This window comes from Oxyura jamaicensis, chromosome 13 (genome assembly GCF_011077185.1).
Source record: "Oxyura jamaicensis isolate SHBP4307 breed ruddy duck chromosome 13, BPBGC_Ojam_1.0, whole genome shotgun sequence".
Classification (NCBI taxonomy): domain Eukaryota; kingdom Metazoa; phylum Chordata; class Aves; order Anseriformes; family Anatidae; genus Oxyura; species Oxyura jamaicensis.
This window is the reverse complement of record NC_048905.1, coordinates 1,596,762-1,668,850: the sequence shown is the minus strand read 5'-3', so window position 1 is coordinate 1,668,850 and position 72,089 is coordinate 1,596,762. Positions and strand designations below refer to the sequence as shown.

At 35.7% G+C, this 72,089-nt stretch overlaps 1 long non-coding RNA gene across 1 annotated transcript; it reads left to right on the top strand.

The window, feature by feature from the left end:
* The first annotated feature begins 23,353 nt into the window (after positions 1 to 23,353).
* On the top strand, positions 23,354 to 35,944 carry LOC118174027. The gene is made up of 2 exons (XR_004754507.1): positions 23,354 to 23,403; positions 35,255 to 35,944. It is a non-coding gene; the product is annotated as an uncharacterized LOC118174027 (long non-coding RNA).
* Positions 35,945 to 72,089: the final 36,145 nt, after the last annotated feature.

Sequence of the window (72,089 nt, the reverse complement as noted above, 5' to 3'; positions counted from 1 at the left end):
ATTTAGCATTTTCAATCAATAGAATTGTCAAAATCTGGCCGATGATCCCTTTAAGTACAGTTAGTTCAAACTATATGTTTCTTGGTTTGGGATCCTTCATCTTTCTATTTCATGTCATGTACTTTTCAGTGATCTCAGTGCTCTCCTATTTTTTCATCTTATTAATGCATATTAACATGTCATGAAGGTATGAAGGTATTGTTTCCTCCTTACTTCAACCAAAATCAAATATGGTTTATGTGAAAGAATAAATCCTCTAATCCTTTTTTTTTCCTTTTTTTTTTTTTTTTTTTTTTTTTTGAGAAATAAAATCTTTTGAAAGTCTTGTAAAGACCCTAAAGTTAAACCATGTTATGTTTCATAGTTTATTCATGTCTAAGACTTACTGTATCAGTGTCTGTCAGTCTGAAAAAGAAATTGGTATTTACCAATAGAAAAAGCAAAAAGGCAAAAAAGGCATTAGGTTATTCTATAGTCCCAGGAAAGGCTGATCTTTTGTTGTTGTTGTTGTTTGTTTGTTTTTGTTTTGTTTTGTTTTTGTATAGTAACAAAACTGTCTGGTTTCCTATGGACTGAGCAAATCCAGAGAACCGACCAAAGGGAGAAAAACATGTAGGAATTACAGGCCACGACTCAACATTTTCAGCCTGGTTGGAAGATTCAGTATTTCCTGAGATAATAGAGATATCTCTAGGAATCAATAAAGGCTAACAAAAATAATGAAGCTGAGAAAAATATAATATTAAGTTCTGTAATCGTATGCGTTTTTAATGTGCCTGTTACTTAAAATAACTGTTTTTACTTGCATCACACTTGAAAGAAATATGCCTTCCGTACTGATAAATAAAAGGGAGGAAATCAATCACGAACTGCTCAGTACTGTAGTGGGTACTGAGCGGCTGTCTTGCAGCCTCAGCCCAATATGGTGTTTTCAGATTCCACTTGAAGGAACTACTTAGAATGAAATGTATCTTTTCTGGTGAATTATATTTCAGTACCACTGCTGCAGTGTGAACATACTTTCCCACCCTCAGCAGAGAAAGATCTCTGAGGCTGTGTTATACCAGCTGGTGTGCTCAGTGCCCACTGACACGACGGAGAGAACTGCTGGTGGAAACAGCTTGACTGTATATGCAGAAAAGAGAAAGGAAAGTGGTTTTTGTTTTCTCTCTTTGCTCTGTCACTGTTTTAAGATTAATTTCAGGTCTGACCTTCAAAAGCTTAGATACCAAAAGCACATGTATTTTAGATGTTTTTGGGCAGAGTAAGATATATTTCCTCTTAGTACATTTCCACCGGGGAAAGCAATTTCCCCAAAATAAAACTTGTGAATGTACTGATTACCATTGAATCTGGTCCTTCCCCTCTTCTGCATAAAAAGCCAACCTTACTTTTCCTGTGGCAATTTCACCTATTGTATGTATATGTGCCCGTAACAGCAGCAGCCTGTGAACTTGCTAGAGAGTATTCTCATGCAATTGCACCATTGACTAATATGTAAAGATAAAGACTGACCAGCCAATATTTGTTCTTTAATGAGTTTTCTTCTAAACTGTCAGGTAGAAATTATAAAAGTTAGAAATTGTGTAGCAGGAGTTAAGCTATCAATTTAACCCACATTAATGCAAATACTGTACAAGAATTCATATACCTAAATCGTATTTGCATATCTGATAAACACTAGAGACACCTTCTCAGGAAGACAATTCTGCAACTGAACTCTTTATGCATTTTATTTCTGTCTTCATTTCATGAAAACCATGAAATATGCACTGCTACCATAGCCACCCACCACAACACTGATTCTGAAAGGTCCTGGAATACTGTTTGTTTTCACTGAAATCATAGAAGAAGCATTGTTGCTAAAACAACCTTCTACCTGGTTTACAAACTTCTGAGCTCTAACACACACATCCCATAATGAAAAACATGCACATTTCCTTAGTGAAATGGTAGTATACTAATTTCACTATTTTTTCAGAAATCTGAATACTCATACAATAAATGTTTGTTTATGTCTCCTTGAGTTCTAATTGACTTACTTGACTCACTGTCTCAGTGTAGCGAACAAGAACATGGTGCAGCATTCGGACAATGTGCATCGTTGCTCTCTCCCAGCTCAGATGAGGAGCTGTACATCCGCAGTGCAGTTTCATCATCGTAGAGTCTGTTCTCCAAACAACAGTGAACTCAGAGCTTGAAGCAATGATTTAAGACCCCTTTTCTTTTATTGATCTTGCTACCCTTCCTTTATTTTATTTTTATTTTATTTTTATTTTATTTTAATTTAATTTAATTTAATTTAATTTTGACTCTGTGCTTGATGATTTCCTTTTTATCCCTGAAGGACAAATCACTGGTGGGCTGGATGGAGTAGCAAGAGAAGAACTTGGAAGATGTCTTTCAGTTATTGTAGGGAAAATGACTGGCCTAGTGCTAGTGCTGTCCTGAGCAGTTTTTTGAAATAAATAAATAAATAAATAAATAAATAAATACCCTGAGTGTCAGGCTGGAGAATGTTAGACAGTCTCTTCCTATGAAAACTATTTTTTTTTTTTTTGAAATCTATACATGGCCATGACATGTTTTCTTTTCTCTGTCACTTAATTAAATTTTTCCAACTGATTCTAGTCATTTAAAAAATTGCATGTTTGTTCTTTTCTCCATGTCTTCTCCCAGCCCATTTGTAATGTCTGCTTTACTTTTTAAAATTTTCAGCTGTGATGTGCAGCAAAAGTACTAATATTTCCTCAGATTTTAACTTTTGGAGTTACTGCCGCCCTGTGTGAAAGTATCCTTAGATGAGATACTATCACTCTGAGCTGTCTTTTGAGAGGCTGCTAGCATTGGAAGGGAGGCATTTTATGGGATCAAGCAGAGAATCAATAGGATAAACATCTCTTCAGCTAGCATGTTTATTTTTATTTCCTGATCATATCTCTCTTTTTGAGAATTGCCTGTGGCAGTAAAAATGAAGCTCTAAGATTAATGTTCCAGCTGCCCTATAAATATTTTGCTAGGGTAAATTATAAAATAATAAGGAGATCACTGGTCTTTTCTTAGAATCTCAAAGTAGCAACAGCATAAGGTCTACCTCTGAAAAGAAACAAATATAATATATTTGAAATTTAAATGGAGATTAGTCATTGTGAGGCTTTCAATATAAACCATTCAGGATAAATCTGAGAAGCAGGATTATATTTAGTTGGCTGTTTTGGTAGGTGGGTGCCTTCCATTCAGCACAAGTCAAGAGTTGGGGACATTTTCTTTGAGGCCTTTGGGAGTTACCTTGAGTAGGCAAGAAGTGAGAGGTAAATCGTCCTTTAACTCCCTCTGTAGGGATACATAAGTAAATGTTATATCAGTTTTTTAACACTTTTTTTTTTTTTTTTTTTTTTTTTTTTTTTATCAGCAGGTTTTCTCCACAACAGAAATTTAATCCACAGGAAGCAGTGTCTTCCTTTGCATCTCTAAATCCCTAAGTGTTTTCCTAAATTGTTATTCTAGACTATTGGGCCTGATTTGCTCTACATGGGAGCTGTTCTGGAATTTCAGAATGACTGCAGAATAGCTGAAGAATAATAATGTAAATGTCAGCTTCTCTACATAGCCAAGACTGTATGACTTTCACAGAAATACTGAAGCAGCTATTGACATTATTTTTCTTTACACATGCTGGCTTCTATGCTTTCTGGATATACTGGAAGAATTTCTTTAGTCCATAAATGCTTAGGAGACCTGATTGGTCTCTAAAAGAAGAGAGAAAACCCACTAGGATGTGACTGCATTTTTAATGTTTCTGCAACTTCTGTTGAAGGGGCTAAAGATTAGTGCCTGGGGGTTTAAACTTCTTTGAAGTTCTCCCTTATATTTGGTCTGAAAAACAGATTAAACCTATGTGAAAGTATCAATATTTCTCATAAATTATATTAAATAATAATATTTAAATAAATGTTTACTGTAAGGGAGTTTGTATAAGATTACATGAAAAAGAAATGTTAATAGAAGAAGATCTTGTGGAAAGCGGTTAACATAGATAAAGACACAAAGCCTGAGCTCTCCACATATGACAACAATATGTAAGTAGAATACTAAGTCCAGAACTTGGGCTCGCTCTTTGGTCTAGATGAGTACTTTTCATGCTGAGCAGTTGTGTTTTAATAACTCCAAAAACCCTATCAGTGTAAGTGTATTTTTGACAAACATCATAATGTTGTTCCAAAGTATATAAGATTATAATATTGTAAAACTTATGGGATAGAATTTATGGGGACATACATAAATCTTGAATATCAGGCCTCTATTGAGTATATGCTATGTTGAAATTATTCACCTTAAGTGGGTGTATAGATCCCAAACACAGGGGAATGGTGTAATTTTTCATTTTTATGAAGTCAGAAAGATTCTGAAGCTAAAGCTAAGTAGGGAGAAATAGACTTGAGAGTTGCTACAAAAGCTGCTAATTTCTTAGTGCACTGCAGAGAATCATAGTACTCTGTTTTATTTCAACGTTTTTCTTAGTGGCCTTCTCAAGATTCTTTATGAAGCAAAGTGTGTGTGTGTGTCTCAGGGTTTTTGTTTCAACTTTTTTTAACTATGTGCAGAATATATACATTTTCATTTGTCAGACCATGAGTCCATTGAGTCCTTTTCTTGCCTACACCTGCTTAGTGTTAGAGAAGCCAAACAATTCCGAACAAACAATTTATTGGCTTGCTTTATTTGCCCTGTATATAAAAATGTCTCGCATTGTTTATATTTCTTCAGTGAAAATTTTTGTGTGAGCCAGACTGAGCCAGTGGGTTTCTTACGAATTCAGTGTGTTCATTATGTATGATCTTACGCTTGAACTGTTGTAATGGGTCACCTGAGTCACACTGTTCCAGCTTTATTGTTTCATTTCCATGATTGGATGCCATAAGCTGTATATGTTGCTCTTCCAAGAATGAGTTTTGTTAGGGGACTCGTTCTATTATCCATACTCCGTAAAATCTGCTACTCCAATTGCACTAGCAGGCAGTTGTACCTGTGCCAGGGACTCCACAAAGGAGTCAAGATGCATTAAATTAGGTAGAGAAATGCCCAAGTAACTGATCAGCTTTTAGCCTAAATTTGGTTTGCATGCTTTAGCTAAAACACCACTGAGAGTTGTCCAGCAAGGTTTTTGAAAGTAATCAGATCCATATCCCTAAACCTCCTCATGTCAAGCTATCACAAAGGGTGTCAAAATTGGCCCCTTTATGATTATATCCTGCATAAAGGACATTGGACAGCAACACTGCTACAGCCAGAACCAGGCTGGCTCCCAAGAGTCTGCAGGACTTGCACACATTTTCAGTGTGGAGGCTTAGTCATCACTTTTCATACATCAATATGCTTAACTCAAGGGAATATTAGGATTTAAATTCTTCTTCTTTTTTTTTTTTTTTTTTACCAGTGGGGGAAAGTCAGAAAACTCCTAGATACAAGAAAAAAAGTATAATGGAAAAAAAAAAAAATCTATGTGTGAAGAAAATATGTATTCTTTGCTTAAAATCCACCAAATATGGAGCCTATTTTTTTATTCTTCATGTCAAATTTTCTTATCTTTCTAAAGACTGAGCTCTTCTATATCCTCTTACGTTTATCACTGTCTGAACTTAGAGCAGGCAACTGCTCTTGGGTTTTGTTGAGACATTGACAAAAAACTCATTCATTTCCAAAGTTAACTTGGGCAAATAGAATTTAAAATGATTACTAATGCTTAATAAAAGGCAGTGCTAAAACCCAAATCTGTGAGAGAGCTATTGAAACAAAATGCAAATGTAAGAGATTTTCTACATATTTCTTTTAAATCAATATGCTGTCAAAACAGAAATATACCCATGCTTCTGTAAGCTGTATCTAACAGCTTACAGGCTGGGTATCCTAATTCAAGAAAGAATCCATATATGCTTCCCTTAAAAAACTGTTTCCTTACATGACCTGGAGCAAATCTCTTTAGGTTTCTTCCTTTATAAACTGTATTTTGTCTTAATAGGCTGGACCTGAATTCAGGAAACTTAATCCTGAATTTATATTTATCTACCAGCTTTCAGGTTTCATTCAAATTATTGAAAACCAGAGAAACATGAACTTATACTCCTTATAGTGACTATTCTTTTCTGGCTGACACAAGATACTGAGCTGGATCAGATTTTGGAGAGAATCAATACAATATTTTTATTGTAGCAGATAATCTTCCCCATCTGCCTCTGCAAAATCATTTGTCAAAAGAACAAAAAGTCAGTGATCTCTGTTGTAAAGTAATTACAACAGAGGGTTACAAGTGTACCACAAGTTATTATTACTTTTTTTAAAAAGAAAAACATGTCTAGAATAAGAATAAAAATTAGTGACCTATGGAAAAATCTTAATCAACACTTCTATCCCTAATCAAGCTAAATCTTTCCTTATTAGTCTTCATACAACCAATTATTTTCTACTTAATCATGAATGTCCTTTTTAGCTTTCTTTTAAGCTTATTTTTCTAATGATGTAATCCCAAAGTATTTCCTCCAAATCCTACTTATTATATAGTAATCTCATTTTTCCCCCACAGTCTGCATTCTTTAAAATTCTTTCTTAGCAATGGCTGCATCTTTGATATTTTATTCACACACATCTGATAACTAGAAGGAAGTTCTTAAGTGTTGTTATCATTTATGGAAAAACTCATTCACTTCATTGTCATGTCATCCATTAAGTTTTATTCCTCATGAAATACAGCGGTAATATTCCTTGTGGATGATACAATGAAGGTTCTAGTTCATTTTCTTACTTTTATAAATCTATGATAATATAGGATATACATCTCCTTTAGTCCTCCAAATTTTCTGTTTTAATAAAAGGTTTGTAATTGCACCGTCCTTTGAAAATGACACTTGTTTCTAATTAAAAGTGAATCCTTAAAATGTTTTTGAAGAAGTCAATAGCACTGGTGTTGTTTTGTACAGTTGTATGCAATGGGCCAATATTTGTCTCAAACTGATTTTTAATTAATAGCATTACACCAGCTTTAATAGATATACAGTGAGTGCTAGTTCTCAGAATGGATAAAGAAAAGTAAAATTGTAAAGAGAGGTCTGACATGGTAAATTATGTAGGCAATCCAAAGACACTATAGAATAGAATATATCTGATGGATTAATTTTATTTCAGTTTTAAATAGATTTTATAGACATAAAATGTAATAAATAAACAGAAAACTTGCAGTGCTTTCTGAAGCCAAGCACTGAAAGATGGACTTTCCCAATAAAATATTTAAAATGTTATATTCCAAATAAATGGAATTTATCCACATAGTTCAATTCTTGAGGTCTTGCATTATGAACTTGGGGGGTGAATGAATATCTTTCTGAATTGATGTATCAATTTTTACTAGGCATAGTCTTTTTGTACTTTGTATATGCTTCAAACAGATCATGCACATTTGGTTTTTCATGAGATTTTAAACATTAGTGGAAGTTCTTAGTCTGAACAACATAAGTAAGCTGAATTACATTAGAGTGATGAAAAGATTAATTCCAAAAAGATGTAATAAATCATATGCTGATTATGCATATCAATATATGCATATTTTTCCTCTGTCTTTATTCTATGTAAAAGAAAAGACATTGCCTAGTTAATGTATAGTTTGATATCTAATTTTTTATTTTTTGGGAAGTATCTCTGAATCTTTGCCTTCAAAAAGTGCTGCAAATGCAGAGGCAATGCAGAACCAGTGAACACAGTCAAGGTATGCTCAGGCAGAGCAGGCACCGTAATAGCATTATTTCATTCATTGGTACATCATATGTACTTTCTTTTTAGCGTCTTTCATAAAATATTTATTTGCTGTAATGTTTCTCCAGAGAACAGTCTATTCTACAGAAAACTCCAAGAACAACCTCAAGTTTTTTTTTGAAAAAATGCTTTTTCATTTTTTCCCACTTCACACACATTTTTTTCCATGATGGCATTGTGACCTTTATGCTCTCAGTATTCTTCCTTATAAATGGTGTAAATGCAATACTATACTTAGAGCAGGTACAGCCAGATGAATGAACATGTGGGAAAGAAAGTATCTTGTATCTGCAGTGCACAGTAGATAGATGTACTATGCTCAGTTTCATTAGCATAAGGAGAGTGCAGAACATCTTTCTGCCTTTTTTTCTAGAACAGGCTGCAGAAAATGTCCGGGAGACAAAACATGGGTGCAAATGTTACAATAACCAAGAAATTTGTACATGCATTCATGTCCTGGAGGCAGCCTCTATTTTTTATTAAAATTCAACTCAAGATATAGAAATGGAATTCTGAACCCCAGCCTCTTTAGTAACTAAAGGTTAGAAGGCCTGTAGTTTAGGAAACTACTCTCCTTGTTTGAAAAGAGAAAAGTCATTAACTTTTCTCTGTCATAAGTGAAAAGTGAGAATCACTTCCAGGTTCAGATGGGCTTTTCCTCTTGGGAAGCCAGTTTTCTCCACTGGTGACAGACAGTGTCTGAGATAACTTGGCTCTGAAATTAGCATGCATCGTAGCTAAATTTAGTCCTATTTCACTTTTGCTGTGCAAACTAAGTGGACAAAAAACTGTTCAGGCCAATAGCAGTGACTGAGTTTATATCTCACACCTTTAATGAGCACGGATACTGTTTATGACATTGCTGAACACAACTGTTTCACTTTCAGAGCTCAGTCTGCAATCTCACTTAGGGCTGAAAGTCTGTAACAGATCCAGCACTGAATCAAATGGCTATTCAAGAATATGTACGTTTGCAATGTTACCTTTATCATGCATCTTGTTCCAATCAAAACAACAGAAAATGAATAAATAAGAGAGCAACTCAGCCTGTAGGCATAAGTTATGACTGAATAAATGGTTGTGAATATGAATTTGGCAATTCTGTATCCTTTGGAAGGATCTGACTTTGTTAGAATGTCAATGCAGAAAAATGCAGAAAAAGCATGCTGAAAATATATTTATAGCATTGCTTTTTATGAGGTTTAATTTGTTAAAGAGACAAGTGGTGAATGCTGAGTCATTTATGAACACGACAATGCTATTGGGTCCAAACACTTTTATCTCACAAAGCTATGATACAGATTGGCTTGTTGGGCAGTCTTTACACAGGAAAAGGCCATAGGGAAATTGATGGGAAGGCTGCAAGCAAACTGGAAAAGCTATGAAATATAAACAATTCTTTGATGCTTGCTTGCTCTTTATCTGGGCATCTTTATCTTTATCTGTTTCATTTGTATTAAACTCCTTCAAGCATTTCAAGAGTAATTAGACACAAGGAAGGCAAACTTAGCCTACATTGCCCTTATGTATTGTAGTTGAAACCCACACACTCTTCTACGATGATACATTTTTAAAGGCCTATAAAAATACATTTTTGAGTGCTTTTTCCCTCTGAATTCATAGAAATGCTTTATCAGCACTTTCTGGACGTGCATAAAACATTGACATGAAAGTGCAGTAGGATACTTGCTTATGCTGGCCAAGAAGGACCTTTGTACCACAAGGGATAAAAACAAACAAACCTTTTTTTTTTTTTTTTTTTTTTTTTGGTTGTTGCCAGAATTCATTTTTGTAAAGGGAATGTTGCTCTATCATCATATGAAGTAAGTATCCACCGTAGTTCTAGAGAAAGATTGTTGTTCATTATAAATATAAATATACCAATAGATGGTTCAAGTTGAATAGTACTTTTTATGCTTTACATATTTTTGTAAAGCATAAAAAGAGAAAAGCTGCTCTTACTGGAAATATTTCTCTGAATTATGGATGCTTATTCTGATTTTACAAGATCATTAAGAATAGAAAAGCAAAATATTCTCATAAAGACTCATTTGACTTTGATATTTTTTATTCCATATATTTTGTTTCTGGATATGCTGGCTGAAATTTTTAATTCTGGATTTGCCCTAATTAAGTTGATAAAAAATAGATAAGTTGAAAAGATTCTGAGGTTTGTTTTCTTTTACTAACGTCCATATCACTGAATTTCATTAGCAATATTTTGGAAAGTACAGGGTTTACAAACAGTTGTAGATAGGACAAGAATAATTAGCAATGACTATATGATTGTCAGTTCTAATAACTTAATACTTGTATGAAATAACCAGTCACATGGACTTAATGAACGAAAATAATTTGGAATATTTACAGATACTTTGTAAGAATGACTTAGCCCTGGCAGTTAATACAGGTCTACAGAAAATCTAGCAAGTTACACAAATTGCCCTGAGAGTACACTGGCTCTGATGAAAACTAATAACATAAGAATAAGTTAATATGAACCTAGATCTTCAACTGAATCAACTTGGTCCTTATCTTTATGAACTTCAGTGGTATAACAAATACAAAAAGTATTTTACTGTTGTTAAAATTATTTTGTGTTAATTACTTTTTGCATTATGGTTAGATCTTGCTTGCATTTTTTTTTTTTCTGAAATTGCCAAAAAAAAAAAAAAAAAAAACGTTGAAAAGAGAACATTGATTTAAGATGCCAGGCAGAGTAAATTCCACAAAGTACACGAACAGACTAACATTTCTTTATGTTCCTAAAATTCAGGATTTCATGTTATGAACAGAATTCGAAGCAAAGTCTTTGTCTTTCTATTGTATTTGTCTGTGATCATGTCTAATTTTGCTTTCCATATTTGTCCATATGACATTCAAAGTGTTCTTCAATTTAAAAATTCCCAATGAACTGTAAATCACTACAAATGAAAAACAACTGAATATTTTACATTCTTGGGTGAATAGTACTATATAATTGCAAAGTATTCATTTATTAGTTCTCATTTTGCCTTCTCCACAAGGAAGCAGAATGCCAAACCTGAAGATCATATCGTCTCAATGTTCGGCCTTCTGGCATAATAAAAATTTCATTCTTTATGGCCTGACCTCTGAAAAATAATGCATCTTTAAATAAAACCTGTGTTTAACCTTTTATATCTTGGTTAGAAACAGTTCCCTTTTTATTCTTTCATGACTGCATAGATTTGAATTTCTCTTCTTAAGCTCTGGGTACTGGAATTATATAGGAGTTTTTTGTTACTGCATTTCTTGGCACCTGTAAAAATATATTGAGAGTTTAGAACTGTGCATCCTATGGGACAGAACTTACCAAAGAGCAGCAAGTCACTATTAGAAAATGTCTGCTAGTCCCTGAGGATCTTTTTCTATTACCTACCTCTAAATGAATTACTAACAAAATGGATTAGTCTTTTCACCCTTGATACATGACTAGAAGACTTTATGAACTAGCAGGAACATATTTTGATTTCACTGGTGTCCTTCCCCATCACTACTGCTGAATTTCCAAATGTTTGTGGTACTCAACAGAATCCAGATGAATTATGCAAATTGTTAGAGGCTAACACTGTTCTTCTAATTCTCTTTTTGCTTGACCTCCATATCTCCCGTGCATAATTCTACCCTTTCCCAGCATCAAATCAGTGACAAGATCAAAAATGCATCTAGTCAGATAGCAAAGGTGTTCTCAGCTCAAAAGTGCAACAGGAATTTCAACAAGAAAATGCAAGGCAGAAATTCTAAACATTTGTATGCATAAATGAAGATTAATGTATCTGCTTGTCTTAAGGTTTATACCATAAGCATGGATGTATTGATTTTTGTGAGACTCCTTTATATTGACCTTCAAAAACTTACCATACAAGCAATGTATATGGGGGATATCTTTCTGAGAGCCCATTTTAAGGAGATAAAAGCTGCAAAGGTGTTTGAATACATCCAACAATCTTTTTATTTGCATGTTATATTTATAGCTATCAGGTAACGTTCAAGTAAATGTTTGGATTTGACTTAGTTATTATGAATCTCAGTGAGAAGTATATTCTATTCTAAATACATAAAATAGCAATAGATATATTTGAAATTACACAGTTTTGAACTTGGCATTGTGCTTTGATGAGATCTGCTTGCAACAGAAACTGCTGATTTGAGATAGGCTGGGACAGTTGAATGCTCTGATCTCTACTATCTGTGGTGCAGGCTAGAGGAAAGTTGTCTTACTTGGAAAATTTTAGTGCGTCCTCTGTAGTCAGTTCTGAGGTAATACTTCTGAAATCTTTTTCATGACGTCCTACAGATTGAGCCAAGACTGGTGCCCGTATCAGGGGCTGTATCAAGTGCTGTATCAGTACTGTATCAAGTGAGTGTTTTGGCCAGCCACAGTGCTGTCAGCTAGGCACCTCTGGCTGTCTTCTTGCTAGCTTAAATTAGCCAACACCTGGTTTGAAAGGGTAAACCCTGGATTGTGATTTTTTATGGATTTTTTAAAAAATAATTACAAACTAGTAACTGTTTCTGCTCCTTTTCTGAGAGTACAAACGAGATGGCATTAGTTACTCCATCTTATTTCTTATTTCTCAGAGCTGAGGAAAATATCTGGTTTATAATGAAGTCATCACAATCCTTTTTGTCATTCTGGTGTGGCTCTGGCAGGAGTCAAATATACTGTTATGAACAAATGTCTTCAAAACCAAGAGTCTGCTTCTCTAGTAGCTGGATAAGAACCACCGGCTGTGAACTGTGCTATTCTTTCCATTGTTTAGCTATACAGTTGTTTAATAGAAAACTAAATGATATACATGAGAAAATTGCTTAATGCAAAAACATCTGCTTTTATAAGAAAATAACTGCCATTGGGACTTTTGGTATTGAACAGTTTCCATGAAAATTGCTTACTTCTTAATTAATTGGTATGTATGCTATAACAATACCCATTAAAAGCCACAGCGTATGCTGCAGAACTGTCTTTCACAGCCTCTAGCCAAAATCTGAGGGGAAATAAATCAGAGGCTAGCCAAAAATTGTGTTCTAGTCACTGAACAAACTCTGCAATTAGAGGTTCAGATGTTGACTTAAAAAAGACAAGAAACAGGTGATTTGACATTCAGACTGTACAATAGAAACAAACACAGATGCCATCTTTAGAAAGAAGACAAATCATAGACCAGTAGTTGCAGGGGAACATCACCGTACTCTGTGTTATAACTCAGCAGAGATAAGCAAACTGTGAACTAAATAAATTGCAGCCAGTGTAAGTTATGCTTCACAAAGAGGGAACAAAGAGAAGATCAAAAGGCATGGGAGTCTGCAAGATTAAAACAACTGAAATTGTTCTCTTCTCATGGTATCAGTTTTGCTTCATGCAGCACTGAGCAAGATCTGGGCAGTGCTTTCTGTAGAGAGTGTCTCTTTTGAGACAGTGCTTTTATTACCAAATTAGGAGTTCATTTCTTAAAATGTCTATACAAAATTAACAAAAGCCTTATGTACACATGCATACATATATTGTATGTACACATGAAATAACATATACTAGCAAAAAAACAAATATTAGTTTAAAACATAGAGACAGACAGCATTAAAAGAAATGGGGGGGGGGGCTTGCTTTTTGTTTTGTTTTGTTTTGTTTTTGGTGTATGTGTAGAATTCCCCTCCCCCTTGGAAAGTATTGCTGACAACAGTAAATTTCTTTAAGAAAAACAGGACATGAGAATAACAGAAATCTTTTAGTCCTCTTATCTGGTTATTTTAAGATAATTTAAATATAATTCTTGTTTAATCATCACACATTTTATTGCAATCTGACAGGTATTATGGTAGTGGAATGGCCAGTGTACCAGAATAGCTATGTAATTGAATCTCCTTGCTAGCTGAGCACCTACTTATGACTTCTAAACTCATAATTCTGTCCTCAGAAGAGAACAGGCATGTACAGCTGTCACACAGCAGTTCTATTATACAGCATAACTGACTTCCATAACAGCAAATATTGAATTGGAAATTGTTAGCTTTCAGTTCAAAACTATTGGATATGGTAGACTGGAATTTGCTGGTTGAGTGCCTGGGTCTTGAAGAAGCAGGCTTTCCAGAGGGTGAGTACTTCATGAAAATCCCATGCTGTCAAGAACCTGGTACGTTTATGTGTACTGTCTCTAGGAAAATAAAAATAAAACAACAACAAGAACAACAACAACAACAAACTTCTTTTATATATCCTAGCACCAGGCAATCCTGGTACTAAGAATCCTGTCAGGAATTCTACATCCAATTTTAGTAGAAAAACATTACAGAAAACAGAAAGTAAAGCAAAAACATTTTTGCAAGTCACTATGCCTCGTTTCAGTCTGTTTTCAATAGATACATAGAAGAGATGCCAGTAGATTAGTATGTGCTAGAAGACTAGAAGACTGGAATTTGAATGTAGTAAAACTCTGGGACCTGTATGAGTATGACACATTTTCAGTACAAGGTCAAAAAGTGTCATTCCACTAAAGTCTGCAGATACGAAAAAAGGGATTAATAAAGAGAAGCACCTACTTTTATTATCAACATTATTTTAAAAACTTCACTATGATCAATAGGAAGTGTAACAGATCAACATTATCTGAAAAACATCTACTGAGATATGATGATAGAGGTTATTATATTAAAACAACTTAAGCATCTGAATATGCAGACAGGCATTCACTGTGATTTTCAGATGTGCTCCTGTAGCATTTATCTCTATGTTTAAATGCCTAATACTTTTAAAAATCTAGGCTTTCATATGTAAATTCAGGGATAGCAAATCTCTCGGAAAAAAATGCTGCTTTCTGAAAAAAAAAAAAAAAAAAAAAAAAAAAAAAAAAAAAAAGGGAAGAGCCAGCCTGGTCATTTCTACAGTCACTTCCCTGTAGTTCTTTTTTTAACCTGTGTTGTCTTCAATTAGGAATTGTTTTGACTACATAAAAGATAACAGGTTGCTGTACTCTCAAGGTTTGAGCATGGTGTTCCTTGGAATCAGCACACAATCCTGTGGCTGTAGACACAGATACCATTATATTCAGTATTAAAGGCAGAGGGGAAAGATTTTTCTCCAAAGATACTCAGCTTCAGGAAATAAGGCATTTATTTAAGGGTCTTCTGACTCTCATACTAGTTACTACAGACCATGTTTGATTGAAGTGATACAGGCAGCCAGCTGCAGTGTGTCTTGACAAAATAATGGGATCACTAAGCTACTTCAGAGCCTTGTCCCATCAGACCATTACAACCACTGAAGTGGATCAAGTGGTTACATAAGACATTAGAACTAATGGAGTGATTTTATTCGTACTCGAGCAAATCCACCATTGCCTGCCCTTTGACTGACTGCGTAAATATCTGGGTAGCCTTAAAGGATAAGACATTTTCTTGCCCTAAAAAAGTCAAGTACGTCTATCTTTTCCTCATATTTTGAAAGCCAGGTCAATTTTTTGTTTCATATGCTTAATTCTGTCTTTTGAGTGGAGAGAAAGATAGCTGTTTATAAATTCTTTAAGTTCTGGTTAGTGGGGAAGACACTTGCAGAGGCAGCCTGAGAGATCGTATTTTCATTTTCCAGAAATAGGCATGGGGCTGGCACTTAAGTCTGAATTCTGTGCATTTTTGAAACAAGTAGCAAACTGGACCTTAGGAGAATATAAGCAGGTGGCTGAAGGACACCCACTCTAAATCCAAAAATCCAAAATGAAGTGGGAAGGGAGACCAATGCTATTTTTTTTTTTTTCAGTTCTTTTCAAACTTTACAGTCACCCACTAAATTCAGAAATTATTTTTCCATGATATTGTTATAAAGATTGTGTCAATGTTAAAACTGAAATCCCAAAACGTTCTTGGTGAAAGCCTTCTTTGCATCATGATGTTTCTGACAATCACCTACACAACTGGGGTGCACAGTAGATGGAGCCAGAGTTTTCTTTAAGGGCATACAGGGATAACACAAGAGGTAATAGGCGTGTTAAAAAAAAAAAAAAAGAATGCAAGCAGATATAAGAAAATACTTTTTTACTGTATTGGTGGTCAAATATTGGAATGGGGCTGACACAAGCTGTGAAATGTCCATGCTTGGCTGAAGTCATAGCTTGACTGGACATGGCCTTGAGGAGCCTGAACTAAGTGGAACCACCTCAGGCAGGAGATGATCCCCAGGGTCCCTTATAAACCTAGGGAGTTCAGGAACAACTGTTCCACTTCAAGTAGACACTCTAGGCCACATCCTGATGTTAGTCTGAGTATTTACAGAGTTTAGAAAGAAACTAAGAAGGAAGTAGTGTTGGCAGTGACATAAAACGTAGAACTAATCTAGGGCTTAAATTCATTTTCATTTCTAAAGAAACAGTTCTTGTCACTGCTTGTTGGAACAATGCTTTTTTGGGGTATCGAGAAGAATTGTTACTCTGTTCTGTAATACTACACACTTGAGACAAAAACTACTTTTTATCACAGATTGTTGGGAATTGGATGTAGATGGATGATTCTGCTTTTTTTTTTTGTTATACAAATTTCTGTGCTACAGCCTTTTAATGTTAACCCACAAGTATTAAGGGCACAATTTTTATTACTTTCTAAGATCTATAAAGCGATTGTGAAAAGATACAGTAAACGTTATTTGAAGTAAAGCTTGTTGATATCTCATTAAAATAAAAAATAGAACTTTTGGCTAGGGAAGTTTGCCTATTACATATAGCCCTTGAAGGTGTTTTGAAGCTTGATTTGGGCCATAAACCTAATTTTGACTTTTGACATTGAAATTCAGTCAGATGAGCAGTTTCTAAATGCAGATATTAATGTCTAACAGCATGCACTGAAAAAAAGGTTTTATTGGCCTAACTCTGCTACAAATACATTGCGGAATAAGTTTGCCTTCAAGAGGAGTATATGGATATCTTGTACAGGTGACAAATACTTTGGAAAATGACATTAATCAGCTGAAGACATTTGCTTCTGGCCTTAAACTCCTTGGTCTGGAACAGGTTACACTGGAAATCACTCAGACTGAAGTGTTGAACTGATAGAGAGTTGTGTGAACACAGTTACTGCACTGTGCAAATCTTTCAACATCCATCATTTAAAGCATCAGCATAAATTTATTTTCTATTAAGCTGTTCTTTTGTTAGAGTGGCCAGTTCACAGACTGATTTTAGAAAGTAGGACAGCCAATTAATATACATTTTTAAAGCCTCCAGCCAGTGTCAAACAGTTGAAGAACTAGAGCTAGTCCTTTTTATCACAAGGATAACTGCTAAGATTGATATTCCTTATTTGACACAATGTAATCCGCGCATACACTGAGAAGAACATTAAATTCTTAAAGTCAGTTGTTTCTTTACATTTAAGTATGTTAGTGACGTTGATTAGATGTCAAAGCTTGGACAGTTTGTTCTCTAATACCCTGAACTTGGCAACATTTCTCCTAGACAGTGGCATTTCAGCTTATTTCATTGTTTAGACAAGGAAAGCAGAAGAAAAATCTTAACCTTTAAAAAATAAATTTTAATAACATTCTGAAATTTGCAAAAGGCCATCAGACCCTGAACCTGCTGTGTTGACCTCTGCTGACCCTTTCTGACAGAGGAAAATGCACTTATGCTATGAAAAAGAACATACAGCATTAAATAATTTAAGTGGGTAAATTTATTATTCTAAAAAAGGCAGCTTTGGCCCCTTGTCCCAAAATGAAACCAAAGCAGCAAATCAGCATAACTGGAGGTAAAAGTAAAGGAAAAGTAAAATGATCATCTTTCTAGATGGTAGCAAGCCTTCTCCTTGTTGCTCTGTACTGGTGCAGCTTTACCAACTTGGATAGGGTAATGTCAGATTTTACCAGCTGAGAAGCTGGCTTGGTAATGGAATACAATGAATCATCAGTTCCATCATCTCTCTGAACATAGGGAGATTCCTTCAAGTGTGTAAACACACAGAGACTTCCTTCATTATACACATCTAAGAAATAGTTTGTGTTTGGGTTCACATTCAGGGCTGGGTGATCATACTCCCCTTTCAGGCAACTGGATTATGTTTCCTATGATCTGTAATAGGCCTTGTCTCTGCAGCTATGGAATAGCCAAAGTGGACTAACAAGAATTGTGAGATAAGGACAAATGATGTAGAAATTGCTTGTAGCATTTTTCACATTTCTTGTAAGTTAATATGTTAAGTTGTTAAACCATTAGACTAATACGACCTCAAAGCTTCTTTCTAGATAAATTATTTTGATTTACATACCAACTATCTCTATCTCAGAGTAGTAGCTATGTATTTATCAATGATTCTTCAGAGTAAAACATTTTTTTTTTTTTCATATTTGGTTACTGTTTGCTTTTAATCCAAGTAAGTGAAAATAAAGTATTAAGTGGAAAACAGTATTAGGCAGGGATAATAAATGCTTTTAAACAGCAGAATGTATATTAGCAGCAACTTATGCAAATCATTTTACACATTTCATATGTGCAGACCTTGTTCCTTTATTTTTATCTTAATTTATATTGATTTTTATTTTATTTTACTTCATTTTATTTTATTCCAGGCACAGAATGTAGGAATACAGATTTTGAACTTGAGTATGAGTGTGCTTACAGATGCAGACGGTTTGTAACTGCATTCTCCATTCAGATTCTAATGTTAGAATCTTCATGATACATGAAGAGTCGTCCTGAGAAGAAAAAAATATTTATAAAGATGTCAATCTCCTTTGAATAGAAAACTGCAAATGCATTATCTTTTCTCCTTACTGGTACCAACATGCTATGAAACAAGGCTTTGTAATACTTATGCCACCAATCTGTATGTCACTGAACACCTGTTTTTTACATGGTCTATTTGAAGATTAATTGCTTATTTTGCAGCAATTTTATTTTATTTTATTTTATTTTATTTTAAATTAAATTTAAAATAAATTTATAAAATTAATAAAATAAAATTATAAAAATTATAAATTTATAAAATTTATAAAATAAAATTAAAATTAAATTTAAATTTAAATTTATTTTAAATTAAAATTAAATTAAATTTTATTTTGCTGTCAGGAAAACCCAGTTATGACAGTGTTTTTCTAGATCATTACCCTTAATGTAACTACATATACAACATGATGATTATTGACTAACCACATTTTAAAATTAGCATTTACAAGTAAAAGAAAAAAAAAAAAAGGCAAGTATTCTATATTCACTGTCATGACTCTACAGTTGACTGCTGAGGAAGTGTCTTTGCCTTTAATTTACACTTGTTAGAGCTAAAGTACAAGTTCTAAGAAAGATATGATGCAAGTTAACCAAAAAAAAAACTGCTGCACTTTCCCCCCCACCCCCCAATAAATAAATAAATAAATAAAATTAAAAATAACACCTGGGGGCAAAAACAGGCAAATGATGATGATGATTATGATAATGATGATGATGATGATGATTATTATTATTATTTTGCAGAAGCAAGTTATCTGTAGAAGTGATACCTTGGTTGCAGTACTCTTCATCACTCAATATGGTTTTTCAGTACTAGAAGTATGAGAAGATGATGGGACTGAGATAAGAACTGAAGATATATTTGATCAGAAAAAAAAAAAAAAAAAAAAAAAAGATTTCAGAGCTTACAAAGCTGATTGGTGAAAGGTGATTTTCTTGGCCCCATCCACGAAACCATTTCCCACAGGAAAACTTCTGCAGCCTTAATGAACTCCAGAAGCAGTAGTTGTGTGTGCGTGTACAAAAAATCTTAACGTGTGAGCAACTTTTCAGAATGGTGTCCACCTGAATTCAGGGATCTGCACAGCTTTGCAAACCTGAGAAGCACCAAATGGGAGAAGGGCATGTGAAGTATTTTTATTTATGTACATCTAGCTGAAAGGTTTATTTATTCTTGTATTTAGGCCAAGCACAAGAGAAGCGAGCCTATCTTACCTGATATCTACTATATTAGTGTGATCACTATGCTGGAAATGACCAATTTTCTTTTGCAATATTATTCCTGTAGTCAGCTGCCAAAAAAAAAAAAAAAAAAGAAAAAAAAGGAAAAAAAAAAGAAAAAAGTTAAAATTTTGCCATATTTTCTGCTCAAATTTTGTAATATCTATATTGCCTATATGTAACTGCAGTATATACACTGGTGACAATGGCTTTTTGTATGTGATGTAATATATACGTTAAACATCTTGGATAAGTAAGTTGTTGGCTTCTGTATTTAATAAAAGCATAGAAATACTGAAGTTTGTAGTTTTCTTCTCAGTGTTCAGGCCTAGATAATTACATAACATTACACGTTGCCAGTAGAGCACTTTTATAAATGGCTAGAACTCAACCAAATGGATCCTGTTTTTTTTTTTTTTTTTTTATTTTTTTTTTTTTTTAAAAAAAAAAAAAAAAAATGAAAAAAAAAAAGGACAGGTTCAGTACAGGTTGTGTTTTTACTGTGTGGTGGGCGAACTTGGCCTACAGCCTACAGCCTGAGAACACCCAGCCAGTTCAGCAGTAGGGCACAGGACTCTTAATTTGGGGGTTTCTCCTCATGGAAGCTCTCCGTGGGCTGCAGGGGAATATCTGCTCTGGCATCCAGAGCATGTCCTCCCCACTTTTTCTCTCAGCAGCATCGCAGGGCTGCTTCTCACACCTTGTTTTTCTCAGTGTAATGTAGCACTGTGATCTCTCTGAGGAGATTTTCACACTGGCACCACCAGTGTCACAGATGGGCTCAGAACCTTCTGGAAGGGGGCAGCACAGGGCCTGCCCAGGCCTGGCCTCTTCTCATGGAGGTCCACTGCCAGTGCCTGGGTGCTGACACCCCATATGTGCTGACAGGAATTCAGTTAAAAAGGAATTAGATGCCAGCATTCCTTGTGTTGGCAGGAGAGTGGAATCAAAGTCTCAGGTAGCTTGTTGTTCTTTGCTATTTATTAAATCCAGTTTCATAAGTGAGACAATTTCACAGTAAAGCACAAGCATAGTTTTACAATCCAGCATATACCTTATATTAAGTTTCATTTCATAAAAACTAAGTCTATTTAAACTCCTTTTCCGAGCATTGTAGAAGTTTCGTTGTGCCTAATGGGTGAAGAAAAACCTTCACTCGTTTTTTATGAAAGATTTAATTCAATCTGGATACTTAAAAAATCTCTTTCCATGTTTGTCTTCCTGACCTTAAGATACTTAGTCATTTATATTAAATGAGCTTTGCTGTGGACTTCTGTTTCAAACTAGCACTACAGTGTTAAACTGCGAATATTAAAGATTATCATCTTGGCTACTACATGGTATTGCAATTAAAGACCTCTTCAGCTGTTAGTTGCTTTTTCTTACCAAATGGAAACATGACATTTCAGAGGCTGTTAATTCCTCAAATCTCTTCCGCTATGTTCTTTCTCTAGTGCTACATTAGGTCAGAAACATGGCAGGAAAAGTTATTTCCCCTCGCCTGGTTTGGAGGTTGGGCTCAATTTCAAGGAAGTTCCAAAATTGTGGGAAAAGTTTTGATTAAATTTGGGCCATTATTCACAATGACTATTTTTTTGCATGCATAACTTTCAAAGTGGATCAATATTGGAGAAACCATGAATTGTTAATACATGTAGGTTAAACTCCTAGTTTTCCACATAGCATTTTTGGAACTGTGAACCTGTGTTAATCTGGACCTGTTTCCTTTCACACATGGTCTGTCTAGAACCATAGGATCATTTAGGTTGGATAAGGCCTCAAGGATCATCAAGGCCAACCTTCAGCCTGACCTAAGGAGCCCCTTGACTAAACCATGTCCTTTAGTGCCACATCCACTTGTCTCTTAAAAAGGTGTTTAAAAGGTAACTGACTCTCTCAGAGCATATTTCACCACTGAACTTAAATGCCTGACAGTGATGCAGACAAGAAAGGTTTGTCAAGTGTGCAAATCAAAATAGTTTGGGAAAGAGTCTGGCAAAAATTCACATCCTGTACTCCATTCCAGTTATTCATGTTTGTGCATAAGATTAGACCTCTAGAATGATACTCCTGGGACAGGAAGGACTGTTAGAAATACTGAGTTGCCTAAAAATTTCATAGGTACACAAAGACTATGTACTCTATGATATTTTAATAGCTAGATATATACCTAATTTCTCACTAGAGTATTATGAAATGTTGTTCCACATTGAACACCTAGATGGCAGCTTTGAACTGAAATACCTTGCTAAGTCTAACCTTTAGTCTACACTTTCTTCATGGTTTCTCTGCTTCTGGTGAAGTTCATTTGTGCAAAAGAGAATGTAAGATTTACAGAGTCACACGCAGAACAAAAATTACATAGTTTCTAACATTTGTCCAGGTTGCCTAAACAGAAGATGCTGTTTCTTACACTTCTTTCTATTTACAAACCAATGGACAATGTATAAAAATAGACACTTTATTGGGGAGGAAAACTGGAGGACACAAAACTCATAAAAATAAAAAAAAAAAATAAAGCCTTACTGCATAAGGTACAATCATGTTCCTCTGTGCAGTCTCCATCTCAAACCCAGTCAGCTGTGAATTATTTCAAAATGACATAGTTTTAATGAGTTATTTCTTCTTTCACCTCTACCATCTTATGAAAAGAGGCCATAGCGTTCAGGTTAGGACAGTCTGCTGAGTGGAACTCCCAGCACCTGAGGCAGAGGAGAAATGCCAGAAGCAAGTCTCTCCTTTTCTGCCTAAGTCTCATGTGTATGAGCTAGATGTCAAACATTTCCAATAAACATTGACCATAACCCCCTCTTCAAGGAAGATTACTAGGCTCATTAGAAACAAAGTTTAATGGCCTCAGTACAAGGAACAGCCTTGTAGGACTTTTTATATCACAGCATTTGACACGAGGCCCCTGTTTTTCTTGAGTCAACTCTTAACTCTTGTTTCTAGGATGTAGGCTACTTCCTCTCTCTGAAAGAGTCAGGGCCAATGAAAACATGACAATTTAGTTAAATAGAAGGGTCTGGGTTTGATAGGTGACACAGCTGGAAGTGTGATAGATAATAAATGTAATTATGCTCAAATTCCTATTGGGCCGGCAATATATATATAAGAAGAAAAGGATAGTTTTTTTATTATTATTATTTTTACTTTTTTATTTGTTTTGAGGGAGAAGCTTCACCAAATCACCGAACATAAGTGCTAATGTTAGTTTGTAGAAGGACAGGAATTTAGGAGGTGAGGGCTTTTTCTTTACAGCTGAGAAAGAAAAAGATTAGTCTCTGTTATTTCAGATTTTCTATTTTATTTTATTTTTTTTTGTTACTAAACAAACAAACAAAAAAATTGAACTTAAAGATTCACCAGTAAGGGGAGGAGGGAGGGTGAGAATTTCTTTTCTGAAAAGTAGAGTTCACTATCAAATTGGGCTTCAAAATGCTAAGTGTAAAAAAGAAGAAAAAAGAAGTCAAATTTGTTACTGCGATACACCTTGTAGAGCTTTAACCCTTCACTTAGTAAATCAGAATAGACCTAGTGGTTTCTACTGCATAAAATTAAATTATTTAGAGTGTTTTTTTGTTTATTTGTTTGTTTTTGGTTCAGGATATGTGATCAAGGCAATGGGCCAAGTTCTCTGTGGTCTTACAGTAGGGTTCTTTTAGATGTACTCCATTGATTTAGGGGAATTATGAAGCCCTTTACAATGGGCTCTGGTCTTACTATATCCCAGATCTATAGTGATACTCTTGATTTTAAGAATAATTAGTAGCTGTTGATAAGAAATGTATAGGAAAAATATCTAGTGGCTTTTACAGGTAGAGTACTGCTATTGTTTATAAAAGAAAAATATTTTAATAAATTTCTTGCTTTTTAAAAATGATTCTAGGTCCTCTTAAAATAACTAAGGGTATATAGGAGGAAAATACTCTTTCCTCATTTTGCTGAAAGTCTTGCTGTTTCATGTGTGGTAACTGAAGAGTGCTGTCGTGTTTTCTAAAGTCAAGATGATCAATGTTTTTTGAAATAGTGGTCATGGAATAACAGGCACATGAACAGTTTCACTTAAGTAAATGCTTACTTTTCAGGTAGATTACATAGATTTTTTTTAACAGTAGTAAAAATTTATGAACTAGTTGGAAAGTAATTTAAAATATAGTCACTTTTATTTTAAATATTTTATACTGGGATACAGCTTTTGTACTATCTCGGCAACTGCACTCTCTTCAGCTTCTGGAGATCACAGAATCACAGAATAGTCTAGGTTGGAAGAGACCACCAAGATCAAAGAGATTTATAAGGTATGACCCAATACATATATTTTATGAACTTCTACACATGAAATGATTCAGTCTAAATCACATTTCCTTTTGTTTAATTTCAATGTTATGAGCACATTGGTTGTAAACCCTTCAAATGGTCTATTATAGCACAACAATGAATGAGAATGTTTATGAAAGTTTCAGTTAGCCGCCATGTTCATAAAGTGCTTCAAAGTAAATGGAAGTAACCTACATAGCAAAACATCAGTTCAGCTAGCAAAGTTGTACTCACAATAAAAAAAATAATAAAATAAAAATAAAGCCAGAATAGAAAATCCTTTAAAAATGATTTTTAATATGATTTAGGTGGTAAAAAAGGGTACATCTGGTTTGAACTCGCTTATTTGTAAGCTATTCTGAGGAGATGAGTAGCAACTAGATCATCTGAGGTATTTATGTAACTTTTATGCAGAGGTTTATAAAAATACTAGCTTTCTAAACTGAAATGTGTGAATATTGACAAAGCAAATGTGGGTTCACATATGTTAAGATTTATGCTGGTTACAAAAAATTATGTATGTCACAATCTGCTAGTGTGCCTTGCAGTGTCCAGACTTAGAGTGTTTATAGGTAATAAGTAATTTGCAGGTTCACTTCAGATTAGACAGCAATGATATCGTGCTTCTTGAAAGCCAAGAAAAATGGGTGAAGAAAATGCTGAGATAATTTGCCAGACACATCTCTGCAAGGATTGTTAGTTTACAAAGTGTTCCCTTGTTCTTCATTGTTGGAGGGAAAAATGTGGGGATGTTGATAACAGTTGGTCTCTTCTCAAATCCCCACATCACCTTATTTTTTTAATTCTAGATTTTGTGTTCTGAAAATATGCTCATTTAGAAAGCATTGTTCTTTTTAATGTACTGTACAATTTGCAAATAACTTAAATGACTCCAATCTAAGGAATAAAATAAGTGAACAGACAAGGTGCTTGCTTTTCCAGTAGTTCATGATTGAAATAAAATATTTTTTCTCAAATAGTGATCTTAGAAATTAAACCGTTTTTATACTAACGCATAGCATGATATTAAAGGATGTTATATTGCTAAAGGATGTTAAATTGTTGGTCTTTAATATTATTGGTGATAACTTTGAATCAGAAGAGTATTTATTTTTGCTTCTTTGGGGTTTAAACATTGGTTTCTGGCATTTTGCATTTGTGTTGTTTCTTTAAATATTTTGCAAAATCTTCTAACTGCACAAAATTTCTCATGGTATTTTAGAAGGAGGAGCATGGTAGAAGATTTATAAGGCAAGTAAATTATGCTTATTGTAAAGTGAAATGAGAACTATGCATGCTATCATTAGTAGCATTAACACCTTGAATTACCTTGAATTTTTCAGCAAAGGCTTGAATCTTCTGAATATGAAGACAGAAAAGCTGAGCTTCACTGATTTCTACAAAGATCTTTGCAAACAATGCCTAACTATACTTCTGTGATAGCTAGATGTTTGATTCTGTCATTCATTTCTCATTCTCTGTGGAGGTAAATTTGACAGCTTAGCTGTTCTCATTAGTATGAAGTCTCTGAAAAATCCATAACCATATGTAGTTTTCTATCTTGTCCTTGTGCATCTCTTGCTCTAGTTTATTCAAGTGTTTGTTAGAACTTTTTTCCTAGTCTGTAACACTTTGTATACACAAGCTCCTAATACTTGAACAAGGTTTATTTCACTAGTTGTTATTAGTCCTGAATACCAGTTGGTTTAGATTGACTCTAAATTCTATACCAACACTGTGTTAATAAAAGCAAATTCTAGGATATGATATTCCAAACCTTTAAAGATTATCTTGCTAACCTGTCTATTCCTATACATTTCTAAACAGTATCTAAACCCATCTAACTAGAACATGGTTGTTGGAAAGGCATGTATACCCAAATGAGTCTTAACCATATATCCCAATTGTTATGGAAAGGCAGGGGAGAGAGACTTGAGATTTGCATGGCTAACAAATGCAGTGCTCTGGACACAAAAAGCGGAAGGGAATTCCAACATGGAAGGCTTCTCAGAGTACCCAAAACCAACTCTTCCAATATGTCTGTATTAGATGTCATGTATTTGGTTGAAATGGCAAAAATGGTTTGCCAGACTTCATTCATCATGTTATACATGACCCAAATCAAATACTTGTGTTATCTGAGTTTCAGTTGAGTTGGATCTCGTTTAGATTTTGTTTATCTGGTTTTGTTGATCTGGTTTAGAATTTGTTTTAAGAAGCTTTAAAATGTTTCATTCAGGCTAGATAGCGAATATTGTTGCTACCATCTTGCCTGTATTTCTGTTGCAAAAGTACATCCTACAGTGAACTGACAAAAGTTTTTTCCCCAAGTGTCTGTCAGATTGTTAACTAGGTATATCTTCTCAATTAGTGGTGTATACGTTACAGAATGTTAATTGTTATCAGGGTCTTGTTGCTTACATGGACTGGGCTGTATGATGACTAGATTAATTTAGTTTTATATGAAATATTAGAATAAAAATCACATAAAATCAAGTATGTTTAACAAGCATACATTAATGCAGAAGGAATTCTGTCTGAGTCTCATCATGTGCGTATATGGAATTCATTGATTATAGCTGCTACCTTTTTGATTATGTGAGGCTAACAGTGTAGGCAGCTTCTTTACGACCTGGCACTTGGATTATCACGGCCTTAAGAATCAATAGCAAATCTGCTGAATTTCATGCAAAATGGGATACGGTGTTGTGTTCATCTCAAATTAAGACTGCATAAATGACTGGAAATTCTCAACTGACATTGCTGTTTGTGGCAACAAGTTCTTTGGGTATAGCTACAGAAGGGCCTTTAAATGTAAGCCCTCACTGACTTTTTCTCCTGTAAAGCCCTTAGTTGACTGTATTTTATAGATTGAATCAGAAACAGTATCTGCAAGGGACAGAACCACTGTAGTTGGATTAAAATGATTTGATTGGTAGGAAAATCTCTTCTCCTTGTATAGCTATCACCTGTTCTTCCCTTCCCCCTCTCCCTTCCCAAAGTGCTCAGCGGATTGCGATTTTTTTTTTTTAACTTGACCCTTTGCAGTGTGAATCCTAAATTGTGTGCTTAAAAAATAAATACCTTTCAGCAATTGCTCGAATTTTGTTGCTTCATCCACAAACCAAATGTCAGCAACTTTTTCAGAGGAGACAGGCACCTTAACATAATGAGACACTTGCTGCATGCTTCTGCTTTAAGTGACATTGAATTGCTGAGATATTGGCAAACCTGTCCAGTAGACACTCAGCTCGTCTTTCTCTACTGGTTCTGGTTCACTTATGCTGACTCCTCTATTTCCTTTTGTCATTTGAGAATTTCCTATTTAATGAAAACCTCCTTTTGAGACTAATTAAAACCAGGGAGATTCTTTGAAGCAAAAATGCTATAAAGAATTGCGCTCTCATTCATAATATGAGAATATGGTAATTATTAAGGATTTACATTAAGATCAGCTGCAAAAAGAAATTCAGAATGTATAGTTGTGTAGTTTGGGTATTTAAGAATTGTACACATTAAGAATATCTTATTATTCCTGCTACTGCTTTTGTTTACATGTATCACTCCATACACTTAACTGCTGCTGTGGAGGAGTAATTAATGAGTGCCTGGTGATTTTAAGTCTGAAATAACCCCTTTCTCATTTCTTAAACTAATTCAGTATACAGTAATATTTGAATTTTTTCCAGTCAGATTCTGGGATATTGTTGATTTCATTATGCTGCATGCTGTAGATGAGCAGACGGCAGGTGTGGTCAGGATGGACTATCTAGATGTGATATATATAACATGAATCTTTTTGTATTGTCTGAGCACGTTGTAATCTCAGTTTGTCTTGCAAATCCTGGATGTTACTTTAATCTTGTTCTAAACATAAGAACCTGTGGCAAGAATTACCAAAGGTCACACAAGACCATGAAGGTAGACTATGCTCATCTTTCTTATATTGTAGAGCAAACTGTGTTAACTCCATTAGTTCTGCTCCAAATGTAAAGCTCCCAGTAACATGAGGCCAAGAGTTTGACACTTCTTGTGTAGGTCTTCCTACATCAAATCGTCATATCTGGTTTGTTCAAATGTTTATTTCCACAAGGTTTGCAGCACAGTGCTTTTCACTGGCTGTTAGTTTAAAACTAGTTGTTCTTTTTGACAGTGTTCCAAAAGCACTTGTTCTTTCAGAGTGCAAGACAGCTTGTATATTCTTTCTGAGAAGGGATTTTATTAATATGCTGCTCTTGAATGTGCCTACAGCTATACTTCTATATGTGCTAGCTAGTATTTCTTAGCAGGAGGAAAACTTATGTGAGGCTTATTGGGGTTTCTGAGAAGATGCAATATGTTAGTAAAGGCCATAGCAAGATCAATAAGAATAGCTTTCTCAAAGGCTATTAAATGTGACAAGGAAGATGCAACTCCAGGCTTCAGAAATTCTTAAACCACTGGTTTTACAGAGGTTGGAATATTATGCTAGGTGAAGTATTCCCCTGTACTTGCTCAGGTCTTACGCTTTTCACTTCAGTGTCTTTTCATGGCCGTTGGCTGAATTCTGGGCTAAATGCTGCTCTCTGAACTAATATCTGTTCTCATAGAGGTGGAACAAACTGTTCTGTAAATATGACAGAGTATCCCCAGTTTTAACACATGCATTCTGTGAACCTGCTAGCTGATCTTCTGACTTCTGCTATGTCTTTATGCCTGAGCAACTTTTCTCTAAGAGTAGCTTTCTGGTATCTTTCCCTCATCTCTTTTCCAACCTTTCTTATCTATAAACTTGTATTTTTTTCATTTGTTAAAGTATTTGATTTTGCAAGCTACTGTAAGGCAATAGCTTTTGAGTGGCTGTTTGACCTGGCATGTTTTTCTTCTTCTTATTATTATTCATAAATGGCATTTTAATACAGTTTTCTGCAGTAGTTTGCAGGTCAGAAAAATTTAAACTGAAAGACTTTGTATCATCTTTTAGTTCAAGTTTTGCATGCTTAAATTAATGGAATTTGTATCAAAGGATATAGAAGATCATTCTAGTAATGTTATGTTACAATTTAGGAAAGTTATGCAACACAGATGTGTGATTTGCCTCAGTAGTAGGAGTGTCATGTAACTGGCAATGATACAAAGGATGATAAACTAAGTTTGGCAGAAACTATTACTGAAGAGCAATATATTCCACGTGGCTTTATAGAACACTTAGACCATCAAATACAGGCTTCTAGTAACCCCCACCAGTATGCAAATAGTTCATTTTGAGTAACTTCTTAAAAGGGGTAGTTCCTGCTATGGAGACAATGTTGTTTGAGGGGAGGCAAAGAAGCTTCTGTGTATGTAACGAGTGACAATTAACACTGCTTAATGTTGCCAATAACAGTATCATTCTGTGATGATTAATACAACAGTAAACCTGCATGATGCTTCCTGGCTAGGACATGCTTTCCAAGAGTGTGTGGGTGCATTTATTCAGTGAATGATTGAGAAGGTGACAGTATTATACTGTAAAAATGCTGTGAGTAATGATTTAGTGTAGAGGTGTTAGTGTTAGGTTAGAAGTGGGAGGGATACGGGATAGCAATTCAAAAAATGCATGTAGATTATTAATATTTTCTGCATTAAATGGGGTAGGCTGCTTTCTGTAAGCTTCCTTTCATTCCAGCTGGCATTAAACACTAAATACTAATGCTATCTTTCAGGAGTTTAGGACTATTGACAAATACACTACAAATTAAATTGCAAAATCAGGCATCCCTGGCAGCAGTGGCTGGTTATTAATGTTGTGAACCTGCACAAGGCTTTCAGGGAGACCCTCCTGCAGGGCTGCCTTGTGCTCGCAGGGAGGAGATAAACCTGCCACTTCTGAAGAGCTTTTGATCACGGTGTCCAGACTTGCGGCTTCCCAAGCCCCATCCCTTTTAATTTGTGTTGCTGTTCTGCCTGAGGAGTTGGTGCATATTAGTATTCACCATGTCCTAATGCTGAACAAGTAACAGGCATTTTTGCAGTATCTGCGTGAACTCTAATCTTCACATTTTTCTGGTTTTATAATAGCAAATGAATTTTCCTGGGAGAGTAGGATTTTATTTTTTGCTTCAAGCAACAAAGATGCATTCTAACAGCAACGCAGGCATAATTAAGGTCTGAGTTAGGTCTCCAGGTATCTTCCTATCTCACCCTCCCTCTGAGCCACCATTAATGAACACTTCATGCTCTTGCCCTGGAGAGGGTGGGTGTTGACATTTAATTTTCACGTTTTTTTTTTTTTTTTTTTTTTTTCCACAAGATACACCAAGATGGCAGGGCAGCCCCTTGTACAGCGGAGGAAGCTGGGCATTTTCGGGAAGAGGAGACCTGGTCATGTTGTGCTGGGTCAGCCCGGCCTGGCTTGAGGTGCGCAGTGCTGGTGCCCCGCCTGTTGCCTGCTTGGGCCGCGCCTGCGGGCGGGAGGCAAGTGCGAGTCGGCTCCTGAGGAGGCCTCGCAGTGCTGCTTTCAGCAGCACGGCCAGAAGTTGCAGGCTGGGCCAGAGCTGAGCTGACCAGGCCTAAGGGCCTCTTGGTTACTCAAGGCCCTGGGACCTACAGACACGGTCACTGCACTTCTGAGCCGTGTTCGTGCTTGCTGGGCAGAGGTGGGGAGGGGAACTGGTGCGCCCTCTCAGCCCAGTTCCCAGGGGCTGTCCTTCCCCACTGGAGGGACAGCAGTAGATATGCTGTGAGGGCAGGAGGCCGGGCGTGTGCTGCCAGGCCCTGGGCCGGACAGGGAGATACAGGGCAAAAGCCAGCATCGACATAATAGCATAGTGGTGAAAGGCAATTCTTAGTGCCTAGTCCAGGCGGAACTGCTGCAATGCTGCCATGATTACTACTCCTCACTAGGCTCCTTAGCAGCCACTACAGAGGAGGAAAATGAGCTGGAATGCCAAAGATAAAGGGCTACAATTAGAAACAGCCCTTGCAAAGCAACGTATGTAATGGTGCCATTTAGTAAATATGTCCAAGACTAGCAGCCACTTTGACAGATTACTTAAAAGCCAAGTAAAAGAGCACATAGGCCGGTTGCCATTCATGAGTTTTCAAGTTGAAGCAGGTAGAAGATGATGCAGCAGATATGTGGCCAAACAGCACTGCAATGGCAAGTAGGTGGCAGTTGGACATGCCAAAACCGATAGGCCTCACTTTGTGCTGTAACTTGGCTAAGTCCATCTTGTATAGGTAGGCCTGCTGGGTGCCTAGCATCACTTGAAGAGACATGGCTGTTAGTGAGCTTCCAAACAACTATTACTCATTATATTAAAGATACAGATTTAAACAAGTGATTGTGAAAGTTGACTTTTAAAGTTCCTTTGTGCTGCTGATAGGAGAGAAGCTCTATGTGGCTGAGAATCCAGACAGTTCATTTGTCAATTGTGCTTGACAATTGGTTTAAACCAACTTCACCATACATAACAACAGAAGATCAAGTAGAGGCAAGGAGGATTAATCCACAGGTCCATTGCTTTGGAGCCCATTACAAACTTACATAGCAGTAACCTGTATATTAATGGGTGCAATTACTTCACTCATGGTTTGAGGCCAAGCAATGATGCTTTGTCACAAAATTCTCCAAGTAGGATTCACAAATCACAGCCAATTGATGGCTGGAACACACACAAATCAAGTTCCATATACACAGCTGTGGTATAACACAAATGAAGTTCCACCTTGACAGCCTAATTCTTTTTTCTAGCTTTGTTTTACTCATAGTCTTTGTTTTTTTTTTTTTTTTTTTTTTTCCACCCTTGCTCTCTCTATCCTTTGTTCTCATTATGTTCATTACTATTTAATTGTGCAGTGCCTTTGTATGTCGGTATTGATATTTATGTGTTCCAGGCAAATTAACTATCCATGTTGCCAAATTGTAATGCCTGACTTCTTTACCACCATTTAAAAAAAAAAAAAGTATTGAATACGTAGACTTGATTCTCCCGAGCTCTTGCTTTAAAAGTAACCTGATGAAACAGCAATTTACAAGTACAAACGTTAAATCTCTGGCATAAAAATATCAAATGTAGTCACCTCACTGTTATTTTGTTATTCCCTTGGTACTACCCTCGTCCCTCCGAACTCTATAAAATGCAGGCTGCTTGACCAAGATAATTGCTGCAGAACAGTGCTGTATTATTAACATGCACATCAGCACCGCAGCCCAGACCTGCTGGGGCCTTGCTGCAGTGCATATGAGAGGTACAAAGAGCAGCAGAGAAAAATCTTTGAAGACAAATTTGGATAGTTGCCAGCTTTTATTTCTTTTTGATTGAACATATCAGAACTCTCCAGTTTACACGGTAAATACGAGACTCTTAAGAATAAAAGCTGGGGGTCAAAGTAGACTTTCACACTAAGACTGTAGAAGGGATTTTCTATCCTGCAGATTTTCTTACCCATGCATGTTAGAGAACAGACACTTTTTCCTCTGCTAGTGGTAAAGAAATCCACCCCACTTAATCATATTATCCTGTGACTCAGCAGTAGTTGTGCCATTATATCGCAGAGTCCTAGTTGACATTGACTGCTTAATCCCCAACAACAACAACAAAAAAAAGTGAGACTGGTAAAGTCAGCTGTTCTTAAATGAATGTCTTTTTCTTACAAGTTTGAAACTATCTGACTTGATGACACAAGAGAAAGAGTTGGAACAAGAAAAGCTACTTTAATATAATTGTGAAAGGCTTTCTCAAGTTCTGTGTGCCACTCGAGCATTCTGTCACAATTGTTAATAAGAGCTATTGTCTGAAAATAAAATCATAGCTTTGGTTTCTGACACGTAGTCTGGATAGCAGTAGCCTGTAGTATTAAACAGTCATGGATTCATAGCAATGTTAAGTTTAAAAACAAACAAAAAAATAAAACAACCAACCAGGAAAAAAAAAAACCCACACACCACAAAACAGATTCGACAGAGCTGTAATCAAGAACACTGATAAACAATTTTACAATAATCAGGTCATGGTAAAGCTTGTGCTGGTGCTGTCACATGAATCACACTTAAATGAGAGAATTGTTAAAAATATCCATCCTTTAGTGAATAATAGTAAAGAAGCTCTGTCTTAACATCCTTTTCTTCCATTATGATCTTTGGCTGTAGGTTGTATGCTTCCATCTAGAATTGGTACCTTTTAGGCAAAAATTTCAAGTATATGTGCTGGAGCTTTTTGATTAAACTGATAAAATGAAAAATGGGACTTTGACCTGTACAAGTTCATTTAAGCAGGTGAAATTTTGAAAACAAAACACACACGCGCGCGCACACACACACACACACACACAAAAAAAAAAAAACAAAACACCCTGAGGTTAGATGTTTTGGTCCTGAACTGTAGTTCTCATTTCATATGGACTGCCTGCCATTTTTTAGTATTGCACAGTGGAGCAGTGTAAATTGCTCTAGGTGTTTTATCTGGAGGATTATATTTTATGGGTACTTTTGCTTTGTTAGTATGCTATCCCTTTTTAAGGTTTTCCTCTAATCAAATTTGTCAAGTTTTGAGAGTAAGCTTGACAAAGAGTAGCATAGTACTAGAGATACTTCAAAAATCAAAGCAAGTGTAAGCTGAGACAGGAAAAAAGACCTTACTGTTTCCCGCCCTTGGAAAAATCTACAAAAAAATGTTTTGTAGACACATCTGCATGAACTGAGTGCCTGAAGAAAGGCAAAACTTTATATTTGTGAAGTTCCAGGTTGTTGTCAACACTTTGAAAACTAAAACTTCTTAGTAAATTCTGATTAACAGGAAATGCATAAATTCAGCAGCATTACATCATGGTCTGGGTAAGCAAAACAAATTGTAGAACTCAGTGATGCTTTTTAAACAAATTCACTTACTATTAACCAAACAAGAGTAAAAAGCTACTTTCAGTGGGTTTACATTTATGTTAAAAGCTTGCAAGACATGCAAAGGCCTAAGATCTAAAAGCAATTACTCTTAGAGTAATTGTACTTAATCTAGTTCTCTCTTCTTAATCACAACCAGGAGGAATTATTGTTTGTAGCAAATTACAGCTTGCCAGCTCTGTTTTTTCACTTGTACTGATTCTGTGGTAAACAGTAGTTTCCATTTTTACTTCGTATATTTCAACCACTTCAGAAAAAAACACAACTTCATAGTTTGTCTATATCATCTGCTTAATAATTTATGTAATGACTGTGCATATTTTTCTCCTTGCTTTTTGTGAAGGGTATTTCAAAATATTTTTCTTTTGATTCCTTAGGAGATTTAGTCTTTTCATCACCAATGTATATTCATTATTTTTTGTCTCACAGGACCTTGTCTTCTCCATGTGCTCTTCATTTCCATTATCACAACTCCTTTTAAGAGCTGTACTGAACTGCCAACCTATAGCTTCCAGTAATCCATTTGAATCCTACTTTTCTGTTTCTAAATGGTAGAAGAAACTCCAGATCATAGTTAATGAGTGAATGTGCTTGTTTATTATACTATTTAATGTAATTTTATTGTTTTTAGTTCATCATTTGACACTATTTTTGTCTAAATATTTCCAGTTTCTTCATGGTACTCATAGTATCCCTAACTCTGTGTATGTATTAGTTGTATAGGTTTTGGCTAATCTCCCCGTAAGGTTCCCTGAAAAGGAAACTGTAGGTTACAGTCTTGTACGTGATTTGTTAATTCTCGCTAACTCTGAAGTTGAGCCAGGCAGCACTTTTAGAAAGTCCCATTACAAGTCTCTTGGTTCAGAGAGACTCTTATTTCTCAGAAGCTGCCGGTGGATGCGCATGAATGAATGATGAATAATGAATATTTAGAAACTGTTGTAGACAACAGACAAAGGAACATTCGGGTAAAGCTGCTCCATGGAATTTAACCTCTGATGTTAATTTAGCCATACATAAGTAGTATTGTCTCATGTTGCATTAATATTGGGAATCTGTCTGTGTTCCTGAACAACAATAAAATAAAAAATAAATTGAGTTTAATGTTGAAGAGGTAAAGAGCTCCTGAGGGAGAGCAGATGTCAAAGGAAAAAGGCAGTGTATCTTAAACTTCATATTCTGGCCAAAATCTGATAAACTGCTACTGATGTTAACTATTCTGCAAGGCTTGCTCTGAGGTCAGTCTTAAAATCTTTCTGTCAGTCTTAAAATCTTTTAATGGTGTCCATATAATTTAGTGAAATTTCTTGAATTGTTCATCACCAAGTTTCTAGCTAAGATGTGTCAAAGTGAAGCACACTGTGTTTTCTGGTCATGAGTCACTTTGCATGTGGCTTAACTCCATCTGACTTGCTAAATGCAGTATTCAGATTGACGGGTGAACTGGAAATGGTGACTCCACAAATGCTAGATTTATGTACTAGAATGTTCTGGCAGTATTTCCTAGTACTTTTGCTTTTTTGTATCTATTTTGTTCATGTGCTAGTATTTTATATGGTTAGAACACTAACAAAAAGGATGTAATTTCTTCAAACTAATTCTTATTTACAAATTTGTAGTAGTCATCTGCTAGAGTTTTGCAAAGAGTAGGCTCTCCTTTAGATGAGCACTCTGTGTAATTAACTTTGAAACGTTGAGGTTCTGCTTGACCTAGACTAGCTTCTGGGTTTGGAGAAATGTTCAGGGAAGTCATTTAAGATTAAACATTTCTTGTATCAAGATTCAAAACCAGTATGTTAGCAGTTCTTATTTGATTATAAACACCTAAATGCTTCTGTAATTTGTAAAACCATTAAAATTACCAATTTTGTATGTTATATACCACGTAGCCACATGGGATTAATGACAGGTGATGGTTTGTCCTTGATGAATAAAAGTAATGCAATTTAAATATTTCTGGTATTGCTGAAAGTATTTGACACTTTTTATCAATATACATTGAAATTGAAACTACATATCATTCTGTAATCGTTCAGCTGCTGGATGTCTCATCATAGAACATTCCCTTGTGCAATACTTCATAGTATCTCACTTCCTCCAAACTCTACTCTGTCAAGTTATCTTTAATCCAGGAAATGTGATGGTAGAATTTGTCAGATGTGTTCTGGATAAAGAATGAATCACTTGTATTTTTTCAAACCATCTGTAGAGATACTTTACATTACTATGATGTGATATTTTTCTTTTCCCTTTTAGCTGTGTAAAAAATGAAATTAAGAATTAACATACTCAGAATATATGTATTTGCAACAGATGTCAAGAAAACAAAGCCCATAAAAGAAGCTTAAATGAGGAAGGCTTCTATTTTCCTATTGAGCAAATAAAAGTACTGACTCACGTTTCGTCTGCTTTGCAACAGCATATGAGGCCTTTAACAGAGATGCTGTAGCATGTTTTCATCCAGTGGTGCATTTTTTTGAGATCAGATGAAGCAAACTCCCTAGACTTGTTATGACTTGTATGTTGAAGACAGTCATTTGTAACAGAAAGCATACACAAAATATTAAGAACTTATTCTCAATAGTGGTAGAGATTGGAGGGGGAAAAATAAAAAATAAAAAAAATAAAGCAAAAGGGTATTTTGCACTGCTATGACCTTAAATACTCTTCAGATGTGTTCTGAATCGGCTTTTCTTTTGCCAAGAGTAGACCACAACTTCAGTGCGACTGTAGAGGTCCTTTCCCCATAGCAGCAGTGGAGTTGACCTGTGGCAATTAATTTGAAAATAAAAATTAAAAAAAGAAAAGAAAAAAAAAAGATTTGGAAACACAAGTTTGAAGCTTTGAATATTTTAAATTTTCATGGCTTTTTTAAAATCAAAATTCACAAGCCTTCCCACAGTCAAAGATGTAACTAGTGAATTCTACTGGGAATTTAAATTTCCATAACAGAACTTTTTCTAACACTATGAAAAAACTATAGCTGATTAGCATTCCAGTAAGATTTATAAATATATTTTGTAAGGTGTGAAATTCTATTTTGCTCTGCCCTAAAATAAACTAAAATAGTGCGTCCGTGTGAGTGAAGCTAATTACTTTATTAAAACGAATGGAAAATCTTTAATTATGGAAATTGCTTTGGCAAGGTAGGAAAATATAACTGATCCAAGTCTGAGAAAAGACTGTTTCAAGTACTTTTTGTGAATAATTTTTGAATGTTACGTAGAATGTCTGCTTCAGGAGTCTTAAGCCCTCTTAGATGATTCACCTTAACATAAATATATGTATATATAGTGGTTGTTGGGATTGACTCCTGGAAGTTATGTGAAAAATATAATTTGAAAAATGTATTAGATACAATTTTCTATCGCTAAAGTTGTAGTTTAGACTGTATTGTCTATGATTTTTTTTCTTTACTTCTAGCAAGCGAAGAATCTGATGGAAAGCAAGAGAATGTTGTTCATAGTGTCCTAGAAAAATTAATGGATAATTTGTGAGGTTACAGTGCAAATGGTGGTACTTCTGAATGATAAAGGAATACAAAGAATTATAAATAATTACATAAACTTACAAAACCCATGAAATACGGGTGCCTGGAACATCTGTTCCTTCCTGGATGGTTTCAACTTATTGGCCAGATGTTTTTGTCAACCACTCTGAAATCTCCTCCTTACTTCAATAAATCAGCCTGTCTACAGAAAATCCTTAGTACTGTTGGCTAAATATAGACGACGGCTTCTTTACACTGCTCAATATGTGGTTATAAGTGATTAGAGGTTCTAGAGTTGTACAAATAGGTACTGATGTAGTACCACAAAATTCTTAGAATTGCATGTGGCCCTCAAGAAGACAGATTGTGCGGGATCAGAATCTAAATGGAGTTTAGACTTACAAAAAAGTAGAAAACAGTATGTTGCACTTGAAAAAAAATAGATCCAATGTCAGTATCAGCGTCTGGTAGTTGGGTGTTGTTGCTCTGTTCTAAAATGTTAAGGGTGCAGATAGCAATTGCTGGAGTCTGCCTTAAGTCTGCTTAAGCATGGCCATACCAATAGTGGGTTAAATGTACAAGTCTGTTGTGCACAGACTGTTGTATGACAAGATCTTTTACAGGTTCTTTCCTGCATAACTTTCCTGCATAATTTCCTGTCTGTTAAGAAACTTAAGTTTGTTTCCCTTACGTATCCTTACTACCAATTTACTCCTGTGCATCTGGAAATTGCTTGTATGTAGGAATCCCTGCAACAACCTGATCTATAACTGAATCTCTTAGGTGCTGTTGCAATATAAAGAAAGCTTTTTTAATGTATAGGCTATTGAAGATGATGTCAGAGCATTAAGTGTGATAATGATTATGTGAGCGTATTAAAAGTATTAGAAAAATCTGAATAGCTTTTCTTGTAATTTATTTACTGATCAGTGGACTCTCTACGACTTGGTGTGTCCATACTGTTAAAGGGGAAATCTTGGCAGTAAAATTGGATAATTAGGAAGTTCTGCTAGCAAAGTAAGATTGATAGTTACCACGGAAATTGTCTGAGTTTTGGTATTTGATATTAACTTCAGTGTTTAGTCTAGGAAAATAAATTAGTTCAGATGATTTTGTAAATACCTTGTTGAGATAGTGAACACAGAACTATATTTTATGTATTGAAGATAATGTTGCTTCAGTTAGGGTAGAAATGATCCAAGAAGAAACACTGCTGTTTAGATCCTGTTGACCAAAGAAGCTAAAGAAACAGAGCATGGGAGGAATGTCTCTCACTTGGAAGTACAAACCAATCTTGATGGAAAGCAAAAAAAAAAAAAAAAAAAAAAAAAAAAAAAAAAAAAAAAAAAAAAAGTGATTGACTGGGCCATATGCCAAGTGTTTAAGAACATGTGTTTTTTTAAAAAAAGTTCTGTTTTAAGGAGCTAGTCTTTAAGGTCTCTGGGTCTCCTTGGGGAAGGTCTGTCCTTATGTAACTTAAGTGCTTTCAGCAATTTTGATATCGAGGCTACTTAGAGCAGATTAGTCTGAAAAAAATGTTTCTGTGTTTAATGGTAACCAGAGGTAAGGATAGAATAAGTGCAATTATTAAAGCCTGAAACAGTTTAGAAAGAATCTTAAACATGCACATAATAGCTGCTAGAAAATTCATATAATGAATAAACTGGTGGAAATCCTGGTCAGAACCCACTGGAGTTAAATGACAAGAGTTTTTACTATTTGTAATTCATCATTATGCCTGTCTGGGCATGGAACTTTCATATGAGAAAGCAATTCTCATTCTGCAGTAAACAAATTCTTTTTACTCCTCAGATTGTTCACTTCTTGATTACAGGAAAAATATATTGGTGATGACTTGCATTGATGTTTTACAAGGGAAACTACAGGTTATTTCAGAATGTTGTACAGGCCCTTGGCTTTGACCAGAGCTTGCTTCCTTATGACTTGGTAACCTACATCCTGGAAATAACTGGAAGTAGCTTTTTAGTGGATGGTAAATCATTTGAAGAGTGAACTTGCAGTACTCATTCCTGAGACACAGATGGGGGGGGGGGGAGGGGGGAGGGAGGAGGTTCATAGTCATGCACACAAACAGAAATCAGCTTACTTCCAGAAACAGAAAACTAACATGAGAAAAGGAGAAGACTGAAACAGGGATTTGGGGGTTGGGGGTTTGATGGAGAATGCATGGTTAAAGCATCCTGTTTTGGGCAGGGAGGCTGGGTAAAGCGTAGAAGAGATTTGTATTCAGTTCTGAATAATGAGCACCTTCTTTCCCCATGAGGGCAGACAAGTAATGGAGCAGGTTGCCTGGGAAGGTTTGGTACCCTTGCATGTGGTCGGGACCAGACTGGATAAAGCCATGAGCAACCGGTTCTGACTGAGCTGCTCTGCTTTGGGTAGGAGTTTGGGATAGGGACTTCCTGAGGTCTTGTCCAACTTATGAAACTCAGGCTAGAAAAGGAGGCATTTTGAATAAGTGACACTTTCGAGGGAAGAATTTGTAAATTGTCTTGGTGCATTCTTCATTGCTGGATATTTCCAAAGGAGGACTTGATTTTCATCAGCTAGAGGGTAGAATACTCTCTAGTTTAAATCAAAATAAGTTCAGAAGACACATATGGCCTATATTATAAGAAGGCTAGGCTAAAATGAAGTTAGGCTAAATGACTGTAATCTTTGTCTTTTTATAAATGCTTTTATAAATGAAGGGAATACACTGATTTTTTTCTTCTAGAGTCACTTTTTGTAACTTTGATTTCCCAAAGACATTTCAATCTACATATTATATGGGAAAGGTATGTGGTTTTCTGCTGTTTGTCCTGTGTACATTTTGATAGAGATGAGGGCAGAAATCGCATGGCAAATATGCAGAAATTTTACTAACGTCAATTGAATATGTATAATTCACAGTTGTGTTCTGCACTTTTGTATTTAATTTTACTGTTATGAGAAATGAAAATATGACCAGTGGGGTGTGAAAGTGAGGCCAAGGGTGTTTCCAACCAGTCAACTAAGTTAAAGGACTTAAAGCCACTGCAGGAATAGCCACCCTGCAGATCGACCAGGGATTTTAATATAGAACCAGGAACATTAGTTTCTTGGAAAATATCCTAACTTAATAGAACTCTGGAATGCATCAAAAGCCTTGGGAGCAAGCTAAACTAAAAACATGTTAATACATCATGAGAATCTTGGTCTAAATCCAACCTTAGATAGATTAATGTAGGAAAAATATAACCCAGATTTTCAAGAGGCTCTAATGGATATAGAATTTGAGCTCTACTTTCACTACCTGGTTATCAAATCAAGATAACTAAAAGGATATTTCATTTAATTCTTGGATTGGGATCCATTTATTCCTAAAGCTCTGTTCTTAGGCTTGCTGTCTCTGAAATAAATAAAATTAAAAAAAAAAAAAAATGACTTGAGATTAAGTAGTCCCTATTACATTCCATTTTCTCAGCTGTGTGTGTTTTAGTACAAGCTCACTCTCAGGTCCCAGCTGATTCACTAATTCACTGAATTCATCTCCTGTCTGTTGAGTTTGAGTTTAGCCTGGTACAACTTCTCTGCTGTTACACATAGATCCTCTTGGAATTCTTCCCCAAGGCAGAACTCAGTTTAATATGCGATAAATCTATTAACTACTTACACAATGGAAATGCACCTTGGCTTGGAAATGTTGACTTGGATACCATTTGTATCGCAGCTGGGAGTATGGCAGTTCACGTACATCTACAGTTTAGAGCAAGGTTGGCTTCAATGCTGATTATAAGATGTCCTCGAGCACAATGTATAATTTCAGGATATTCACAGGTTCTAATCATTTTAGCAGATTAGGTAATCCGAGGGTGCCAGACTATTGGGTATATTGCTTTCTGGGACTAGGGCTGTTGAGATGGTAAGGCATTCCTGTTGCATAATTGTGGTGGCTTTCTCACTGAAGAGAGAATTAGCACTCTGTCATTAAGTGAAATGAGTAATGAAAAAAAGCATTTCATCACTTGATTATTCTAAAGAATAATTAGTGTTTTTAAACATGTAGGCATGCTTAGATTAGAGGTTGTGAAGAGAGCAAAATGAACATATGCTGCTTTCCACTCTTAGAGGCAATTTAAATAACACAGATGATGGTAATGACTTTTAAACAACTGGCCAGTTTGGCTGCATTGACTACAGAATGAAAATACCTTAAATCTGAGAGAAGCTTTCAATACCTTCTTTTCATTGGGAAATGTGATATTTTAAAGAAATTCAGTTTCATATGACAGAACACTATTAACAAATAGCTAAAACAGGAAAGGACCAAGCTAGTATTTATTGTGGACCAGAAAGCTGTCTACACTGAATATTAATATATCCTGTCTTCTGCTTTGTGCTGCTTTTTCAGGACTTAGAAAACTGTTAGGGGAATAAGGTGTAATAAGGTACAGTTCAAGCTAGAAGATCTGGTGTGGCTCAACTGAACAAGCTGATCATAGCTTGAACACAAACAATTGAAAAAATTACTATCATTGCATTATTTCTGTTCCAGTTTTCGTAACAGCACAATACTACTTTCTTTGTCATTTCTTCCAGAGTTCTTAAGATAGTTGATTTTTTTCTTTTTTTTTTTTTTTTTTTTTTTTTGTAAGAATCACTATTGCTGATTTATTTGCACTTGTTTCAGAGTTAGACCATAGCATCAGCCTCCCATGTAAATGTTCCCTTTTGTTTTGCATATTATATAGAAATGTTTCAAAAGCAGAAGACAATCCATCTGTATTGTCCCAGGAAAGGCTAGAGTCAGGTATTGGTTCATCTTTGGTCCATCTTTCTTTGGAAGACTATGCTGATATACTTATTTTCTTGTATTTATTACATCAGGAGTCATTACCTAGGTCATAAACCCATTGCTAAATGTTAACCTCTTTCATTACCTCTATTATGGTCTTACTCATACCTTGCTTATGAGTGCCCATTACCTCTGATCAACGCCATTTCTTCTTGACAAATCGTGGTGATATTCAGAAGGTAATTAAGGTTAAATTATTTTATTCATCAGGAAGTCAATTTCCATTTAGAAGGTGTAACATCTATTGCTATAACTAAGTAATTTATCTTTAAAGGATGTCATCTGTCATTGTTAACTTTCTGGCAACTGTAATACTACCAGCTCTAAGGAATAAAATGGCTCTGATGGTAGAAACCGAGCATTTCTCCAGTATGACAAACTGAAAAATAGGTGCCTGGAAGACCAAAATCAATAGCAAAATTTTTATTTTTAGTGACTTAAATATTATGTTCAAAAATTAATTTGACTAAATCCTCAAGGAAAATAAGTGAAAATATCACAGATGCTCATTTTTTTTGGTTACAGTCTTTGGGGATTATATTTTAAGCAAAATGTAAAGGAAAATTTTAATTCAAAAATCATTATATTTGGTTAATGTTTTATTTCACTGGAGCAAGAATCCAAGTTCTGCAATGGGCATTTGGAGATCGTTCAATTACTTTTAACTCCATTTACTTATGGGAGAAAGGGGGAGTAAAAAAGGAACCTACACTCTTATTTGTATTGTTCCTTAAATCTGCTTACAAGGTAAAATTGCAGCTTGGTGCAAATGGTGTAATTGCAGCATTGTCCTACTTCTTGCTTTCCATTTTCGTCTCATGCAACACTCAACACTATAAAAAAACAAGTATGCAACAAAATAACACTAAGTATGGAATTACTAATTGTCTGTATTCTTACAATAATGATATTATCACTAAAATAGGAAAGAACCAATGTCTTCATGCGCCTGTTTTGAGAGTTTGGAATGTAACAATTTGTTTTTCAAAATACTCATTCCAAAAGGTTCAAGGAAAGAATCTTTATCTCGTCAAGTGTTGGATGTATCTTTGGTATGTGGAAACACTAATTAAAAACTTTGAAATGTGCAATAAATTATCAAAATACTAGGGCTGGAAGTATGGGGTTTGCTCATCCATTCCTAGGAGGGATTTTGCAGCCTCAAACTTGTCAACAGCCTGGACAGAGCAGGAACAGGAAATGTACCAGACTGGTACTATGCTAATAGTAATGAAACTTTGTGGAAGCACGACTGTTTTCCTTAAAATATCTATGCATTTATGCCATTGAAATAAGAAAGGGAAGAGAGCTTTCAAAGGTCATATACCAACCCACCCCCCAAAAACTAAGTGCCCTTTTCTGCTGTCTGACTTTTAAGTTCTTGTTATTTCTCTTGGCAAATTCCATTTCAAATTCAGTTTCTGTTTTGCACAGCATAAAAAAATGTGCATGCTATGTGGCATTATGAAGCATTATTGTAGTTCTGACGTCCTATTACATGACTGAAAGTGAATTTAGCTAAAGAAAGCAGGCAAAAGTCATTATCATCTGATAGCTGCTAAAGGTCACAAATGACAGGCTCATAGGCATTCCTTTTGTAAGAATATCATCCCAGTTAACAAACTAGAAATTGCTTTATTGTAATGCTTGAAAGAAGTATAAAATTTAAGTGTATAATGGCTTAAGGATAAGAAACAAGATGGTTAATAGATAAAGGATATGTGGGTTACTTATGCATGCACATAGGTCAAGACATTTAGCAAAAATGCTGAAATGACTACTTAAATCTAAAATATATGTAAATCTCATACAGACTTCAAGTTAGTTGCTTCCCTAAACTTTTAGCCTGTGTTCGAGCATTGCCGGAACAAAGGCTCAACTTTCATACATTTGCTTGGAAGTAATCTTTATGGTGTGATGCACTATTGAAAGCAGGAATATTATATGCTTTAGAATATTTTTTTAATCTTTCAGATAACTGCCTCATATTTGTTTTAGGGTTTTTAGTAGTAAGCACATGGTTCAAATTCAATTGCTTTCTTTAAAAGTCAAAAAATGTTTTGGCACTACGGAGAATTTTTCTATGTTTTAATTGTGTAATTCATCAGAATTACCTTTGACATAAATAGCTTAAATCAACTTTTCACAAATGTGCTGAGAGAAGATTACTATTGGAAATGTAAAATCAAAAAGCCAAGGATTGTTGGGTTATTTCTTCATATTTTTGTTTGTTTGTTTGTTTCTCCAATCTACCTGGCAACATCAAGGCACCTTTTCAGAAAAAAATCAATATCTGACACAATTCTGCAATAACTAATAACTCTTCTGTACTTTCCTATTCTACAGTTTTTCCTTTTTTTTTTTTTTTTTTTAATAAAAAGTTATTTTAAGGATAAGAATTCTTAGGTACTCTGCCAAATAAATAGAACTCTTTTAGGGGTACTTATGTTTTACTTATGTTGCAATAGCAATCTTTGAGGTAAATCACCCTTCTCCACTCTGCAAACCCACTGTGGTAGTAAAAATCAACTCAGATTGCAGAACTTATTAATGAATGTAATTTTTAAAGTAAAATATCTGACTTGAAAACAGAACAAAAAACTTATCCCAAATCTGGCAAAGGTATATTTAACTTTCATCTTTGAGCTCTTTAACAAAAAAAAAAAAAAAAAAAAAAAAAAAAAAATGGCACCTGCTTTTGCCTTCGTGTACTTCTGAGCAAAATGAGATGTATGGGCTAGGGAACAAATGAGCAACCAGAGTCAAACTCAAGGTTCCCATGTGGTTCCCAGGGTGTGTGTCATATCATGCCTTTCTGAATTTCTGCAAGCTTACATTTACTGAAAATACTAAGAGTTCTCACTAAAGGAACTTTAGTGAGACTTTCAACTTTCCTAAAGGAAAGGTGTCAATACGTATTTTAAAATGCTGTTGTAAAATCTGAACTTGTATGTGAAATAGTCTCAGTTTTACTGGGACTATTTACAAGTAAGTTTTTTTTTTTTTTTTTTTTTTTTTTTAGAAATGAACTACCTTGATAGATCAAAACTATCCTTAGCTTTTAATTTTTCAGAGAAAAAATTTTAAATATGTGTAAAGCTCCCCTCTCCTAAGAAGTGCTATTTCTGTGACCAGCTAAGAGTAGGTTTGTCAGCAGCCTGCAGGTGATTATTCTATTCAGAGAAGCTCCAGTGTGCCATAGCTGTAATATAAAACACTAATGCAATATTTCATTGTTATCAGACCTATGACATTTCATTTTGTTTGTTTGCTAGACTTTTATTTAAAGTGTTGTATTTGATATGAGGAAAGAGAAAAGTAAGGTCCTCAGGGTTATTAAAATTCACAACAGGGAAACAACCACAATGTAATAGAAAAGATTCCTCTCTTTCAGCCTCTAGCTCCATGCTTGTTTATACAAGAAAAGTTCATATGGATATTATTTCTGTGGCTCTAGGCAATCATACTAAATTTCATTCCTGCTTCAAAGCAGGGGTGGCAGTGTTTTATTTTATGAGGGGAGGTGAAGCTGAAACAAATTGAATCAAAAATGTACACTTGTGGGATGTCCACATGGTTTCACAGAAATATTGTCCACGTCATGCTTTGGATTGGAGTTTGTAGGGATGCCACCAGTATCAGTTCTAAGAGCTATTATTTTTGTGTTTTCATTTTATAGCAGTGATAAATCCACTTTATAAGCAAAACATAATTTAACATTCAATTTGATTGTGTCAATCTGCATTCCCAGATCTTAACTAAAAGAGTCGGATTGAATTCTAGTTATGTATTTAGCCTTTGGCAGAATGAAGATGAAAACATGAAGCAGGCCATGTGAAGAACTTCACTGAAAATTAATTGCCTGTATTGTGTAACTTCCTGTCTTACTATATTTTACATAGGTAACTTTAGATCTTAAAGGACAGAATAATAAGATTGTTTGGACAGAATCTTCATCTTGTAATGACAATTAAGCTGGTCTTGGTCTTCTGTTATGCCTGCCTGTTTCATGGTAGTATTAATCCGAGCAGTAACCCAATAGCTTCCTGGCATTTGCTCAGTTGTGTGGCCAAAGGAGAACTAATGCCGGATCCAAACTTTTATTCCTTTGGATTTTATGTCAATAGGTAATGCTGCTCATGGCTGTAGAGCGCATTGTGCATTGAGATGCTAAGAGCTCTAGAAGTTAATAGGCTAATAGCATCGTATTTTGATGTACACCTTCTGAAAATCTTTTCATTGCTGGGTTACATTTATATGTATTTTCAAGTCATCTAGCATTTGTTACCTGAAGCAGGGAAATCTTAATTTCTCTGCCCACGGGATAGAATTAAGAAAAACAAATTACTATTTTACTTGGGTAAAATTCAGCTTGCTAAACCAACTTAAGCGTGGCAGAATTTCACTTTTATGGATTGAGTTCTCTTGTGTAAGCTGATAGATTCTGAATCTGTCACCTTAAATGTTATGTCCTATTAAAGAAATATTCAACTGCAGTTCTGAAGCTCCTTCCTCTGCATAAACTAAAATATTTTCTTTAGTTGAATCCATGAAATAGAGATCTGCCTAGGACATTCAGGTATCTGCCCAACCTAGTAGCTGTCAGATTAAAGAATTGGGACCCTTGGAAAAATGTTGTTTCTTATTCAAGACTGGTTATAAGTGATTAATTCAAGATAAAACTACCGTAGCTCATTTGGATAAAGGTCAGTCATGAGTCTGGAATATTTTTTCAGGGTGAAAAAGCGTATTCAATAGAATAACAACTGAACTTCATCCCGCTGCTGAAGCTCAAAAATTAGATATTTGATCATGCAAAGCTAAACTGAGCAATATAACATGCTGTCACAGATATCAGTTGAGAAAGCCAATAGCTCATCCAAAAACTCAAGTGAAACTGCTAGTAATGATGTCAGATAGCTGCAGAGAACTTTTATCTTCCATAGTCACTAGACACTAAGCATGAAATGATGTTGGCTACAGTCTGCTTGCAGCAGCTCACTGCATTTGTCATAAATTATGTATGGGGCGAGTCCAGTATGACAGACTGGAGGTAGATAAGTTGGAAGGGATACTGAAAATGGCGTAAGATGTATAATGCTTTGCGTATATAAGGACTATAAGGCAATGTCATTTGGAAATTAAAGATAACAATCTTTTGGTTTTGTTTTTCCTGTTTTTTTCACTTTCATTTCCTTCACAAGCATATACTTTTATTTTAAATAACCTTAACATTTCCCACTCTGTTTTGGTATTGTGCTCAAGATAAGTGTGCTGGAACAGCAATAGCTATGCTGCTTCTAAAATATCTAACCCTGGCAGTCTTTAATGAGCTAAAATTTTGGTAGTTTACTGGTTGTGGGACAGCAGGGGAAATGATAGAGAAAACTTTGCCATAGTTCGTTAAGGATTTTTCTGTATTGCTTTTTTGAAAGACTTATCAGTGTCTTGGATTCTTGCGATATGAACATGCCATTGCAGTTTTTATTCATACAATGGATACAATTTTATTTATCACCTAATATCAGAGAGACTTCTATAAATATAGATTTTAATAACACTAAGGAGTTTTCCCAAAGATGCATATTTTACTGATATTACTAAATACTTCACCAAAATAAGTGGGGTTAGAGAACGCAAGTTTTTGAGTTTGGGAAGAAACAATGGAAGATCTGTGGAGGAAGCAGGACAGAAAGATCACAGAAGATGTGGCTGGGTCTGGGACAGATCCTGTGGCTCCAGCAAGTGACATCAATAAAGAAGGTGGAAGTCACCATCTGGAGGAATTTCTATAACTGAAGTCCTATGTCATTGTCGTAAACTGAGAAAGATTTTACACTGTGTTCTGTTTGTCTTGTGAAAAGCACAAGTGGGATAAAGCACACCTGCTTTACAATACTACAGCGGGGAAAAACAGGTTGGGGGATGACTTTTTACCATTTTTCTTCCAGTCCCTAAATATGCTTTTTTTCACCATCTGAAATACATTACTTTCATTACTTTCAGATAGTGTGGAATCTGGTGATTTAAAATGACCCATCATATCTGAAACTGTTAATTAACATTAAGCCCACAAAATGAGTAGAGTTTTAAGGGACAGTGTGTTCATTTATCTCTGCCAGAAATCCTATTACATGTTGCCACTTCAGACTAAAAAGAACTGGGGAATCTGGTTTCTGAAAGACATCCTTTTATAAACTGCATTGGTTAATATCTGTTTCAGTCCTTATTCTCCTGTATTCATATCCTGGTTTTCTTTGTTACTTCAGACATCTGGAAGAAGTTAGTTTATTGACAGTTCGTTCCTTCCTCCTGGTTAAGCAGTAATCCCTGTGTACCTTAAGCTAAGAGATGGAAAATACTTTCCATTCTTCTAAGTGGGGGGAAAAAAAGCATGAAGGAGATAAATTGACATCTAGTGGTTGATATTGCTTTTTGTCGTGCTTCCTTACTTAACCTGTGTGTTGAAAATTGAGATTAGCAAGGCGGCCTGTTCTGCATATAATCTACGTAGTTCTGTGAAAAATGGCCTGGACTAACACATTATTCATGAGTGATTCCTTAATATGCGCATTTGGTTGCAATGCTGTTGGTAAACTGGATATATGGGTTACCTGGGTAAATTTACCATTTGGGATGTTCTTTACGGAGTCTTAGTAGTGACCCTAGACAGTAATGGGAGGAAATCTGTAACTATTTTACTAGGAAAAAAAAAAAAAAAAGAGGAAATAGCAAGATTAGCTATGCTGTGCAAACAAATATATTCAGCTTTCATTAAGGCCTTTTTTTTTTTTTTTGAAACATTGTTTACCTATTGTTAACAATGATCTGTTTGAGTCCATACATATCAACCAGTCAGATAGAAACATTTGTTTTTTGAAGATGGTTAGTTGACTACTGGTTTTAATAACCTTAGAAAAGCAACCCTGGTTCTCTTCCTGCTGCTTCTCTCCTGATCTCTTTGTGTTCTGCCACCCTCAGTGCTCATAAATTTAGTAGATTCCAAGACCATATAAATAAATAAAATTTGACAGCCTGTCACCTGCAAGAGACATGCTTATTTTTATTGCTTTGTCTCGGACATGTGGTTCTGCTAGACCTTGACCTTGACTTTGCTGAATATATCCAACTTAAAATAGGCAATATGGAGCTTAAAGTGAACTCAACCACCTTTTGATATTTGTTTATGCAAGGTGTTTCCTAAAGACATAAATTAATAGAACTTCATTTCATGCCAAAATAAGTGTTTTTAAGGACTGGATTCCAGCCTCTGTTGCACAAAAAAAAAAAAAAAAAAAAAAAAAAAAAAAAAAAAAAAAACAGTGGAGAAGAAAAAACAACGGGACAGGTTCTCTTTTCTCCCTTCCCTGTGAGAATAGTTAAGCACAAATTTTGAGTCCAAGTTTTGGTAGCTGACGAAAGTGTACTTCAAGAGAAAAAGTTGTATTGCAGTAAGTGGCCTACCTGGGGCTGGCAATAGCAATATAGCTAGACTTCACACTGGAATTAGAGTGGTGATAGCAATAAGGGGCAGAGGGGAAGAAAACCATCTGCAGTTATATAGGGCAGATGGAATCACAGCTTCTGACATGAAGTACAATGATGCTGGTGGGATACTTTCCCTAGTTTGCAACTGTGAGAAAGAAGGGAATAGATAACCAGGTGTTTACTCTTACCTGCTTACATTACTGAGGAATGCATTGTAATTAAGTCTTCCTTTTGTGAGGGAGGGAAAAAAAAGCTACTTGGTCAGTGGTACGTGCTCCTAAAGCTTCATTCCTAAGTATAAACACACAGAACCTACCTGTATAATCTTTAGGTTCAGCTGGAGAATCATAGTAGAAAGTGCTATGAGGTGCAGTTTCTCTAGTCTTTGTTCTCCCTTCCACAAACTTGCCTTTTTAGTCCCTCAATTATCGTATGTAAAACAATCTTTTAACCCAGCATTATGCATATTCTGTTTGGGTCTCTTCGAACTTGATCCTGTTAGTAGAACACTGAATCACGTAGAATGACCGAACTATTTGAACTGGGGGCATAAATGTGGCTATGGGTAAACTCATTCCTGAGAGCACTTCCTGTAAGTTGGAGAGCTTTACTTTAAGTAATGGTCTTGGAAAACAGTCTTTTAAACCTAAAAATCTCATTCACAGCCATATTTTCCTTTGGCTCTGCGCTAGTCTGCAGACAGAGCCTCTAGCCAAGAACTCTTGACCCTGCTGCTGCTGTGATGGCACTTTAGAAAGCTTAATTCAGGCCTTTGGTGTCACTGGGTCCCCTGAAGTTAATTATGGAGAACTACTGTGTGAAAAATGCAGTCTACTTTCTTGTTTCTGAATAACATTTATTGACCTCTTGGGATGGAGAAGATCAGTATGGCATATACAGGTCACTCCAGTGACACTGCAGCTGGAAGTGTAACTTCTAAAAGTTGGATTTCACCTATGAGTTTTCATTGGCAATTGACGGTAGCTAGAAAGTATGATTAAGTTATCTTCCTCTGCTACCTTGTCTTTCTTAGTTTATACTTATTGACATAAGACAGCAGTTAAAATCCTAAAAAATATACTGTCTTGGAATATTGCACATAGTTCACTTAGAAGTGCTCTAGTTTCGAAAAACTTAATTTTGTAAACAGCAAAATTTTGTCCTTGTTTAACAAGTTTTTGAAGAGAGAAGTTACAACTATGTTTATATTATGATCTAGATTTCATAGTGCTCAGGCACCAAAAAAATGTTGATTCCTCATTTAAAACAAAACAAAACCAAAAGACAACAACACAACAAAACCCAGACATGCTCAAGTATGGCAAGTCTACACTGCTCTGGTGTTATGGTTAGGTGATGAATTTAATCAGTCTTTGCTACACTTGTTCTTGCAAGTGTTGCATCTGCTCTCCTGATTGGATTTTTTTAATGTAGTTCCAAATGTATTGTGGCTCCCACTTCCAAGACATTTGGTCCATTTCCTATTACAATAAGTGATTGATTTGTAGCTCTTTTCCATTTACTAAAAAAAAAAAAAAAAACAAAAACAGAATGAGAACAAATACAAGTAGTAAAGTTCAACTCTAATCAACAGAACCTGTGTATAAAAATGGAAATGCTCTGATTTCTGCAGTGTAGCCTTGAGTCATACAGGAGATGTTACTTACTTTTGTCAGTGAACAAATAACAATAAGTCCCTTTAAAAAGAAGTGTGTTCTGTATTTCTGTATCAAAGAAGTTAGAGATGTGAAGGTGAGATAAATGGGAAAAGTGGTCAGAGTGGGAGTAGAAAACAAAACAAAACACAGCAATCTTCTGAAACTGCTTGATGTGCCGTTTTCTGTTACTTTGCAGGCCTCTCATTTGTTTTTTTTTTTTTTTTTTTTTTTTTTTTTTTTTCTTCCCCTCAGAGTGGTGGGTGGGGAGTGAGAGGAAGCACTAATTTGTAGGTAGGTGTAGGCTGATGGAGAGGAAAAAACAGTTGGCCTTTTGAAGAGAACTTGAACTAAGGGAGATTAATGGGTATTACACAGAAGGGAAAAAAGCTCAATGATTCAAGCCTCCAACAAAAGTACAGGTTTGGCCCAGATTCCCCAGAAGACTGAGAAATCTAGTATTTTACCATGTAAAAACAGGTAGGAAGAAGGGCCTTGGTAGGACATTGCCCTTTTTGCTGGATAATTCTTGATGCAATCAGAGTAAAATGGATATTTAATCTAGATGATAAAACAAGTGGCTATTGAGCTGTCTAATGCATTTTTTACTGAGGAATCTGTGGATTGGGTTGCCATCATGCAACAGATAAAATCTAATAGGAAACTAGTTAGAACTACAAAAGAATCCAGTGGTTTGTAAGTCTGTTGTCAGAGCTCTAGGTAGATACCTCAGAGCTCTAGGTAGATACCTGCTTAGGAATGGTTCTTTACCTGAAGATCCAGTGATACCTGGAGAAGTCAAAAATCCTTTCAAGATTGTTCCTTATGTTTATTACTACTGTTCTGGAAATGGAAGTGATTGGAATGGTATTTTCAATGTTCATAAAGGAAAATAAAATTAAGAAATACATATTACCAGGCAGGGCAAAGATGCAAAACTCTGATGAATGGCACAATGTGTACACATCCTGTTCTAACAAAAACGCATTCAGTTAATGCATCATATTAGAAGGTTTCGATTATCTTCACATCCTCTTAGCAAATTAAGGGAAGAAAACAAGAATCCAAGACAGAAGTTGAGATAGATCCCTAACAAAATCTGGAATTAAGAACATCAAAATGCCACAGCTTGTGATAAATGTTTGGGGGGTTGGGAAAGCCAAATAACTGTTGGAAAGAAAGTGTTTTACTTGTCTTTAGCAGAATAATTTTGTGATCAGAGTTGTCATTAATGAAGTGTAAATTCAGTCAAAGGCAAACATTCTGGTTGCCTCTTTTACTGGTGCTTGAAGTGAAACAAATCTTAAACTATTTTAATTATGGCATAGAAGTCCCCTCTTGATCTGTATTTAATAATGGTATTCAATGTAGTTTATAAAATTATAATTTGCAGATAATACTCCAACCCCTGCCAATAAGTGACATTAGTTACGCTTTAGTGTTGAAGGACTGTACTTCATGTGGCTCTAACTGCTGAGCAGTTAATCTTTTAGTGTGCTATCCATGGTCAGTGGAGTACAAGTCTGGATCACTCACAAATTTACAATAAAGTTATTTTTTTTCTGATGATAGATGTCTTCTCTACTGATTAGAAAAGCAGCCTTCGAGCCTAATGTTTAGATGCCTAAAAATATGCATGTTTCATTTCATTCTCAACTTTCTTTTCCTGATTGAAAAGTTGTTAAACCCAGTTATTTCATTCATTATATGAAATGAAAAAAAAAATTGCCTGGCAAGAACTCCTAATCGCATGTTATTTAACTCATCTCAGAGATCATCATACCACAATGGCCAGGTATCCATGGAGATCAGCTACCTGCATGTTAGCCGTTCATTGTAAGAGCTGTAAAATGAGCACTGATTTCAGAGTGCTGAAAAAGGTGATTGTAACCAAATGTGTGGAATGAATTTGAAAACACATGGCTGATTAGTCTTCCTCACTGATGTTATCATTCTGGGTATTTAGAAAGACGGTTGAACAACTACTTTATGGTTTGTTAGGTAGATTGGCAAAAACAAAACCAGCCACCTCCTAATCCTGGGGTAATATTTCTGAAATTACTTGACTAGAATATTACTACTGTATATATCACCAATCATAGTTGTCACCAAGTGCACATCGATGGTGCTTAGAAGCACACATTGGATAAACAAGTCTATAACAAAATGACAAGGTGTGCAGATGTGTCAGCAGGAAAGTGAAGGTGTTACAACCAGGCCAAGTCTGTCTCAGTAGTTGAATGTTTGGATGTGTTCACCTGTAGATGTCAAATATCCTATGTGCTTCCAGTCAGGTGGGTGCAGGATCACTTGCTCATAGGATCACTTGTCTCATCCACATTCTAAACAGCTGCTGTCTGGTACCAGGATAACAGCACTTTGCCTTCAGAACAGAATCACTATCACAGTGCCGTTGGCAATATTGGTTGTGTTCCCCTGGTATCCAACAGCTGGACACCTCTTTCTTTAATTAATGCCTTCAGAGATTGTCACTAAACCTAGAAGCAAATATTTAGGAATTATTTATAGTGCACATTCTCTTTTAGAAATAACAGGGATGCTGACTTAGAGTGGTGTTAGTCTAATCTTGTGTTGTCTGTGAATACTAGTACCGGTGAACACAGCTAAAGACAAGATTTCATTTGCTCCAGTAAACTCTTTTGAAAAGTGATTGTGCAAGAACTTCTGCCACTTTTCTCCCAAGTTAATTTGGTTCAGAAGACATGTAAGAATTCAGGTCTTTCTCCCTGTTTTTACTACGTGATTACTTTGAGACACTGTACTTTTTTCCCTAGTTCCACCTAGGAATATTTTTTTTAATAACATTGGCTGCCTTGAGGAAAAACAAAAATGAAAATTTTTGACCTAGTTCTGCCACTTGGTGACTTTGAACAAGATATTAACACCTTTCAAGTTTAGGCCCTGATTTTTCTTATGAATTGTTCCAAACATGACTGGAGAAAGTAGGAGATGGAGTTCAGTGTTCAGGGATCTACAATAACCATTTAGCTGAAATTGGATATTGTTAGGTACTGGTAACCCACCAAAAAAGTGTCTTACTGCTGTTTGCCTTACCTAGTTATATGTCATTTCATCGAGTCATGAGGCATTTGAATCCACCTATGGAGGCAACAATCATGTTTTGTTCCTTAAAAAATGAGATGACCACTAGGTTCTCTCCTATGCAGAGTAACATTTTTACAGTTTTAACTAAAAATAACATCTTACAAAGATTTATTAATTCCTTCCCTTAGAAATGATTAAGTTTCAAGAGCCCAAATCGCTTTGTGGGCTTGGAAATAAATTTCACGATGCTTTAATATCAAATTTCTTAAATGGGTCCTGATTATGATCCCAAAGTCTGAGATCACTAAAAATAGAGGAAACACAGGACCAAAAAAAAAAAAAAAAAAAAAAAAGAGGCCATTTGAAACATGTTCACAAAACCTACCTCTTGGTTGTGCTAAAGTATAAATTGAGTTGCAGCAGTTCACTGTCTAGTGCTGTAACCAGATAGTATGGCTTTAGCACCAGGTAGTTCCCAGGTCTTTGTCTTCACCATCAGGAAACTTCATGTGAACTGTGTGATATTTCTTTTTATCTTTTATACTGCTTTTGATTTTTTCCTTCATTCAGTGTATTCTGAAAAAAATCAGGAAAGAGAGGCATACCAAGAAATTAATCATTGCATTTCTCTCCAGTTTTCATTGTCTGTAAGTTCTGTTCAGCTGGAAGAGAAGCAAATCCAATGGAAGCTTCCTTGGCTGCCTTCAGATCTGGATGAACTTCAGGGCATGGAGCCCTTCTCCTTTATGACTTCCAGTCAAGTTCAAAAACATATCTTAGAATTACCCAGCATAGCTAGCATTAAATTCTCAGTGCTGCCTGAAAAGCATAGAAGTTGGGCTTTCAGAAGCAGTGCAGACTACGGTTGCAAATCAAGCAGGGAAAGAACTCTATCCCAAGATGAAAACCTCTGAAAACAAATGACTTAGTGTATTGCTACAATAAGAAAGGAAGATTCAGAACAAAATCAGGAGTCATAGAGGCCAGGAAATTCCTAACTGGGGAAAACATCCAAGTAGATTTGGATAGAGCTTTATCAAAAGTTGCCTTCATGTTCAGTGTATGCCAAGTTGCTGGAATCTGATAAATAAGGAAGGTAGCACCCCATGTGAGTAGGATAAAAGTTCAGGTTTGATCCTGAAAACCTGCAATAATCCACACGAATGCTGGTTAGATGCAGTATATCTGCTTCTGAGCTTTTAGCTAATATCTACTGGAAAAAAAAAAAAAAAGGTGACTGAAGCATGCAAAATGATAATGGTGAGAGCAATCACCAGCTGCATGACCTTATTGCAGTCTGAGATCCTTGCTGTATCCATGTATGAAGGTGGAATGCTAAACAGTGCTTTTAATTCCTGTAAAGATATAACTGTTGATACCAAAATGTTTCTGTTAAAGGGGAGAGATGATATTTCAGAGCTGTGCTATAAGTACATATGCTCTTGTGGCTTGCCATGTTAGGGCGAGACCTACATTCTGTTTCAGTGAGCGTTTTTATTTTGTATGTGTGTTTGTCTGCAGTCTAATTATGTTCATCTGTGTGAATAGAATGCATAAGGGGTTATAAGTGGCGCACACATATAAATATTATTGCTATTAACAGGTATTTTCTGCTTCTTAATCATTACTAATTGTATGCTTTTGTTCTTCGTTGGCTCACCAAAATAGTCATTTGAACTTAAAGCACAGATTGCTATTTTAATGGGCTCCATGTTGTTCATTTAGTAGACTGCAATAAGATCACTACAGGGATTTGTAGTATTTTGAGCACAGCTTGCTGTGCACAGGTACCTATTTGGTAAGAGCTTATTTTCTGGAATACTCATCAATAGTGACTGATTCCTTGGAGGAAATTGCCTGCTATAAAAAAAACTTTAAACATAGTAACAGATTATTAGTATTATCTAATGGGGAGTTAGAGCAGTCAAAGTGAAAAGAAGCCTTGTTAAATGTGGCCATTATATTTTTAAAGTAATATTCTGAAAATAATAGATCTTATTTGTTATGGTCTTTTACTTCCCTCCATCTGTAAGTTGCTGAAAAAACAATCAGAAAGCTGCATATAAATCTTTGATTTCTTCAGTTTACAAAAAAGGTGCTCTGTGCTGGAGGTCTATTTTGGGAATGGTAGCAAAAAAAAAAAAAGTGTTTATATGTTTACTCTATAAGAGAATATCAGTGAACATTTAGCAGGAATATTTTTTTTTCCGGGAACCTATAAACATAATCTTTTGCTGCAACCCCACCTAGACAAGCATAGTGAAATTTTGGGCTTAAGTAATATTCTTCATTTTATCTGCACAGGGAATAAGATTATCCTTCCTATTTGGGAAAGGCTCATCTATGCTCTTTTGAGCATGGACACACATTTGGACTACAGTTTAGGTGAGCCTCTGCTCATACTGTGGGAGCACAATAGCCCTTAGCAAGAGACCAAACAAACTGTTTTCTGCAGTAGGAACGGGGGACACAGCTTTAATTTCTCTGGCTCCATATTTGTGCTTGCAGCACAGTCATACTGCTGTTGTTTAAAAAAAAAATAAAAAAAATCAGACGTAGGCTCCCTCTTAGAAGGTTCTAAAACCAGAACTGGGAAAGCCTGCCACTTACGTTCCAGCGGTGTTGTTTGTGGGGCTAAGGTACAGTGCTGTAATTTTGCTGCTCTGAATATGTACACTGGAGTTACAAAGCTAGTGAGGCTTTAATTTCCTGTTTATTGTATTCTCTTGCAGGAAAGCATAGCTATATTAGTTGGGTTTTTCTAAAGGAATTTAATGGCATGTATTTTTCATCAAATGTCACTTTTTTGAGGGATTCAGCACCGGCTCACTGAAGAGATAGCCTTTCTTCTGATGCTGTATTTCTTGCAATTAACTTTCAGTTAGATGAGATACTGTAATGGTCACTGTTACAGACCGGGTAGATCTGATAAGTAGTTCTTATAAAGGCAATGGGGCTTTGGTAAGGACAGAGAAACTTCTCTTACCTTGTCTGAAACAGACTGTATTCAATAACTGCCAGTGTGCCAAAAACATCAGATGGATAGGCTGTTTGGATACATACATCACCACGATGGTGGTGAGTGAAGGAGCCTTCTGGATGAACTGTTACTCCTCTGTGAATGGTTACTCCATACTGCTGCTGGAGGTAGCACTACAGTGTAAATGCGAATGGCAGCTTGCCCAGGAAGTGTATAGGCATTTTTTCATTATTAAAATCTAAGGGGACAAATAGGGTAAACTCAACTGAGTACAGCAGTATCAAGATGCAGCTGTAACTTTGGTTTTGTTTTACTTTTGTTTTTTAAGTCAAGTGGTTTTGCTCATGTATCAGTGTCAGTCTGACAAGTGAGGACAAGAAGAAAGGAGATGCAAGTAGTGTCCTGCTGGAAATGAAAACAGATTTACATAAACTGAACAACCAAAACATACCCTGAGTCAAAATAAAGGGAAAACAACAACAACAACAAAAAACCACAACTAAGCGGATGGCTTTGGTAGCTATTACAGGATATTTCCTGGTCTGTATCTGCACCTCACAATTCACTGTTCTGTCATATTGCTAGCAGGACTACTTCCTTTGTTATATTGTTTGGTAAGCTCGCTTCACTAACGCTTCTTCATGCCATCGTTATGGGAATAAGAGCTGACTGTCCATTTCTGTTTAATAACTCCTTTACCCAAGGCAACTGCTGAAGTTTATCACCATATTTTAACCCCTGATATTCAGCAAGAGGAGTAATATAGCTCTCCCACTTACTGCTTATTTCCTTAGCTTTTAAAACTCTAATTCTTAGTCTCCACTGAAACTATTTATCTGAAATTGAGAAAGACTTAATTGTTTTATTAGTTTTTAGGCAAGGGTGTTATCCTTCTATAAAGACAAAATCAGAAAATGTGCTTTTGCTACAAAATGAACTGGTATTGCATTTTTCAAAAATAGCCCATTTAGCAATGACATAGATGACATTTTCTTTCTTAAAACTGACTGTCCCCTTGTCAAATAGGTTAGTCTACATTTTTGAAATACTATTCAAAATTAAAACACATTTATAGCAGTCAGTCTTTATTATGCCATCCGTCTTTCAGTTCAATTTTGAAAATCATATGTGAGAACTTTCTCCACGTTAACATTGGATCTGGCTATTTGTCAGACCAAGCACATGAATCATTCAAATATTTTCTTCTACTCTATTCCTCTTTAACAACAAAACAGTGTGCTTGAGCATTACTGTTCATGTATGAATATTTGTGCTTTTGATTACTGATGCACATGTTTTCCTGTACTATAGTGATAATATTATCAAGGGTTAACAAGTCAGAGGATCAATATATTCTCATCTTATATCATCTATGTCAGTTTCAGATCAGTGAATCATACTATACTCTAAGAGGTAGCACTTTGGCCCAGGGGCAGAAAGGATTTTGGAATGTAACTTTTTCATGGAGTGTCAAATGGTGGAGCTAGAAAACTAGAACAAAAACTAGAACAAATGTTAAGTTCTCAAAATCAACTTTTTTTTTTTTTTTTTTTTTTAAGAGATGTCTACCTCAGACTCATAGGAAGCAGGTAGGCTTCATACAGTGCTTGAAAAACATCTTCCAAGACTGCTGTGGTTGAGTTCACAATTAGTCCTGTAGTAGTAATGTTTCCTAGTAGAAACTGAGCACTTTGCAGATTGTGCAAAGATGCATCTAACTGCTAATCCTTAAGCTTAGTCTAAGATTAAAGACACAGACTTCAGGATACCAGTATCAAAATCTGTAGACCAGGGAGGTCCCTGGATCAACCTAAATGGGAATTTGCATTGAACTACAGGACCCTGAAGCTTCTGTGAAAAACCCAGCCTTAATCAGCAGTTAGAGAAAAAAAAAAAAAAAAAAAAAAAAAAAAAAAAAAAAGCTAATGTATTGGTACTTCTTATTTTTTCCCCCAAATGCTCTTCTGATTACAAGCATTGTTTCTTACTTAATCATCTGTTTTGTTATGGTAAATTGGCCTTCATAGATGGTTTTTGTTGTTTTTCTTTAACCTCTGTAATGTACTATCTCTGAAGCAGTTGGGCTCAAAGCATACGTGATCTTTGGAAAAGACCATGCCCACCTCCCTGCAGTCTAATCAGCACCTCCCCTTCCATTCTTAAATCCTTTCTGAAGGTGACGGTACTTTGTCACATTTCTTATCTGAGTATTCTGTTAGCTGCCAAGGATTTGCATTATTTAAAGGAACACAATAGAAATATGAGTCTCCTTGAGATTGTGGCATACTAATTATATTCAGTAACTGCATTCCAATTGTAAAGGCAGTTCTACTTAATAAGTCAGATGTTGATTAATTAAATCTTTAGTTGCGGTTATCTTATTATCCCTCTTAAAACAGTTTAGTCATACAATGTTTATAATCATAACCCTGATGATGCAGCTGAGGTCATGCTAATGCTTACATTAATAAAGTCTTAAATGGCAGGTAGGTGAAGGTTGTATTTCACTAGAATGCATCATAGACACAGACTGTTCTTCATAATGAAAATTTTTATATTAAAAATGCCTAAAAAGAAAGAGATTTCACAATATAATTTCATGCTGTAACAAATTATGAGATGTTGAGGAATACAGTTGAGTAGTTTTTCTAATGAACAATATGGCCTTTGCCTAGGGACAAATATACCTCCATTTTGGAAGCTTAAACTTGGAATTAATTCTTATTTTTGGGAACAGCACTTTCACTTTTGATTCCTGTGAATGGCATCCACAACAGTTCCTTCCCCTCACTAGTCTTTTGGCTGTAACTGTACCTGTGCCTTTGTTTGAAAAATGCATGGTTATGAACATAGAGACAGCCATGCTTCTGCCAGGACACCAGTGTCTCATTTAACTGGGGTATAGTACTTATTCTTTGTTGTCTGAGTTCCCAGCTGCGGCAGTCTTAGTCATTTGAACTGCTTCTCTATGAGATGAACCCATTAGAAGTTGCCTGACAGCTGAAGGGACTTACATGGCTATCACCTATTCTGCTTTACTTTAGGACCTTAGGAACTACAAGAGCTGCCTGACACTGTACAAAACCTAACAGCTTATTCAGAAATAAATTCTATGCTTAACTGTAAATAAAATATGGACAGTTCAGAAGCTGATGTACCAGAAGAAAAAAAAAAAAAAAAAAGAAAAGCACAAAGCTACATCCTTTCAAAAAAGTGTCTGAAAATTTGTTAGACTTGATTTGTCCCAGGGTTGTACATTTGCAGGTATTGATCAGCATGCACTTGTTCTGATGTTCTCCTGTTATGTAACAGTGAACCTGCAATATTAAAACAACAGACAATGATTTATAAATGACACATTTATTGCATTTCTACCATGGAAAACTGCCTTCTGACCATACAGTGGCTACTGCAGTGAATCTGTGAAATGATTACTATGAAACTTTCTGGAGGGTTATCATGTTTGATGTGAGCAGTAGAAGCCTGGCTGATAACTAGCAATTAGTGAAACACCATATGTTAGCAGACACACAGCAGATGTGTGTGTACATGACAGAACAATAAAGAAAAATCTACAGTTGCAATTCAAGGCTAATCTAAGCCAGGATCTAAAAATGGCAGCTTGGATTTGCTTTCAGTTTTCTGAATGCTTCAAATGGCTTAATTTTTACTGTGGTTCACATTTGGTTAATTCTACCTGTATGACTTCCAATGGTCTCCTATTACATCACAAGAGATCTATTTTTTAACTTCCATGTACTGCAAGGTCACATGCCACAGCCTGCTGTGTAATACAGCAATCTGTCTAGGTGTGGCTATCAGTTATTTCAAGAAAGCAAGCAGAATTGGTTTTGTGACCTAAGCACTGACATAGTACTTATTCTTTATGTATTATTACTAGAATATTACCAAACAGTTCTTTCAGATGAGGTTGTTATTACATTAGTAATTAGTAGTCTTGCATTAGTAAATGATTGCCAATATCTTCCTTTAAATTTGATGTGCATAAGTCTCAAAATACTGATAATAATTATTTCATATAATGTCAAATACTGCCAAATCCAACCAGACAAGATACTGAAGAATCACGTGGTGGCAGCCTGATCGCTCTCTAAGATTGAGCTTGAATGATAAAAAGTAATATTGGTTTCATCTATTTTAGAAAGTCTGCCTGAAGTGAGCTTCAAGAGATTCTGTAGAAGATCTGTGAGTGAAACAGGAATTGCATGTGGATGGGTGATTACACCTTGTGGATGGAGCTAACTGGTAGCCTTCCAACAAAACTTTATTTACAGACGTAGTATCTTATCTCCCCTGAACTTTACTCAGAAAGTTTAGTGTTTCAGGGTCATGTACAGCCCCATGGAAGATGCAGTTCCTCACAATCTTGCAACTTAGATGAAAAGAAAGCCATTGGAAGTAACAAGGGCAGGTTTGAAAAGATAAATTTGGTCAAGAACAGCACCAAGAAAGGAAATGGCTCATCTAAAGCATGGGAGTAGAAGAGAACTTCATGTTCCTGATTTCTTATTCCTTAACCTTTTGCTAATTTTTTCATACTTGGAGATTTTGTGAATTTATATAAACAACCAAAAAAAGAACATCCTGGAATTGTTTGTTAGTACTACATTCTCAGAAATGTGTTGCATGAATCTGCCTTTAACGAGACAGAGTTAAACTCTGATTTTTGGAATGCTGTAGTACGTATATCCCTGGTGCTCTCCTGTTATCTTACTTTTCTGCAATGAATCATTTCTCCCTTGTTCCTAACTTAGCTTTTCATTCTACATCTCTGTGTGCCATCTATCTCCCTGTACACCCTCGATTTCTGTGCTCCTCAGGCTGAGAAATCTCCTCTGAGTAACAGCAGTATTTAAGACTGAGTAAATAGATGATTGAGCTAGCATTTACACAATTTAAAGGGACCTTCAATTTTTGCCTTCTTAAAAGCAGGAATCACACAACCAACAACAGTTTTATTCCTTGTATCAAGTTACTGTCTGGCAAGGTCTCAAAGCTTTTTTTTTTTTTTTTTCCATTTTCTGGCCCTTTTATTAGTGATGTGCTTGCCAACACTAACATGGATTACTTACTCCCTAGTGTGGTAACATTATGGACTTTGGATATGAAACATTACTGGCCATGAAGTCTCTGAGCAGTATCAAGTGAGATGTCAATATGGAAAGCCAAAATATGTAGATAACATTGCACAGGTGTAAAGAGTGGTGATATACATGAAAGATTTGTTTTTATTATGTACAGCTTATATGGCTAAAATGCCTTAAGAATTAGAGATGAGGGACAGATAATGTAGAACAGAATTAAATATAAAAAGGTGCCATGATTTTGCCACATCATGAATGCAAATTCAATTTAAAAGAGGTGAATGGTGTAGAAAGCCTTAAACACAAGAATCTCAGTAGCAGACTAATACATGAAATTGCTTGCCATACAATGGACAGGACAGTACACTGTATTTACCTGACAGTAGTTAAGATGTAAATATACATGGTGCAATGCAAGTCAAGTACCAGTAGAGGTCATGGAAGCAGGAGTAAAAGCATGAAAAACACCAGTAGACTTCCAGAAAAGATCTGTGAGGGGTAAAATAAGGGCTGAAAGGCAAATTGAACAGTCAGAAAATACAGAGCTCCAAACTTCAGTATCTCGTAAGCCTATGTGATGTATTGTACCTGCTGAAATCTTAAAGAAAATGTGAACTTCTCAGAAACAATAAAGGTGTTACAGTGCTAAGGTGAGACAAACTGCATTACAAAACTTTCTGCTAGTAGGAGGTAATTGATATACTGGATTAAAGAACATTCAGTAAGATATTACAAATATATATATATATATATATATATATATATATATATATATATATATATAAATTAAAACCAAAGTGTCATTTATCCCAATGATCAATGACAATTTTTTAATAAAAATCCAAATTATATTAAAGGGAAAAAGAAAAACTGTGGAATTAAACTTCTAGAAGTTCTTATTCAATTCTTATTCAAACTTCTCTTTGCAAAATTTCAACATGCATGTGAAACTTTTATTAGAGCATAAACCAAATTTTGGATCTGTTTATTAAATCATGAAAATTACATACTGGAGATTGGGAAGGTTAAATCTATTTAGGAAGCATTATATTGCCTTTAATTATCAGAAGATACTTTAAGCTATCTGTAACCAATGTAAATGATACAACTGTGTGCAGTGCTATAATTTTTATTAGACAAATAGACATTAACAAGAAAAACAGAAGTCCATTTCTTAATGTAAATACTACAATGTTTTCACAATTTTGTTCTCAAGCTCTTACCAGGAAATGGCAATCAAAGAGGAGTAGGGAAAAGCTGAGCTGTGTTTAGATTTCTGGTCACTATTTTTGTGCATTAATAAAAGCTATAAATCACTTAGATATACAAGTGGAAGCATTTTAAATACCAAAGACAAATACAGAGCAATTCCCCTAAATGCCTTATGTTTTAAATGGCACTACAATGATTTCTTTAGAATATAGCCATGCCCTAGTAGAGAAAAATCATTTAATGACTCTGCTGTTGCTCAACCGGAAAAGATTGAGACAAACACTTAAAACAATGGTCTCTATATTTGCAGGTCCATATTTCTGTATGCTTCTGTAATAGGTACAATAAAAATATTTGTTTCTTAGGTAATAATAACATCTTCAAATACCTTTATTTTTTTTGCCGCCTTTACAAATGTGAAGTGCTTATTATTGTAGATAGGTTTATCCTCCAGTTTTGAGGATATGGTATATTTTAGTGTTTAAGTGGCTGAGAAAAACAATTCAGTCTTGAAGAAAAAAATAATTGTAATTTTTTGAAAATATATATATATATTCATGGCATTAAGGTTCTAAGATCTTTCAGGAAAATGACAGATTGCAAAGAATTTACCCTCTAAAAATCATATTTAAGTTAGAAAACTCATTTCTGTTTAATCTTTTTTCTATCAATACACCTGAGTACAAATCAGAGTTTTGAGTCACAACAATTATCAGTAAATGTACATACTGTAAGTAGGAATATGATCTGATGAGAGAAGGTATCTTCAATAACTTTTATGACTTTTGCTTGGTGAGTCTTTGGTTCTAAATTCTAACAGCAATTAATCATAGATCTATGCATTTTTAATTATTGCTTTTTTTGGATAAAATTCTTCTGCTACCCTACAATAAGGGACTCGGTAATATGGATCACAATTACTATTAAAAAAATCCTGGGAAAAAAAAAAACAATGACTGTAGCATATAAGATATGTGTAGATAAGATCTGAAAGTAAACTTCGGGTATTTAGATTTGAAAGTAAAGCTTGTCAGCTACAGGCAAGTGATATGTCCATTAAAAGGATCATAAATATAGCTGTGCTTCATAGGAGTAAATAATTTACATTGAGGGCAGTGCTGAGACTTTAGGAGCTTTATCAGATGCTCAGGGTCTTAGATTTTTTTTTTGTTACTCTTACTTTTGAAGCAAGTAATGTTGCTATGCTCAATATCATATATATCCATATCAGAGATACTGTGAAATAACCATGTGATTAAAGCTGAATAAGAGAGAAGGTCTTGTAGAATGAATATTTTTTTAAACACCTCACAAGTAAAACAACAAAGTATGAAAAACACTGGTACCTCTTGGCAATGAACAGTGGTCAAGGCTGCCATGAGTGTTTTTTTAATTACCATGTGTGGCCTCCATTTGTAATCAAGAGTGCACTACCACTGCAGTGTGAGAACAAATGAGTTTTGAAAAGTCAGTCACAAGATACACATTTCTGAAAAACAGAACTTTTCATGCCAGTGCTCACAGGACTACCTATTTAAAAATCTAAGCAGTTAATACCATTTGATAGCAGTGACACATTCTAGCCTTAGCATGTGATTCTCTCTGTGCTATTAGCATATGCCTTCTAGCTTTACCTATTTCAAGAACATCCAATAGGCTAAGACCACTGTAACTTTGTCTTTGACATTTATTATTATTATTTTTTGCACTGCACATTTCATTGCATTTACAGACAACTCTGTAGTCTATTTGTGTTCCTGTCCTCAAGGTAGCTGCCCTTTTCACCATGCTCTGGCAGCCATTTTAGATTGCTATTGCCTGAAGATTTAGGGTAGTTGCCCCTCTGCTTGTATATCTTCATTGGAGTAACGTGTGTGCCCTGTGTAGGAGTGATTAAAAAATATATTAGTTAGAAGTAGTTAAGTTTTGAGCAGGACTAAATAGTGCAGAGTCAGCTGTAAAGCGAGTGGCAGTCTCTAGTTTTGGAGGCCTCTGTCGCCCTCAGGCCTACTTGCAGGAAACCTCTGAAGTCACACGAATTCTAAACTAGTTTATTTCAAATAAGCTGGTAGGTAGAGGTCTGGGGAGATGCTTAGAGATTGTCCTGGTTTCAGTTAGGACAGTTATTTTTCCTCCTAGTAGCTGGTAGGGTGCTGTGTTTTGGATTAGGATGAGAAGAGTGCTGATAACATGCTGATGTTTTAATTGCTGCAGAGCACTGCTTATACTAAGCCAAGGACTTTTCAGCTTCTCACTCTGTCCTGCCAGCGGGCAGGCTGGGGGTGCAGCAAGAGCTGGGAGGGGACAGACCCAGGACAGCTGACCCAAACTGGCCAAAGGGGTATTCCATACCATCTGACGTCATGCTGAACAATATATAGGGGTGGCTAGCCGGGGTGGGGGGCCGGCTGCTCGGGGTTGGGCTGGGCATCGGTCAGCGGGTGGTGAGCAATTGCATTGTGCATCACTTGTTTGTACATATTATTATTATTATCATTATTATTTTCTATCTTAATAAACTGTCTTTATCTCAACTCACAGGCTTCACTTTCCCGTTTCTCTCCCCCATCCCAGAGAGGGAGGGGGGAGGGTGAGCAAACGGCTGTGTGGTGTTTAGCTGCCAGCCGGGTTAAACCACAACAGAGATAAAGTTGTTGTTCACAAAATCTTTTAAATGTTTTTGCCCAAAATGCATGGCTCGAACTGAAAAATGGTGGAAAAAATATTGCCAGGGAAATGCTGCAGAGCCTGTGGAAATGTGAGACTACAAAGATATTAGCAGTTTTGTATCACTTTTTGTAAAACTTTGTAGATTTTAATTTGACCTGAGAAACATGAAACATGGAATGGAACTTCTCCCACTCAGAAGAGCTAGAGTCAAGGTGTATGGTGTATTTTTGGTAGGGCACATTTATCAATTCCAGGTGGACCTGTGAGTAGAAGCAGAAAAAAAAATGGGATAGTGGAGAGAAGTTTCTTCCATACAAAATGGAGAGTAAATTTTACAAATTAATGAAAATTGTAGTCCTTTTTGGCTTGTGAACAGCAAAAAGGACACTTTGTCCTGTATGTTAGATTTTTTTTGGGGGGGGGGGATGCTTGAGGTGCTGGATCCTTTCTGATCAGCTAGTTTTGTTTTCCACAAAGGTGGGCCCTCTTGGCCTGCATACTACTGTATGCCTGGGGAGATTACTGCCTGTTGTGAGGTGAACTCTGCTTACTCTTTGTAGGAAGGTAGGAAAGTGAGGAAAAATAGATTTCTTCTACAGAAAGAACAGTAGTAAGCTGGGATTCTTCCCTTTATTTCCAGTGCCACCTTTTTAGATTAACATTTTAGTGCTGGTTTTCATTTGATGTGTATGGATGTAGTTGAGCTGTCTTCAATGGATCTACGTGGTTTTCTGACAGCTGTCTGGCATGTGGTATGCATATCATAATTTTACAGATTTATGCTCCTCTATAGATAGTTTCTTCATTTCTTTCTACATGACCATTATTTCCATGTGGGAAAAAAAAAATCAAAATTCTACTCTGCATATGAGACATGAAGGATATTTAAATTTCACTTTCAAATTTTTTTTTTTTTTTTAAAAAAAAGCTACAGAAAATCTTCGCTGGTATATTTTTATGGTTCACTAGCTAGCTGCTGTGTGAGGAGTTTTGTATTAAAGTTGATATAGTTAATACTGAGCTTTGTCCCTTGCGAAGTGGTGAATAAACTTCTTTCCATCTGTTTAATTCCTCTGACTAAAATCTTGCCCTCCCAGTGCTCATGGATATTTTTACTGCACTGGGTATTATTTTAACACCCTTCTTTGATTTCAATTTTTTTCATGTGTCAATTTTTTAATAGCTTATTTCTCAAGTTAATTTCCACATTTTTCAATTCTAACATTTATCATTGTAATAAATGGTACACTATATACTTATACCACTGAAATGAGTTTTATTGTTAGTGCTCACAGAGTTAGAAGTTGAATGAAGTTAACATGTTTACCGAGATCCCAGTAGTTAAAATGAACGAGTAATTTTACAGTAGTGATAAAAGTTATTTATATTGCAAGATACCATACCTGATTGAAAATAATTTAGATTTCTTACCCTGTTGATAGCTAGGTAATAAAACCACGCTAGAAAAACTTTGAATGTAGTACTCATAGTGCAATTCATACCTGTGTTGCACAGCACTTTAAAACATGAAGCAAAAATATTATTGTAAGGGAGAACTGATTGCTACTACTACTAAAAAATTACCAACAGTGGTATAAATTACTCTGATGGTGGGGACTGTCTTCACATAGCAGAGAACAGGGTACTGAGAGTGATTGCAACCATCTTAGCCAAACGGGTGATGAAATTTTGCCTTCACTAGTCATAAACTTTGCCACCACTGCACTTGAAAAGTTAGATGAAATCATAGAACTGAGCTGTAGAAAGGAAAAAGCTTGGACTACTTTGTGTCTTAAACACATGCTATGAAAACAATTAACGTGAAAGAAAAGATAACCCACAAAAAATGGAACATGTAGCTTCATAAGGATATTCTTGGATTAAACCTATGCAATATTCACATTCTGCTAATGTTTTTAAGAAGGAAAAAACATAGAAACTACACAAGTATAGAATGAGTCAGTGCTAGCCAATGTGATAAGTGGCTGATCCACCCCTGAGGGGAATGAAATTGGTCATGAGGAAAGTGTCTGAAACACCAATCTTCTCTTTAAACTCTGATTTTAATGGGGGGAAAAAAGTGCCGTGAAGTTGAGCCTTTAGGCCATGATCTAAATCCTGCTGAACTTGACAAAATCATGCCTATTAATTTGAACAAATGCTGAATTATCCTCACAGTAAATAAGTATAAGCACCCATAAAAAGCAAATATGAAATGTAGCCTGTCAGCCTTGTGATATGCATACGAACATGACAGAACCTAGTTTAACCTGCCATACATCTTCCTCACTTATAGGTAGGTCGCTTAGATCCTTAGTTACCAGATACAGTAAAGCAAATAGGATGCCATGCTTGACAAATGAATATCGATGAGGGAATGACTCATACAAATTATCAATTAACGATGACTTAATTTATAAGGAGCATAGAGGAGGGTCCCTGAAATCATAAAAATATTACATATAACTATGTGGCATGGAGTGCTTCCTGATGATAATGCTCTTAGAGGAACACCACCACTTGATTCTGAGGAAAGCATCCTTCTTCTAGTGGTGCTCTAACTGTATTTTGACTACAATCTTAACTCCCCAGTTTACCTGTCTCCAAGCTGTCTATTTTGCAGCTTTGCAAAACTTCTATGTAGGAAAATAAACTAGAAGAATTAAAGATGATACTTGAACTTATGAACAAAGATTGTTTTCTCCTTTTTGCAGCCCTAAAGCATTAAGTGGTCAAGAAGCTCTCCATGTCAAAACCTACCCTGCTTACACAAACACCAAACTATTTCTCGAATAAAAATGCTGCAACCAGGTAGTTAATTTTCTTGTGTTGATTTATAGCAAAGTATGCCTATTAACCATTGAGGAATAAGGACCAGTGAGAATCTTGTCATGAAATAAATCTATGCAGCTGCATAGACTTGACCACAGGAAGAAAAATCTCTAATGCATATTTCGTTTGCAAATGAAACTGGTATTGCATCTCTGTGGGCATTTTAAGCCCATTGTTTTGTTCTGTGTGATGATGTTTTCTATTACTTATGACAATCATTAATGTTTTATGAAGTGCTGCATTTGTTTGCTTAATGTTATTCCAAATCTGTTCTAAACAGCCCTGAATCAGGCATGCCTGACTGCCTGGAATGCTGACAAGTATCCGTGTTCATGGATGGTTAACTAGGCAATGAACTATTCACCACCTCAGTGCAGAACACTGTATTTTAGAAAAGGCATTAAGAAAAAATGTATTTCCCTTTCATACAATACAGAATGCAAAATAGGTTTATGGCTAGAAGTAACAAATGGATTAATTGGCAGGGCCTATAAATCTAAACTTTGCTTAAACTTCAGCTGGGGGCACAGCCCGATGGCTCCTGTTTCACATGGCTAATGAGTTGATCCATTAAGGGTCACTTGAAATGTGCTGGGACACAAGTGGACTTGCTGTATGTATCATACCTGCAATACTGCACCTGCAACTCATACTGCAAGTCAGTAAACTGCTTCTTCATTAGTAATAAAAATAAAATATATATTAATATTAAAATATTATTTTACTTCTACAAAAGGGTTTTTGGTGTTTGACTCTTTCTCCAGTGCCTCTCTAATTTGAGTATTCATGTGTAATGATGATGAATAATAGATATTTCAATAGTACCTGAATTGACTGAAATATTTGAGTTTAAAAATGAGTACTGAACTACATAATTTAAACTGAGAATATGCTCTGAGATGGATATAGTCATGAGAAGATCATGTGTTTATTTTGGTGAACTTCCTGCTTAAAAGCTGGGAATTCAGCTAAAATGTACATCTGCAGATGTCAGTAAGGTGAGAGGAATAAGAAAAAAAAAGTTTTGGTTCCCAACCGAAGAGACAGATGAAGGTAACTGGAGTAGTCTTCTGTGAGAAGAGATCTTCCTACAACAACCAGCGGATGGGGCAAAAAGCAATGGCATAGGCAGATCTTAGAGCGGCAGCAGACTTACAGAAAGCAGAAATGTAGCCAAGCTAGAGGTTTGCTGGGGATTCAGGCCCTGAGCTGAATTTGGGGTGGTTGTCTCACGTTCAAGATCTTGCAGAACAGAAGTACTCGAATATGGACGTTTAAAGTGCCTAGTCCACATACCAAATTCTCTGACCAATCACAGGTACTACTTGAAACTAGATGGTGGTATGTATTTTTTTAAAAATAAAGGTTTAATATTAATGCTATTTTTAGAAGTTATTTTTAGATATGTTAAATAATGTTATTGTATTTAATGTTATTATATTTAGATATGTTTAAGTAATGTTATTTTTAGAAGACTGCTGTAGGCAATAGGTGGAAGGATAATGGTGCTGTGTCTCAGGAAAGGATTGTTAGCATTCAGTTAAAGTAAATGATTGCAGTTAGCATTCAGCTGGAGTAAATGATTACTGTCAAGAGACAGCTATACTGCAAGCTCTTCAACTGTTCTCTTTCAGTATTACTGCTTATAGTTGAAGAGCCTTCCAAAATCTTGCATTCAGTCTTCCAGAAGAGTTTATCAGAATATCAGATTTCTACTCTTCTGGGGGACTGAAATTAAAAGAAGTATGGATTTGAATATCTGTAATAAAGAAACAGCTACAGTAATTTCAGCAGCTTGAGAAACAATTAGCGCTCTGGATAGTTGCTTTAAAATCAAACATTTGCTTGTACATTGATTGGAGGAGAAAAAGGTAGTGAGAGGTTAAAGGAGAGATGTGTTTGCTTGTGGTTTTCTTTAATGTGATACCACATGCAATTGGCCCCCTACAGGCAGATTTCATTAATACCAAATTTTATTTAATGTTGGAACAGCAGGCATTTACTGGGAATAACTGAAATGATAATGAACGAGTAACTTCTTTCACAGATCTTTCTTTAAAAGGATGCTTCAAATTTAGGAAGAAATGGTGACCTCAAACAGTCATCCAAGGGTAGCAGGAAGAATGGTGGCAAATATCTAACAAAAAATACAAAACAAGATGATGTTAAATGAAGTCATGCTAACATGAGGACAGAGAGTCACTTTGTGTTGCCTAATTTACTGAGAATGATGGCTTTGAAAGACTTCAGTGAACCCAAAACATAATCACATGACCTTTTCAGCTTTAATCATTCAGGTAGAATACACAGTCCTTCACAAACTTTTCTGTGACCTCTCAAAATGAGCATCTTTAGGTTAGCTTCCAGCATAAGTTTTAAAAAACAGGGGTAGACAAAGGCAGTGGCTAGTGAAAGTGGCAGTCTGCCAGAGGGTGTGCTGGCTTTCCACCTGACTTGGTCTATGCTGGAGGAGCCTGACTTCTCAGCAGCATAACCTGCAAACAGCCCGTGCCCAGCCCTGGCCCCCATCCCGCTGCTGTAGGGTGCAGGACAGAGCCAGGCGCAGGGCTGGTGAGCAGCTTCTGTCAGCAGCTGCACAGCAGTATCAGGAGCAATGGGCACCACTCACCCATCCTGCTAGCGGCAGGGCAAGATCTCTTGAGTGCTGATAACTCTTGATCCAGGTCTGCCAGTAGGATCTGAATTGTCACGTCTTCAGTACCGCTTACATGTGTTTTCTGTAGTGATATTGCTGACTGCTTTTAACTGTTCTAGATATAGTCCTGGTTTATTTGGCTATGTCTGCACAGATTCTAATCAAAAAACT